This window comes from Dendropsophus ebraccatus, chromosome 12 (genome assembly GCF_027789765.1).
Source record: "Dendropsophus ebraccatus isolate aDenEbr1 chromosome 12, aDenEbr1.pat, whole genome shotgun sequence".
Lineage (NCBI taxonomy): Eukaryota > Metazoa > Chordata > Amphibia > Anura > Hylidae > Dendropsophus > Dendropsophus ebraccatus.
Window position 1 is genome coordinate 78,215,148 of NC_091465.1, and position 72,089 is coordinate 78,287,236.

General features: G+C 43.6%; 4 protein-coding genes and 1 pseudogene across 4 annotated transcripts; all 5 read left to right on the top strand.

Moving 5' to 3' along the window:
* The first annotated feature begins 10,288 nt into the window (after positions 1–10,288).
* On the top strand, positions 10,289–11,891 carry LOC138768798 (protein BTG3-like). The gene is made up of 4 exons (XM_069946753.1): positions 10,289–10,461; positions 10,782–10,916; positions 11,001–11,257; positions 11,806–11,891. Exons 1-4 carry the CDS (start codon positions 10,289–10,291, stop codon positions 11,889–11,891), a joined length of 651 nt encoding a protein of 216 aa, XP_069802854.1.
* A 4,172-nt stretch (positions 11,892–16,063) lies between these two features.
* On the top strand, positions 16,064–18,977 carry LOC138768799 (protein BTG4-like; annotated as a pseudogene).
* Positions 18,978–31,766: 12,789 nt separating this feature from the next.
* LOC138769470 (protein BTG3-like) lies at positions 31,767–34,839 on the top strand. Its single transcript, XM_069947977.1, has 5 exons — positions 31,767–32,005; positions 33,000–33,207; positions 33,526–33,660; positions 33,741–34,032; positions 34,700–34,839. The coding sequence occupies exons 2-5, from the start codon at positions 33,005–33,007 to the stop codon at positions 34,808–34,810; spliced, it is 741 nt and encodes a 246-aa protein (XP_069804078.1). The 5' UTR covers positions 31,767–32,005; positions 33,000–33,004; the 3' UTR covers positions 34,811–34,839.
* A 7,538-nt stretch (positions 34,840–42,377) lies between these two features.
* Positions 42,378–44,059, top strand: LOC138768800 (protein BTG4-like). The gene is made up of 4 exons (XM_069946755.1): positions 42,378–42,550; positions 42,869–43,003; positions 43,084–43,298; positions 43,974–44,059. Exons 1-4 carry the CDS (start codon positions 42,378–42,380, stop codon positions 44,057–44,059), a joined length of 609 nt encoding a protein of 202 aa, XP_069802856.1.
* A 7,528-nt stretch (positions 44,060–51,587) lies between these two features.
* On the top strand, positions 51,588–53,122 carry LOC138768801 (protein BTG3-like). Its single transcript, XM_069946756.1, has 4 exons — positions 51,588–51,760; positions 52,160–52,294; positions 52,374–52,588; positions 53,037–53,122. Exons 1-4 carry the CDS (start codon positions 51,588–51,590, stop codon positions 53,120–53,122), a joined length of 609 nt encoding a protein of 202 aa, XP_069802857.1.
* The last annotated feature ends 18,967 nt before the right edge of the window (positions 53,123–72,089 follow it).

Consider the following 72,089-nt stretch of genomic DNA (forward strand, 5'->3'; position numbering starts at 1 on the left):
CCCGGGGAGAAGAGGAGCAGGAGGAGCCCTGAACCCGGCATAGGTAATGTATACCAAGTTAGCAAGGGCTGCAAGGACATCGGTAATGGTGTCCCTGCAGCCCTTGTTAAACGATTAGCGGGTCGTGTAATATGCCCACTGAACGAGCACCGATCTAGCTGACCGATGCTTGTTTACATTTATCATCGGGCCCCTATAGGCCTGTCTAATAGTACCCTAAGTGATCCAGTGTTCTTTATAAGTTACAACATAAAAAAGGGTTAACCCCTTAAGGACTGAGACAATTAAAATTTTTGTGTTTTCGTTTTTTACTCCTTGTGCTTAAAAGGCCAACCCGCCTGCTGCAGCCGAAAACAACCAAGTGCCGAGCCGGGATCAGCGCCATTACAGCGCAGACCCCGGCCGGGTAAGGACACGGGATCGCCCCCTCCGCGATTGCGTCACGGGGGGGTGATCCCTCCACTAGACACCAGGGAGAAGGCTGCAAGTGGTAATCAGATGCAGCCGTCAACTTTGACAGCTGCATCTGATTACTGAATTAGAGGGCACAGCGATCGGACCGTGCCCACTAATAGCCGCGGTCCCGGGCTACATGCGGCACCTGGGACCACGGTGGTTCACAGCAGGGGCGGCGCAAGGCTCCGCTCTGAACACCCCTAGGCGGCCCAGGACGTACAGGTACGCCCAGGGTCGTCTAGGGGTTAATATGCAAAGGACAAAGAGATTTCTGCTTCACTGCTCTGATCAGCCCTGACCTCTGTTCTGGCTGCATGAGCAGTGAAGCAGAGATCTTTGTCTTCCTTTAAACTTTTTCTTGTGTTGCGGTATGTAAGAGAACATTGGGCTCCTTCAAGAGAACAGTCTGCTCCTTCATCTATGTATTTAACCATAAGGGCTCCTAATGGGCCCTTATAGTTAAATACAGTGGACTGACAGAGCAAGTAGCCATTGGTTCTCTGCTCTGCCAGTCATTGTTGTAGCTGCAGGCACAAGAGTATATATAGAGTACTTTGTGTTGTGCGTAGGGGAGCTCCGTACAGTTTTTTTGCTATGGGGCCCCATGAATCCTATCTACGCCCCTGGAGCCCCGATCAGCAATCCTTTGCAGTACCTTTACATGGCTCCGTAAGGTGACAAGAATGATCTCTGTACCTTTTGTGCAGCCATTAACATTCATCGTTATTGGCCACATTTCTCCTGTTTACACAGGGAGATGTGCGGCCAATAACAGATTTAACTAAATTTACAAAAAAATGTGATGACACAAAAAGCGTATGTTTTCCAGCTCATCGGCTGTTCACTGACACTTTTATACGGGCCAATTATCGCCCAAATGAGGAATCCTTAGGAGCCTATTCCACTGAGCGATAATCGTCCGAATTGGCGGATTATCGCTCGGTGGAGTAGAGAAAACGATCAGATGTTCGTGTCATCAGGCCGTGGAACAGGCCCAGTAAACAAGCACCGATCTAGCAGATCGGCGCCCGTTTACATTGTTGATCAGGCCCGTGGAATAGGGCCCTTAGATTCATTGAACCTTAATCTAATCCATTGATTTTTTTTATTTTTTTTTAAAGTCCTATGAAGAGTCATTCCACTTCCCAAGTGTCCTGCTTCCTCTGAGACCTTGGTAGCTTCCCTATTAGTTAAAGAGGTTGTCCGGGCAAAGGATAAAAATCAGGGTGGGTGGAGGGGAAAAATAAGCTACACTTGTCCTTTGACAAAGCGACCTGTACGCGAAACGTGCATCGGGGTTACTGATGCTAGACACCACGATGGGCAAGCGTCTTATTAGATTACTTTAGGTATTTGCAGGGATTGGGCTGACATTTTGTATAGCTACCCGAGGCTGTGTGGATACAGTGCATGGTCATTTGTGTACTGACTTAGACGCTTACATGATATAGTGGTATAAAATGGGATTTTGTAAGACCGAGGTGTTCTGGTTATGATCTATTACTGGATTACCTTTTGCACTAAAAAGATTTTTTATGTGATTTTAAATCATGTTAATAAAAATTGTTACATTTGAAATCGAGCTTTGTGTGGTGTAATTGTTATCTTTTAAAAGCTAATTGATTCCTTATATTGTTTGGACCTGTTACGTTGAGGTTAATTAACTCTGCGGAGCAGAGACCAATGTTGATGGTGTGTGTCCATTGGAACTATTGTATATAAACTTACTTGTCCTGTGCTGCCAGTCCCCCGCCGGGCTCCTTAATCTCCCATGTTGTCATGGCATCACAGGATCTATTCGCTCATCTCTGAGCAGGGATCGTGATGTTACAGGATCAGGATCTTCTAGAGTCTGGCGTTGACGGCACGCTGCGGGGTCATAGGGATGGGTAAATATAGCTTCTTTATTATATTCTCACTGCCCATCCTGGATTTTTAACTTTACCGGAATACCCCTTTAACCCTTTGAGGACCGGGCCAATTTAAATTTTTGCGTTTTCGTTTTTCCCTCCTTGTGTTTAAAAGGCCATAGCGCTTGCATTTTTTCACCTAGAAACCCACATGAGCCCTTATTTTTTGCGACACTCATTGTACGTTGCAATGACAGGCTAAAATTTTTCATAAAGGTCACTGCGAAACCAGAAAAAAAATTCAATATGTGGTGAGATTGGAAAAAACCCCCAAAAAACGCATTTCTTTTATTTGGGGGTTTTCGTTTTTACGCCGTTCGCCCTGGGGTAAAACTGACTTGTTATATATGTTCCTCAAGTCATTACGATTACAACGATATATAACATGTATAACTTTCATTGTATCTGATGGCCTGTAAAAAATTCAAACCATTGTTAACAATTATATGTTTCTTAAAACCGCTCCGTTCCCAGGCTTATAGCGCTTTTATCCTTTGGTCTATGGGGCTGTGTCAGGTGTCATTTTTTGCGCCATGATGTGTTCTTTCTATTGGTACCTTGATTGAGCATATGCGACTTCTTGATCGCTTTTTATAACAATTTAATTGGGTTTGATGTGACCAAAAATGCGCAATTTTGCACTTTGGGATTTTTTTGCGTTTACGCCATTTACCGTGCAAGATCAGGAATGTGATTAATAGTTTGGGCGATTCCAAACATGTTTGTTTGTTTATTTATATTTATAAAACATAGGAAAAGGGGGGTGATTCACACTTTTATTAGGGGAGGGGTCTTTTTATTAATAACACTTTATTTTTGACTTCTAGTAACCCCCCCATGGGGGACTTCTAGTATAAGTGCACTGATCTCTCATACAGATCTATGCTGCATAGATATGCAGCATAGATAGATGAGATAGGCACATTGATTGCTTCCGGCTGCTGCAGCCGGAAGCAATCGAGTGCCGAGCCGGGATCGGCACCATTACGGTGCTGACCCCGGACGGGTTAGGTAAGATGTGTGGATTCACCCCACTAGACACTAGGGAACGGCTGCATCAAGTAATCGGATGCAGCTGTCAACTTTAACAGCTGCATCCGATTACTTTATTAGCGGGCACGACGATCGGACCGTGCCCGCTAATAGCCACGGTCCGGGATTACGAGTGGCACCCGGGACCGCAGCAGTTCAGAGCGCGGCCCCGCTCTGAACACATGGAGGCGCCCCTGGACATACGGGTATTTAAAATTTTAAATTTTTTGCACCTTTTAATCCTGGATGAACTATAACTTCTCTGGTTTTCTCTGAAATTATTATTATTATTATAGTAGACATATACTGCATACAGAGAGAGATGGATTTGATATGCATTACAAGAAAGATAGATGATAGATCGATCAAGTAAGTCACAAACATCACAGCACTCAGAAATGTAATTTTAAAAAAGTACCTTTATTTCATTATATATCATTTAACAAATGCAATGAGTCAACATATGAGACATTTAGACCGGTAGGAAATTAATGACCATTATGACCAACTGGCCGATTAGCAGCCGTTCCAGCCAATAATTTTTTAATATAATAGGTCATATTAAAAATGCATTATCTGCTGATTGTTGTTAAACTTGACCTATTAAAACGAACATAATAGCGACAGGCTGCAACCCCTGTAATAGGAATGACCATAATCTAATCATGTGATACTAGAGATTTGATACTACAGTATTTTGGAGGGAAAGTGAGAATACCATAGCGGACGACCCCCAGGTGTGATGTTTTGGATGCAGTTTGTCCCTACGGAATAGACTTGTGTTATGTAAATCAGGTTGTAAGCATGAAACCTACAACGTACATGTCTACATTATATTAACAAAAAGGATGATGGAACAAAATTCGAGAAGAGAAACTTACGGTCTATGGAAACAGAAAAAGGGGGGGGGGGGGCATCCCAAGGACAAAGGCAAGAAAATATATAACAATCAATAGTGAGAAGTTCATCAAGTTGTAGAGTCCATAAAAATGAGCCAGAGTTACTATGATTTATCACAACCGGTTCTGGATCCTGGCATGGAGAACCTCCCAGTAATACCACAACCTCCATCCCGACCCCCAGTAAGATTGCTGGATGTAGTCACTATGGGGTGCCGCTGCCTAGGAGGTGTAGGCTATAGGGGGTGTATATACACAATAAATTGTCTTTTTTCCTAATATAAAGTGTGAATGTTTATATTGAAATAAAGATCTTCGTAAAATATACAGCAATACATTCATCTAAAGTAAGAAACTTATCATAGGGAAACACCACAGAATAGACAGAATGATCATGTAGTGTACAGGTCTGTACTGTGGACCATACAGGCCTGTATACATATACATACATGACACACTGCTATGCAGGACTACTGGGAGACTGATGTCCCTGATCCACCATTCAGATCCCCCCTGTTGTGACACAGGATCAGTAAAGCCTCAGTACGACTGATACACCTGGTAAAAGGTTTATGGGGAGATTTAGTAGGATTCACAGATTTTAACCCTTGAATATGTTAATATGATACCCTGTGTCCTTCTATCCCATAACTACTATGTATAATGCGGGTGCAGACCAACCATGCCCACAAATAGAAGCAAATTTTTCTAAACTAAGTAAAAAAAAAATAGATATTATCTCTGTTGTTCCAAGCAACCAATCACAGTGCAGCTTATTTACCACAGGATTTAGGTTGCTATGGGTGACAGATATAGGCCCCATTTATCAAAAGCAAAGGAGATATTGAATGTATGGAGCAAGAGACCTCAGCACAACCGGTGGAGAAATGTCCAAACCTTTAAATAATATGGAGCACAGGTGTAGGTAGAGGGGGTAATCTCCAAATAAAGATAGCCTATACGAGTGGTGCACGGACAGGAATGAAGCAGTCTTGACAATGCGTACGAGTAGATAATTAATCCAGCACTCACCGATATCTGGGGTATGTAGGCTTGCTTCTTTATTTCATCGTAGAGTGTGAACAGGGAGGGAGAGGGTGCGCGGCGTGTCTCTAATGGCGACGGCCGTTTCTGGCCTCTGGGGCCTTTCGTCTAGCCGAGAGCATGCGCCGTGTAACAGGAAGGGGAGGTGAAATAGGTACAGGTAACACACGTGATCAGTGACATTAAAAAACTTATCCATAGCAATAAAACATTACAAAAACACAGTTAGATCGTTTCTCTCATTAAGGCCAAGCGGGCCCGTAGCTTCAAGACCTGTAATCCATAAGGACTCTCTTTTCAGTAGAGTCCGATGTTGGTCTGAACTACTCCCCCTGGGGTTAACTCTTTCCAGACCCAAAAACCTAACACATTTGGTGTCGCCCCCATGCTCTTTGCGAATGTGTTCTATAAGACGCGGTACTCCCTTCCCTGTGCGTACAGAGTACATGTGCTCTTTGTATCGATTCCAGAGGGGGCGCTTCGTTTTACCTATATAGAATCTTTTGCATGGGCATACCAGGGCGTACACGGTATATGTTGTTCTGCAGGTTATAAAATCTTTAATATAACACTCTTTGCCCCCTAGGTGAATGTAGGCGGTATTGAGCATTTGCGGGCAGTAATTACACTGACCGCACTTACGGTTACCCTCAGGAAGGGACGCATTCAACCAGTGTGTTTTCTTCTTCCTCTTTTTCTCCTGATTCATACTGTTACTGAGCATATCTCCTATAGTCTTATTCTTTCTATGGGTAATGCACGGTTTGCGACTAGCGATATCGTGCAGATCGGGATCGCTCTAAGAGGAACCAGTGGCGGTTTATGGCTTAATAGTGATATTGATAGCTTCAAGAAACAGGCCGGTGATCTGGAGGAGAGACTTACACGCAGGGGTTATCCGAGGCCCGTAGTAAGGGACGCATTCAATCGAGCTCTGAGTCTAGATAGATCTGGTTTATTACAATCCTCCACCCGAAGAAAAAAAGTCACTGAAAAAAGATTTATGTTCGTTTTCCAAAATTCGCCACTTGACGTCATCAGGCAAGCCATAAACCGCCACTGGTTCCTCTTAGAGAGCGATCCTGATCTGCACGATATCGCTAGTCGCAAACAGTGCATTACCCATAGAAAGAATAAGACTATAGGAGATATGCTCAGTAACAGTATGAATCAGGAGAAAAAGAGGAAGAAGAAAACACACTGGTTGAATGCGTCCCTTCCTGAGGGTAACCGTAAGTGCGGTCAGTGTAATTACTGCCCGCAAATGCTCAATACCGCCTACATTCACCTAGGGGGCAAAGAGTGTTATATTAAAGATTTTATAACCTGCAGAACAACATATACCGTGTACGCCCTGGTATGCCCATGCAAAAGATTCTATATAGGTAAAACGAAGCGCCCCCTCTGGAATCGATACAAAGAGCATATGTACTCTGTACGCACAGGGAAGGGAGTACCGCGCCTTATAGAACACATTCGCAAAGAGCATGGGGGCGACACCAAATGTGTTAAGTTTTTGGGTCTGGAAAGAGTTAACCCCAGGGGGAGTAGTTCAGACCAACATCGGACTCTACTGAAAAGAGAGTCCTTATGGATTACAGGTCTTGAAGCTACGGGCCCGCTTGGCCTTAATGAGAGAAACGATCTAACTGTGTTTTTGTAATGTTTTATTGCTATGGATAAGTTTTTTAATGTCACTGATCACGTGTGTTACCTGTACCTATTTCACCTCCCCTTCCTGTTACACGGTGCATGCTCTCGGCTAGACGAAAGGCCAGAAACGGCCGTCGCCATTAGAGACGCGCCGCGCACCCTCTCCCTCCCTGTTCACACTCTACGATGAAATAAAGAAGCAAGCCTTCATACCCCAGATATCGGTGAGTGCTGGATTAATTATCTACTCGTACGCAAAGGAGATATTGAGTTCCATCAGTTCACCTTTATGAGCAAAACACTGATATGGCAGGGTATACACAGTCTATCTTTCGTACATCCATGTATATCATATTACTATTATATAGTGACCCCACCAGTGACAGCAGGGGGCACATTATCCGGTATATAGGTGTGCACCACCCATGTATACAGTATATCTATATAACAATAAATGTCACTTTACACATCTTTGTGCAGGTACAGTTCTGGTAATGAAGCCACATTATCCGTATACACATCTTTTATCCCCATACACTTTCTATGATTGTTCCTGGGGCGGCATGGGCCCTGCCATCTGCATATGAAATACCCTGTGTGTCCTGGCTCCCAGCATCCTGCCAGACAGTTACAAGCTCTCCACAAAGTCTATTGTGTCTCTTGGATAATTCTATTAGGTCAATGAAATAATAACAGAATCCCCCCCCCCCCCCCCAACCCTAACAGTCTCCTGAAGAGGGCGAGGAGGGAGGATTTACTGTATATAACCTATTATTTACTTTACAGAAAGAGACTCCCATCCCATGATTCCCTTCACATACCTATAGAGTAACAAAAATATCTATTTATATCATATATATTTATTATCTATGTATCTGTTTAAAGGGTCTTTTACTTGGGCCAATTATAGTGCACAAAATTGTAAATTTGTTTAAATTTAAGTAAAAATCTTTTGTGGTAAACCTGGCAATGATCAAACTAGGAATAAAAATTTGTTCGCATGTCGATGACATCTTTTGAGCTAACCTCAAAATCATTGTTAATCGTTCTTGAATCTTGCAATTAGGAATATTCACAGTATATACAAACGCAATTACGATCGCATTAACTTTTCGTAGTGATTTATTTTCTTGTCTAAAAATAAATAAATAAATCACTTATACGCTAAACGGACCCTAACTTACTATCTCAGATCGATTTATCTATCCTTCCTATCTCTCTCATGTCAATCTTCTATGTACGTACGTATGTATCCATCTATGAATGCAAATCACTTAGTTACATGTCGCTTCTACAATAATCTCTAATTAAATTTTTTATATATATTATATATATATATATATATATATATATATATATATATATATATATATATATATATTATATATGTGTGTTAAGAAAAATCAGCAAAAAAAAAACAAAACAAAAAAAACAAAAAAGGGTAAAAGTTTTGGTTGTACAAAATAACTTGCCAACAAGCATGAAAAATATGACATACGTGTCTATACCATGTAGATGTATTCCCAAGAATGATGATAGAACTAAAGATATAAGAAGTAAAACGTCATGTTTATGCAAAAAGAAAAATGGAGAGAGGAGCGTCCCATGGACAAAGACGGGAAACATATGACTACTAATAGTGAGAGGTTCATCCAGCTGTAAAGTTAAAAAATTGTGTATAATATGAATACTACATATTGCCTGGCAGCCCCTAAACTAACTCAAAGAGGTTGCATAAACAGCATATAGATAACAAGATAGTTAGATTGGTCAGAATCATCCACCGAAGTCCAGAATCATCCACCGAAGTCCAAGTTTAAAAGTTGCAAAAACAAGTGCCTTTATATAATATATTATATATATATATATATATATATATATATATATATATATATATAAAATTGAACTAATACTTTATCTTTTGTACGTTTCGTGAAATTTTTCAAGTTATATGACACATAGACAGGTAGATAAGTAAAGATCAATTGACATAAACCAATCATGTGATACCAGACAGCTGATACTATTTTGGAGGGAAAGCCAATTAATTGTGGTGTTGTGGATGGAGTCTGTTACTACTGAATAGACTTGTGTTATGTAAATCAGATTGACACTAGCGGATACATACAATGGTGGAGGAGCCAATCACAGGACCCCCACACCCTCCACATCTCTCCCTGCACAGATATATATAGCAGGGTCATGTCTCTATGCCCATACACTGTCCTGGTACAGACCCTGCACCTTTACATCTTCCAGAGCTTCATCTCATCCATCACCTGTAAGGTAAGTGTCCAGTCACCTCGCCGTTACCGCCAAATATACTGCAGGAACTGAGGCTGCAATAGAATTTTTTAGGATTTAGTAGATACAATCTAATAAGGTGTCTGATAATGTCTGGATATTATAGAAAGTTCTTGTATACATCCCTGATAATTGATCTGAGTGGTATATGGTATATAGCCATAGTGATTCCCATTGCATACTCATTTTCAAATTTTATCTTTTTCTTTTACGGTTACTTTATAATGCATTAATCCTAAGGCTGATTTCACTCCTGGCCTTTATGACTAGATATGATATGCTGGTCTGGGGTCCTTGTTTTTCCTTACAATGCCTTAGTCTGGGTTTACACATAGTATTTTGGTCAGTATTTCAGCCAGAATTTGGTCAGTATCTTTAGCCAAAAAAAAAACAACCCACAGATAATTTTTCCACTATACTTTATCTCTGGTTCTGCTTAAAAGCTCTATGTTCCCACCCAGTATATTACTATTTTTTTTTAACCAGGAGTTGATTGAAAACACAGAAAGGCTAGAAATTTAGTGTATGGCCGCCATTTAATGTCAAATAAAGGCCTCTTTTTATTTATTTATTTATTTATTAACAGTAATTATTTGCCATCCACTAAATTTTAAGTGTGTGAACAAAGACTGTGTTTTCAATTCAACCCTGCTTTTGGTTGCAAAATACTGAGCAAAAATACTGTGTGGGAACAGGTCTATGGTGGTAGTACTACGTTCAGGCTATCACTTACACCTGCTCACACATAGTATTTCATTATTTGTAGCAAAAACTTGGAGTAGAACAAACACAGATTTGCTCCTTTGTGTTGGGCCCATTCACAGTTTTGGATAAAACTACCCTTCAAGATATCACATATGTACCCTCTCTAATACTGTAGGGAGATGTCCACAACACTGATGGGCAATATTGGGCAGAGCTACAAGGAATGACATTTTTTTTTTTTCTTCCCCAGATAAAATGGCCGGATTCCCCTATTTGCCAGTGGAGATGAGGGAGGAACTGGTGGCCGGAGTAAATTATATCAAGACGCTCGCCAACAGATTCCAGAAACTGGATCCGTCCGTGGTTGATTTGTTTGGCTACAAACTGGCTGAGATACTTAGCAAAAAATACACAGGTCACTGGTACCCCGAAAAGCCAATGAAAGGCAATGCCTACAGGTAACTTATCAAGTCTTTTTATGGGATTATATCTGGGCTTTTGGTCCATCTGCTTCTCCCAAATCCTAAATTTGTCTATTAACATTAGTAAAATCAAAACTCCCAAATTAAGACTATTACCATCTGCAGAAACTTCCATATTGTTTCATTGGTATCTCCAGAAAGTCTTCATCTTGTATAGTGAATCACCATCATTTTTATTGGTCCATTGACAATTCCTAAACTTTCCCAATTGTACTATCACCATCTCTAGATATATTGCCCTATCAGTCCATTGGCATCTTCTCTATTCGATCTAATGTCTCATTGTTGCCTTTCAGGTGTATTATGGTGGACAGAGAAAACAGGGATGAGAGTATTTTGCAGGCCTGTGCCCTCAGTGGCCTGAAATACAATGACCTGTCCCTACCCAAGACAATGAGCCTGTGGATCGACCCTTATGAGGTGTCCTGCCGGTGAGTATGGTCTCTGTGTGTAATACTCGGGGTTGGGTTGGTGTTTGATGATTTCCAGGACTAATAACTGTATCTTACTGACAGGTTGAGTGATGAGAATCATCCGTACACAGTGGCCAGCTTCGACCCAAGAACAGTACGTGTTCCAGAGCCTTCAGGACCATCTGTAGAACGGCAACAACCCTCCTCCAACCGGTCCACACCTACACCGGATGAAGACTCCTCCATATGGAGCTCATCTGTCCCGTCATCTCCAAGCCTCAATGGTGATGAGAGTGACAGCGGGATAGATGCCGGCAGTGAGGGAACTACTACCCCTCCCATGGAGGAGCAAATCTGGAGTAACACAGCAGTAAATAAGGTAAGAAATCCTTTACATTCTGATGATGGAAACCACATTATAGTCATCTATAGTCATCTATGTCATTGGTCACTGCCGGTGTAATTACGGCCTATACTGAGAATGCTAAGGAGCCACTACAGCTATGCCAAGTGCCCCACAGCTGTATACACATGGGGCAGAGTCCTTGTATTCATTTCAGTGGTTGAAAAATCAACCTATGGCCACATTCACACACTGTATTTTTGCAATAAACAACGGTCCCGGCTGTACTTTACATTGTGGTCAATAGTAAATTGGGAGTGCTGGCACACCTGGATGTGCCCACATTCCAATTAAAAATCAAATCATGTAAGACAGCGGCTGTTGTTTGGTACGGCTGTGTCAAACAATGCCCGCTGTCTTTACCCCGTATGAACATGGTCTATACATGTAAATGGAGTTATTTTTGAGGGAACCATATGGATTTCTTTAACTCCTAACTAAAGGAAAAAAAATTTCTTCATGTTTTTATGACTTTTGATTAAACCTAGCCTCTTCTCTTTTCAGACATCTACAGCCGTGTTCAGAACCCCATCTCCTCTCTGGATCCCACCATGGAGAGCCCCCCAGTTCTACCAAAGTTTAATTTCTAATCCGCACCAGGACATCTGGATGTAGCAATTACTTTGAGATGCTGGGGACTACTAGGGGGATATATAATATATTAAAATACAGAGTCTATTTTTTTTATTTTTATATTGTAATAAAGATCTTTGAAAAAATTTGCGGTTGTGTTATTTATTTATTTATATGTAGGGGACCGGTGGACCTGATCCATCGTTCCCATCTTCTCTGCAGTGACTCATGATCCGTAACACCTCAGAATGGCTGATACACCTAAGGGCCCTATTCCACCGGACGATTATCGTTTGCATAATAGTTAACGATTAACGATCTCAAACGACCGAGAGACCTAAAAACGTTCACTCATCTCCATGGATTGATAATCGTTACTTATGATCGTAATTGCGATTGTTTTTTCTTCGCTATTTATTCGCTATTGCGTTCGTATCTATTGCGAACGACCGAACGATTTCTTAAGGCCCTATTCCACGGAACGATTATCGTCTGTATTCGGCCAAGATCGGCCGCTACGGACGATAATTGTGCCGTGGAATAGAGTGTACCGATCAGCCGACATCGTTCATGTCGGCTGATCGTTGCAGTCGCTTGTTTTTCAACATGTTGAAAAACAAGCGACTGATATAGCAGTAATCTGCTGCCGTCGCTCCGTTGAATAGGAGCATCGGCAGCAGACGCTGCTATATCCTATGGGCTGCCCGCATGATCAGCGATCACCCGGGCAGCCCCCCGCCGCCCCTCCCGCACTCACCCGCTCGCTGCTGCCGCGTTGAATGGCGGCGGCAGCGAGCGGGGAACGAGGAGCAAACGAGCGATGAGAGAGCTCGTTTGCTCCTCTAAACAACCCGTGAAATAGGGGCTTTATTCAATGCAAACGTTTTGCGAACGAGCAACGATAAAAATAGGTCCAGGTCTTATAAAGCAATCAACGATTTCTTGTTCGGTTGTTAATAGTTAACTGCATTTCAACCAAACGATTATAGTTTGGATTCGAACGATTTAACGATAATCTGAACGATAATCGTCCAGTGGAATAGGGCCCTAAGAGATCGTGTGTGTATCTATCTAATGGGTCTTTATGCAGGGTTTTTCAAGGTCCTGAATGTAAAAGTGGAAAATACACAATAGACATATGTGTGACTCACCATTATCCCTCTTGTGCATAAATCAATCACATGCAGCATTAAGACATTCAGAAAAATTTACTGCAATCATCTCGGTTAAAAACAAAACACAAAAATTCATAAAAACACATGGGCTAGAGATTCAAAGGTTAAAAATCTAGGGTGGGAAAAAGAAGCTTTACTTACCTGTCCCTTGCTTCCAGGCACCTGCCGGGCTCCTTAATCTCCCATGTTGTCTCAGCACCACAGGATCTACCCACTCATTTCTGAGCTGGGATCGGGACATCACAGGATCGGGAGCTTCTGGAGCCTGGCGGTGACGCTGCACTTTGGGGGAATAAGGATAAGTAAGTAAAGCTTCTTTATTATGTTCCCATTACCCCCTGCCCATGTTGGATTTTAAACCTTTTCCCAGAATACCCCTTTAGTTCGATTTTACATTTTTGTGCACCTTTTAATCCTGGATGAACTATAAAACTTTTCTAGTGATCTAATGATAGATAATAAATTGTTATTATTGTAGACATATACTGCACACAGGGATTTGATAAACATTACAAGAAAGATAGATGGTAGATCAGTCAAATCATAAACATCACAACACTCAGAAATGTAATGAAAAAAAACAAACACTTATTTCATTATATATCATTTAAAGCGACTCTGCACCCACAATCTGACACCTCCCCCCAAACCACTTGTACCTTGGGCATAGCTGCTTTTAATTCAAGATCTGTTCTGGGGTCCATTCGGCAGGTGATGCAATTATTGTCCTAAAAAACAACTTTTAAACTGGCAGCCCCGTGCCCAATGGGCGTGGCTTAGATTGTGTATGCATTAGGCTGGCACAACCTCTCTGTCTCGCCTCCCCATTATAAGAAATGCTCCAGGTAGATTGTCTCCTATTCCTCAGCTGTGTTAGCATGGCACATGGGCTGGATCGTTAAGGCACCTGTGCAATGTTCAGCATGGAGAAAATGTTCCAGTGGCATTCCTAATGATGAAGAGGGTGGGGAGGAGGGACAGAGGGGTGGTAGAAAGTTAAGGCACAGATACTCTAAGCCCCGGCAGTTGGGCACGGGGCTGCAAGTTTAAAAGTTGTTTCTTAGGACAATAACTGCCGAACAGACCCCCAGGACAGATCTTGGATTAAAAGCAGCTATCCGAAGGTACAAGCGTTTTTTTTGGGGGGGGGGGGGGGGGGGGGACAGATTGTGGGTACAGATTCGCTTTAAACAATGGCATGCTTCAACCACTGTACATCTCCCAGCCTCTTTCGACAAAATGAGACAATTAGACAGATAGGAAACTAGGGACACTATTGGCCAGTTGGCGCCTGTTCCGACCCATAATAGTTTAGTGCAATTGCTCATATTAAAAAGCAGGGGTCAGCTGACATGCATGATGTCAGCTGACTCTTGTCACAATAGAGGCGGTCTGCTGGCTGCCCACCACCACCCATGAATAGACATAATCTAATCATGTGATACTAGAGTATTTTGGAGGGAAAGTGAGAATACTATGAAGGACGACCCCCCCGGTTTTGAATGCAGTCTGTTGCTACTGAATAGACTTGTGTTGTGTAGATCAGATTGTAAGCATAAAACACACAAAATACATGTCTACATCATAGTAACAAAAAGGATGATAGAACAAAATGAGAAGAGAAACTTCAGGTCTATCCAAAAAAAAAAAAAAAACGAAAAAGGAGGGGGATGGGGACATTCTGTGGACCAAGAGAAGAAAACATGACAATCAATAGTGAGAAATTCATCAAGTTGTAGAGTTGAAAAAAAAATGAGCCAGAGTTACTATGTTTTATCACAACCTCCATCCTGCCCCCCAGAAAGATGACTAGATGTAGTCACTATGGGGTGCCGCTGCCCAGAGGTGTAGGCTATAGTGGGTGTATATACACACAATAGATTGATGTTTTGGGTTTTTTAATAGAAAGGTGTGAATCTTTATATTGCTCAAAGAAGGAAAAAACAAGTGGCGCTGCATGTGCAAATCAATATGACAGAGCATTCGTATCTTTGCAATCACAAATGCACGCTCACCTGTTGTGGTCATTCATGCTCAGGTACGACTCTACCACGCTCAGGTACGACTCTAATGTGCACACAGTGTATTAAATCAGGGTCTGCTGCCGTCCACCTCCCGAGGGTCCTTTCTGGTTCCCGGTGTAGAAATCACAATTTTGTAGAATGGTGGATCAAAAGTAGGCGCCAAAACCCTTTTTGAAAGCCAGGTTCCGATCTCCCAATTCAGAAGAGGACGCGGTCAGGCTCTTTGCAGATTAGTAATCACGTTGTTAACCGTGCGGGAACAATATTGCTTTATATTAATAGATCGGACGATTACGCACGCTATGGCGTATCATATGTTAATTAACTTTATTTTTTGTATGTGTCTTACGTATAAAATGGGAAGGGGGTGTTATTTAGACTTATTGGGGGAGGGGCTTTAGGGCATTTAATAAAACTTTTATTCATTATTTTTTCCTTTTACACTTTTTAAGTCCCCTTAGGGGACTTTTACATTAGATTGCATGCACTGCCAAAGCCTAGAATTCTACATTTTTTTATACCTTTAACCCTGCAAGAGTTGCAATTTTATAGGGAAATCGAACACAAGAGACATGTATTATAGACAAATAGGGGGAGATTTATAAAAGATGGTGTAAAGTGAAGCTGGGCAGAATAATCCACCATAGTCCGAGTTAAAGTTGAAAAGTTGCAAAAACCCCCAAAAGTGCCAATATTCCATCATACATAATTGAACAATGTAATACTTCATCTTCCGTCTCACAGCCTTTTTCAAGATATATAACAGACAGCTAGATAAGTAAAGAGTTAGATCAATAAACATAAACCAATCGTGTAAGACCAGACAGGTGATACTGTTTTGAAGGAAAAGCCAATTAATTGTGGAGTCTGTTACTACTGAATAGACTTGTGTTATGTAAATCAGATTGACACTAGCGGATACATACAATGGTGGAGGAGCCAATCACAGGCCCCCTGGACCCTCCACAGATATACATAGCAGGGTCATGTGTCTGTGCCCATACACTGTCCTGGTACAGACCCTGCACCTTCACATCTTCCAGAGCTTCATCTCATCCATCACCTGTAAGGTTATGCCCCTATTCCACTGGTCGTCAGAGGAGCAAAAGAGCGCTCTCAGCGCTCGTTTGCTCCTCGTTCCCCGCTAGCTGCCGCCGCTATTCAGCGTGGCAGCAGCGAGCGGGTGAGTGCGGGAGGGGCGGCGGGGAGGCTGCTCGGGGGATCGCTAGATCGTCCGGGCAGCCCATAGGATATAGCATATAGCATTTTAGAAAGTTCTTGTATACAGCCCTGGTAATCGATCTGAGTGGAGATTATATATATATATAAAGTATATAGCCATAGTGATTCCCATTACATACTCATTTTCACATTCTCTTTTTCTTTTACTGTCAGTTTATAATGCATTGACATTTTTAAGGCTTCACCTGATTTCACACCGGGCATTTATTATTACTATAGATGACATGCTGCTCTGGGGTCATTTTACCTTACAACATATAGTAGTTTGGTTAGTATTTCAGCCAGAATTTGGTCAGGATCCTTAACCAAAACAAGAAGTCAGTCAAAAACAATGAAAAAGTGCAAATTTTTTTAGTATACGTTTTCTCTGGTTCCACTGCTGTCTTGCTTAAAACCAGTAATATACTGACCGAAATTCAATGGGTGATTACAGCCCTAGGTTATGTTCCCATACAGTATTTTGCTATTTTTTAACCAAATGCTGTTGTCTTGAAATAACAGTAATTATTTGCCATCGATTAAATATCAACAGTGTGAGAACTTAGCCTCTCTGTTTTCAATCCAATCCTAGTTTTGGTTGCAAAATACTGAGCAAAACTACTGTGTGGGTAGGTACATTGCCTATAAGTTGTTCTACCACCATAGACATCCCTTCTACCTGCTCACACATAGTATTTCATTATTTGTAGCAAAAACTTGGGAGTAGAACCAACACAGAGGGAGACTATCAAGATTTGCTCCTTTGTGTTGGGCCTATTCCTGGTTTTGGATAAAACTACCCTCCAAGATACCACATATGTACCCTCTCTCATACTGTAGGTAGATCTCCACAACACTGATGGGGAATATTGGGCAGAGCTACAAGGAATGACATTTGTTTGTTTCCTCCCCAGATAGAATGGCCGGATTCCCTTATTTGCCAGTGGAGATGAGGGAGGAACTGGTGGCCGGAGTGAATTATATCAAGACGCTCGCCAACAAATTCCAGAAACTGGATCCGGCCGTGGTTGATTTGTTTGGCTACAAACTGGCTGAGATACAGGTCACAGGTACCCCGAAAAGTCAATGAAAGGCAATGCCTACAGGTAACTTATCAAGTCTTTTTATGGGATTATATCTGGGCTTCTGGTCCATCTGCTTCTCCCAAATCCTATACTTTTCTACTAACATTAGTAAATCAAAACTTTCCAAATTAAGACTATTACCATCTGCAAAAAAACTCCTTTATTGTTCAATTGGTCTCTCCAGAAAGTCTTTATATTTGATCAACGTCATTTTTATTGGTCCATTGACAATTCCTAAACTTTTGCAATTGTACTATCTTCATCTCCAGAAATATTGCCCTGTCAGTCCATTGGCATCTTCTCTATTGGATCTAATGTCTCATTGTTGCCTTTCAGGTGTATTATGGTGGACAGAGAAAACAGGGATGAGTGTATTTTGCAGGCCTGTGCCCTCAGTGGCCTGAAATACAATGACCTGTCCCTCCCCAAAACAATGAGCCTGTGGATCGACCCTTATGAGGTGTCCTGCCGGTGAGTATGGTCTCTGTGTGTAATACTCTGGGTTGGTGTTTGATGATTTCCAGGACTAATAACTATCTTACTGACAGGTTGAGTGATGAGAATCATCCGTACACAGTGGCCAGCTTCGACCCAAGAACCGTACGTGTTCCAGAGCCTTCAGGACCATCTGTAGAACGGCAACAACCTTCCTCCAACCGGTCCACACCTACACCGGATGAAGACTCCTCCATATGGAGCTCATCTGTCCAGTCATCTCCAAGCCTCAATGGTGACGAGAGTGACAGCGGGATAGATGCCGGCAGTGAGGGAACTAGTACCCCTCCCGTGGTAGTTAGCCAAATGGAGGAGCAAATCTGGGGTGACATATCAGTAAATAGGGTAAGAAATTCTTTACATTCTGATGGTGGAGACCACATTATAGTCATCTGTCATTGGTCACTGCAGGTGTAATTCCAGCCTATACTGACGATGCTAAAGAGCCACTACAGCTATGCCAAGTGCCCCACAGCTGTATTCCTATGGGGCAAATTCATCGTAGACATTTCAGTCACTGAAAAACCATCCTATGGCCACATTCACATGGCTGTTTATTGACAACGATCAATTACATTAAAGTGTATGGAACAACGGCTGTAGTATATACACACTACGGACGTTTTTTGGGTCACAGAAAATAATTGTCAGGTGTATTTTCTACGGCCACAGTTCATTAAACAGCGGCTGTAGAAAATAGACTGTGCTCACAGTGTATAGTATGGCTCCTGGACGTACTTTACACTTTAGTTAATAGTACATTGGCGTTGGGAAACACTAGAATGTGCCCATATTCCAATTAAAATAAAATCATGTAAGACAGCGGCCGTTGTTTGATACGGCCATGTCAAACAATGGCTGATGTCTTAACCCCGTTTACATGTACAGACCATATTCACACAGGGTAATTTCTAAAGGGAACTGCATGGATTTCTGTAACTCCTAACTACAGGACAGTTAGTTTATTGATTTTTTTTTATGACTTTTGACTAACCCTCAGTTCTCTTCTCTTTTCAGACATCTACAGCCATGTTCAGAACCCCATCCCCTCTCTGGATCCCGCCATGGAGAGCCCCCCAGTTCTACCAGAGTTTAATTTCTAACCCACACCAGGATATTTGGATGTAGTAATCGCCTTGGGATGCTGGTGCGGGAGAGTGCTTGGGGATATATAATATATTTTACAGTACAGAGATGTTACAGTGTCTATTTTTTTAATCTTCATATTGTAATAAAGATCTAGGAATAAATTTGCTGTGGTGTGATTTATTCATGTATATGTAGGGGACCAGTGGACCTGATCCATCATTTCCATCTTCCCTGCTGTAACTCATGTAATGTTCAGTAACACCTCAGAATGGCAGATACACCTAAGATAAAAAGTGTGTGTGGACGTTTTCCAGCTTATCGGCTAATTGATGGCATTACATGGGACAATTGTCAACCAAATTAGGAATACTTGTGGCGGATAATGATCAAATTTACAGTACGAATGCATTGAATCACTTTGTTACCTCGGCAATCTGCTTTTGAAGTCCATGCCATTCCATGCCATCCCATCCCTGGTGCCTGGAAAAGCATGATCCAGTCCTGAGAAACCTTTGCCAGGACCTGATCCAGCTTTTCCAGGCACCCAGGGCTGAGCAGCATAGACTTCAAAGGCTGATAATCAGATTGCTGAGGTAACAAAAGTGATTCGCTTCATATGTACTGTAGATTCGCTCATCTCTACTGATAATCAGCCCATGTAAAAGGGTCCTTAACCCCTTAAGGTCAAAGCCAATTTTCGTTTTTGCACTTTTGCTTTTTCCACTTTATGTTTAAAAGACCATAGCACTTGCTTTTTTTCACCTAGAGACCCACATGAGCCCTTCATTTTTGCGACACAGATTGCACTTTGCAATGACAGACTTTATTTTCCCATAAAATATGCTGTGAAACCGGAAAAAAATCGTTTGCGATGTCGAATTGAAAAAAAAAAAAAAAAAAGGAATTTGTTTTGATCTCAGGGAGTTTCATGTTTACGCCATTCGTCCTGGGGTAAAACTGACTTGTTATACATGTTCCTCAAGTCGTTACGATTACAACGATATGTAACATGTATAACTTTTATATTATCTGATGGCTTGTAAAAAATTCAAACCATTGTTAACAAATATATGTTCCCTAAAATCGCTCTATTCCCAGGCTTATAGCGCTTTTATCCTTTGGTCTATGGGGCTGTGTGAGGTGTCATTTTTTTGCACCATGATGTGTTCTTTCTATCGGTACCTTGATTGCACATCTGTGACTTTTTGATCACTTTTTATTACATTTTTTCTGGATTTAATGCGACCAAAAATGCGCAATTTTGCACTTTGGAATTTTTTTGCGCTGACGCCATTTACCGTGTGAGATCAGGAATGTGATAATTTAATAGTTCGGGCGATTACACGCGCGGCGATACTAAATGTTTATTTATTTATAAAATGGGAAAAGGGGGGTGATTTGGACTTTTATTAGGGAAGGAGATTTTTTATTAATAAAAAAAAAACATTTTTACTTTATTTTTGTGCACGGCGCTGTTCTATGCACGGGAACCGGCCGGTGCTCAAGCACTGGAGGCCGGCCCGCCCGCCCCCAGTGGGAGGGAATTGCCTCCCCTGTATGACGCGGCTCCGTTCATTCTAAGGGAGTGCTTGAACATCGGCCGGTTCCCGTGCATAGAACAGCGCCGTGCACGGGAATGGGGCCTCGGTCCGAAAAACGGACTGCGGCACCGGCGCCGTTCGATAGGTGGGTTCAGATTAAAGAGGATGTACCAGGTGGTACATCCTCTTTAACTAGAATGACAGCAGCCGCCTAGTTGTTACAGGGCCCAGGATATTGAGTGTGGGTGGCAGCTGCCTTATCTACAAAACTGAGGAAACAGTGGAGAACGCACAGTAACACTAAAGGCCGTATTACACAATGCAATTATCGGCCGTATTCAGGCAATAATCGTTTAATAGAAAACGATCAGCTGACATGCACGATGTTGGCTGATAGTTGTCTTTCAACAGGCTGAAACAGCAACAACAGCAAGCGGCGGCAGCAGATCGGGCACTCTGGGTTGGTTACTGCATTTGATCAAGGGAGGTGAACTATAAAGCAGTAAGGGATAAGGTCATCACATTTAGGCCCCTTGTCATGAGGCCTGAGATGATTAACTATAGGCCCTATTACACAAACAGATTTTCTGACAGATTTTTTTGAGCCAAAGCCAGGAGTGGACTATAAACAGAGAACAGGTAACAATGGAAAGATTGAGATTCCTTGTCTTTTCAAATCCATTCCTGGCTTTGGCTTACAAAAATCTGTCAGATAATCTTTTGGTGTAATAGGGTCCCAAGGCACAGAGGCGCGGGGGGGGAGGTATGTTGTATAATCATAGCTAATATATACTTATGCATGCAGTATAAATGCTGCAAGTATATATGTATGTGTGCATTTGATTACTAATTATTAATGGGGGGGGGGGGGGGTGCTAGAAATGGCCCTGATTATAGATAGATGGATCACGTTATGAACAATCACAGCACAGGAATATGATAAATGAAATTAAAGAAAAATTTTGTTTCAATTTATAGTATTAAACAATGCAATGCTTCAGCCAGTGTACTGTTTCAAGATAGACAAATAGAGCGGTAGGGAGGCAAGTAATTGGGTGAATGGACATTATCTAATCGTGTGACATGGGATACTATTTTGGAGGGAAAGTGAGAATACCACGAAGGACGACCCCCGGTGTGATGTTTTGGGCGCAGTTTGTCCCTACTCAATAGACTTGTGTTATGTAAATCAGATTGTAAGCATGAAAAAACAAACATACATGTCTACATTATATTAACAACAAGAAGGATAAAATAGGAGAAGAGAAACTTCAGGTCTATGCAAAAAAGAAAAAAAAAAAATGGAAAAAAAGGAGGATGGGGGGGGTCATCTCATGGACAAAGGCAAGAAATATATAACAATCAAAAATGAGTTGTAGAGGCAAAGAATATAGGAACCAGAGTTACTGTTTAATTACAACCCTTTCTGGATCCTGGCATGGAGAACCCCCCAGTAATACCACAACCTCCATCCTGACCCCCAGCAAGATTACTGGATGTATTCACTATGGGGTACCGCTGCCCAGAGGTGTAGGCTATAGGGGGTGTATATACACAATAGATTGATAGTACAGGGTTGTTTTAATAGAAAATGCGAATCTTTATATTGTAAGGCTATGTTCACACACTTTTTTTTAGTAAAATAACGGACCATATTTTTTATTCTTCAATGATTTCCATTGTAGCCAATAGAAACGACCGTTGGGTCACACAATGCATAGAACAGGCGTTGTTCGCAGCGGCTGTCAAATTAATGTTGATGACATTTATTGTCAGACGTTATTCAGTAAACAGCGATTATTTTAAGTTCTTCAGACACTTTTTTGGCTGTCCTTGCACAGTCTTCTGTACAAAATTCAATGGACCTTTGAAAAATAGCCACATCCAAAAGGGTGCTGAAAACACCCATCATTCTGTAGCAATGGCCGTCATTGTAATGACTGCTGCCAAAGTATGTTAAATAACGGCCATGGTTTTGAGTTTCAAACAATGACTGGCAAAAAAGATGAATACGTTGCAGTCTGATTTATAATCTGTAAGAAATTTATCATATGAATAGGGCCCCATCACACTGAGTGGAGTCCGCAGCGCGGTTTTCTGCCCGTTTTGCTAACTGTGAATGTAACCAAACACCACAGAATAGACAGAATTATCATGGGGTGTACAGATCTGTACTGTGGACCATACAGGCCTGTATACATATACATACAGGACACGCTGCTATGGGGAGACTGATATCTCTGATCCACCTTGTTGTGACACAGGATCAGAAAGCCTCAAAGGCTGATACACTTGATTAAAGGTTTATGGGGGGAATTTATCAGGAATGTCAGTTTTTTTCCCCCTGGAATATAATATTATGATACCCTGTGTCCTTCTATCCCATAACTACAATGTATAATGCGGGGTGGACACCAAAGATAGAAGCGAATTTATCAAAACTGAGTAGAGAATAGATATTATCTCTGTTGCTCCAAGCAACCAATTACAGCGCAGCTTTTAATTTACCACATGACTTTAAAAAAAAAAAAATTAAAGCTGCACTGTGATTGGTTGCTATAGGTGACAGAGATGATGACAGACTTTCATTAATCAAGGCCTGAGCTCAGTCAGTTCACCTCTATGAGCAAAACACCGAGTATAGACTGTATCTATCCATCGTACATCCATGTATATCATATTACTATTATATAGTATGGTGTTACCATATTATATAGATGGATTGTACATGATCTGTAGTTATATTCAGGATAATCCTGTGGTTGTGTATGAGCACAGGCCTCTATAGTGACCCCACCAGTGACAGCAGGGGGCACATGATCCGGTATATAGGTGTGCACCACCCATGTATACAGTATATCTATATAACAATAAATGTCACTTTACACATTTGTGCAGGTACAGTTCTGGTAATGAAGCTACATTATCCGTATACACATCTTATCCACATACACTTTCTATATGATTGTTCCTGGGGCGGTATGGGCCCTGCCATCTGCATATGAAATACCCTGTGTCGTGGCTCCCGACATCCTGACAGACAGGTGTGAACTCTCCACAGAGTCCATTGTGTCTCATAGTTACTTCTATTGGGTCAATGAAATAATAACAGAAGCCCAGACCCCGACCCCAATACCTGACCGTCTGCTGAAGAGGGCGAGGAGCATTTATAGAACCTTTTCATTATTTATGAGAAAGATTCCTGTTCCCCTTCACACACCTATAGAGTAACAAAAACTTCTATATCTATTATTTGATTAAAGTTACTAAGTTATATGTCAGTTCCACAATAATATTTATTTAAAAAAAAAAAGTATTGGTTAAAGAAAATCAGCAAAAAAAAAAAAAAACCTACAGTAAAAGTTTTGGTTGTACACAATAAGTTGCCAACAAGCATGAAAAATATAATATGTTTCTATACCATGTAGGTTTATTACCAAGAATGATGATAGAACTAAAGATATAAGTAGTAAAACTTGTAGAGAGGAGCGTCCAATGGACAAAGAGAGGAAACATGACGACTAATAGTGAGAGGTTCATCCAGCTGTAAAGTCGATATAACAGCCAGGGTTACAACGTTTTATCAAACCCTCATACTATCAGATCTAAGAGTACACTAACATAAAGAGAAGGCCGGACGCAACGCAGTTTAGGGAGGCCGGCATGACAGGGAAAATGGAGCGCAAGGGTTAATAGGGGGTGGGGGACAGTCAGTGAGAGAGAGCGGGAACAGGGAAGGGGTGGAGTTAGAGGGAGGGGAGGTTTTATAGACCTCCCTACTGGGGAACAGGACAACACACGAGGAGCGGTGGTTGAAGAGAGAAGAGTGTGAAGCAAGACGTTTGAGGAAGAGCTTGACGTGATTTACCGTTATGGCCCTCTCGGTTCCTGAACTGTTGCAGCATCTGCGGGAGGCGGCGGCATCCTTTGACGATCGGGCCTGGTTTGATACCCAGGTACAGGCCATCCTGAACCCTTCCTCCGCTCCTTTTCCGGTGGCCGGTTCTCCTGGTCCCGCTGTTCCGGGGCCGTCCGGAGCGGGGTCTCCTGCCCCGGTATCGCCTCCCGACTCGCTGTTTCCGGCCTCTCCAGCGGTGGGCCGGGATGAGGACGACGACAGCCCGCCCCCTCCTGCCCGGCAGCGTAGCTCGCGGCGCTCGCGGCCGCCTGCTCGGCTCAGCCCGTCTTCTCCCCCGAGGGCCCGACGCCGCCGCAGGAGCCCCTCCAGGGACCCTCCAGGCTCGGCCCCCCTTCCCACCACTCGGGGTCGGGGCCCGAGATCTGAGAGGAATCCACCGGTGCGGCCGGGCCCTGCGGATCGGGGTAGGCCTCAGCCCTCAGCCAGGGGCCCCCTTCCCCCTTCCAGGCGGCGTGAGCAGTCTCCGGCGGCAGGTTCCCCTGGCGAGGTTCCGGTCGGGGCGCCTGCCAGACGTGCCCCCGGCACCCAGAACCCCCGAAGCACCTCGCGCCGGTTGCGGTCGGCAGCCGGGCGCACAGCTGATGACGTCACCGGAGGCAGCCGTCGTGTGCCCATGCGGTCTGCTGTGTCCCTGCCTGCTAGCGGCCTTGCGCCGGGGAGGGGATCGGTTCCCCCTGCTCCAGCTTCCTCCCAGATGGCCCGCAATCGTCGGGCCAGTTCCCTGATGCCTGGATTGGATCTCCGTGACGACGGCGCGGAGTCAGATCACCGAGGAGACCCGGAGTTTCCGGCTGGCGGGCCCACAGCACCCGGGCAGCCTGGTGAGTCTTCCGTGTTTGTCCCTAATGCATTTGTCTCTGCTGGGGGGGGGTTGGGGTCGGGGGGACCCCGGTGTGGGGCCAGAGGGGGGCTCATGGGGGGGTTTGGGGGCGAGTCTGCAGGAGCTTTTAAATGGGATTAGGGCCTTGGTGGGGCGCGCGTCCGCTGCGGGGCAAGTGGCAGCGGGGCCTGAAGTTGCGCAAGCGCCTTCTGTGGGGGAACGGGTCTCTGGGCAGGTGGCGGTTGGGATGGGGGTTGCGCAGGCGCCTGTGTCAGCATGGGTTGGGGTGCCTCCGGCACCGGTTTCCGCGGCCGCGGTTGAAGGAGCGACCTCTGGGGGGTCGGCTGGCGTGGCCGTGTCCGTCCAGACAGAGAAAGAAAAGGAGGTAGACTGGGTGAGACTGGATGATCGGGCTAAGGGTGAGGTTTATGTTTGTTTTGAGGGGCCCCTGGGGGCTCATTTAAAACCGGACGTGAGGGAAAAAATCTGGCGAGATGAGTATGTGGAGATCTTCTCCCTCCTTCCGCTGGAAAAATTTAATCTGGACAAGGGCAAGCGTTTTGAGCTAAAAAAGGAAGAGGAGGAGAAGCGCCGGTGGCGGCTTATTCCCCAATCTTTTACGAATTGGCTTCAGGCGTTCGCCATCTTGGCGAGCGTAATAGGGGAAAAGGCCCCGGAGAATTGTTCGGGCCTTTTCTGCTATCAGGATTCCATCGGAGAGGCATACCGCGTCTACGGGGGTCAGGCTTGGCTCCGGTATGACGAGCAGTTTAGGCAGCGGAAGGCGGTTAGGCCGAGTATCAAATGGGACCAGAAGGATATTGGCCTTTGGCTGAAGGTCATGGGGCCTGCACGCCAGGGGCAGTCCTTTCTCGGGGGGGCCGGATTCTCCGGCCAGCCCTCCGGGCAACTGCAGTCGCAGCAATCGGGGGGGGGGGGGGAGGGAAGGCCGGTTTGTGCTGGCAATTTAACGAGGGCCAGTGCAAATATGGGACGGCCTGCAAATTTCGGCATGCCTGCGGAACATGTGGGGGGACCTCGCATGGTTCCGCCCGCTGCTTCAGAAAGGGAAAAGGTCGTGGCACTGGATATGGGGGTGACTCCGGTGAAAGTGGGCGCGATGCGCCCCTTTCTAGACAGATTCCCGGACAGGGCCAGGGCGGCTCTGCTCACTGAGGGTTTTACGGAAGGTTTTCTCATTCCTCCGCCTTCCCATGTGGTCCCTTTTACGACGAGAAATCTGCGATCGGCATATCAACACCCATTGGTGGTCACTGAGAAATTGGCCAAGGAAGTCTCCTTGGGTAGGATGGCGGGCCCCTTTCCTGCCCCTCCTTGGGGCGATTTGGTGGTGTCCCCGTTGGGTGTGGTTCCCAAGAAGGAGCCGAATAAATTTCGGCTCATTCATCACCTTTCTCACCCCCATGGCAGGTCGGTGAATGACGGGATAGACCCCGACTTATGCTCGGTGGTTTACACCTCGTTTGATGCGGCGGTGGCATGGGTGCGAGAGTATGGCCCAGGAGCGTTGATGGCAAAAACGGATATTGAATCCGCTTTTCGCCTCCTTCCAGTTCGCCCTGTGAGTATGCGTTTGCTTGGCTGTTTTTGGGAAGGCGCCTTTTTTGTTGATAGGTGTCTCCCCATGGGCTGCTCGCTTTCGTGTGCTTACTTTGAAGCATTCAGCTCCTTCCTGGAATGGGTGGTCCGGGACCTGGCGGAGGTGCAGTCGGTCGTTCATTACTTGGACGATTTTCTGTTCATCGGTCCACCCGGATCGCCTATTTGTCGGACATTACTGGGGACGATGGAGTGGGTTTCGGATCGTTTTGGGGTTCCGCTGGCTGGGGAAAAAACGGAGGGCCCGGCGACTGCACTTAAGTTCTTGGGAATCACTATTGATTCTGTTCGAATGGAGTGCAGGTTGCCTGACGAAAAGCTTGAGGCTCTGAAGGCAGAGGTCCGGCGGGCTCAAGTTAAGCAAAAAATTCAACTCAGAGAGCTTCAATCGCTTTTGGGAAAATTGAACTTCGCTTGCCGCATTATGCCCATGGGGAGGGTGTTCTGCAGGCGTTTGGCGGGGGCGACGGCGGGCGTTAGGGCTCCACATCATTTTGTCCGGCTGACGAGTGAATTGCGGGAGGATTTAAGGGTGTGGTCTTCCTTTTTGGGGACCTACAATGGCAGGTCTCTGGTGATAGCCCCGGTAGTGAACGATTTTGACTGGGAGTTGTTCACGGATGCGGCAGGGAGCGTGGGTTTTGGCGCCTATTGCGGGGGCCAGTGGTGTGCGGGACTGTGGCCGGAGGACTGGGTGACGAGGGGTCTAGTGCGGAATCTGGCTCTCCTGGAACTTTTCCCCATAGTAGTTGCGGTATCTGTCTGGGGAGAAAAGTTCCGGGACCGGAAAGTACGGTTCCATTGCGACAATCAGGCAGTGGTTTCCGCCATCAATTCAGGCTCGGCCTCTTCCCCGCCGGTGGTGCGCTTGCTGCGTAATTTGGTACTTAGCTGTCTGTCCCTTAATGCGTGGGTGGTGGCGGTTCATGTGCCGGGTGTGCGTAACTCAGTGGCCGATTCTCTTTCTCGTCAGCAGTGGGAGCGGTTCCGAGCCCTGGTCCCGGAAGCGGCTGCGGAAGGAATCCCCTGTCCGCCTCATCTGTGGAGGCTTGCCTGCTGACGGCGGAAGAGCTTGTGCGGTGTTCTCTTGCGGGAAGCACCTGGTCGGCCTACTCTGCAGCCTGGGAGGAGTGGAGGTCTTGGGAGAGTCGTTGGGGCACAGGGCAGTCAGATGAGGACCGGGTTGGGGCCATTCTGGGGTGGTTAGGACACGCAGCTGCAACGGGTTGGTCGGTTTCACGGGTGAATCGTTTTGTGGCTGCGCTGGCCTTCGGTCTTAAGCTTCGGGGTCTCAGAGATGTTACTAAGAATTTTTTAGTGGGTCAGGCATTGAAAGGGTTTCGCAGAGGTAGAGTTCAGCCGGATACTAGGAGGCCGGTGTCGTTTGCATTGTTGGAACGGATTGGTGCTCGGTTGGAGTCAGTAGGCAGGTCAGAGTCGGAGGTTGCATTGTTTAGTTTAGCTTTCTCGTGGGCGTTTTTTGGGGCCTTGCGGGTGGGGGAGTTGGTGTCCCCTTCGGCCAGTAGAGCAGGAGGTTTGTTGCGGGAGGATGTTCGGCTGGAAGGGGACACGGTAGTATTTCGAATTCGGCGGTCTAAAACGGATCAGAGGGGAAGGGGGCGTGAGGTGGTGTTGCGGGCGGTGCAGGGGTCGCCAATGTGCCCGGTGCGTTGTTTGGCGGTTTTCCTGGGTTTTCGGGGGTCAGCGGGGGGCCCTTTGTTGTGCCATGGTGACGGGTCTTTTCTGTCTAGGTACCAATTTTCTGCGGTTTTTAGGAGATGTCTGGAGGAATTGGGTTTGGATGGGTCGGCTTTTGCTCCCCATTCATTCAGGATTGGGGCAGCTACCGAAGCGGCTGGTTGGGGGTTGAGTGCGGAGGTTGTGCGGCGCATAGGTAGGTGGGAGTCGGGTCGGTATAGGTCTTACGTGAGGCCGCATATGGTGGTGGTCTAGTGGGGACTAGGTTTGGCTTAATGGGGATAGGGCGGGGGGGGGCGACGGCTGTCATTGGTAAGGGTGATGTTGGGGTGTTTGGTGTGTTTTATTTTTCGTTACTTAACCCCCCCCCCCCCCCTTTTTTCTTCGTTTGTTTTCATATGTTGCAGGTCCAGGTCTTTGTCTTATTTGGATTATGGGGCATTCGTTTGTATGCCGGGGTGCACGGAGGGCGGACGTTCGCCCAGAAGGGCGGCAGCTTGGTTTGTCCAGGGAGGAGGCGGTCTTGCGGTGGCTGGGGGTGAGCGGTATGGCATGGAATCGTATGCTTCCTGATTTTTGTCGTTTTGCTCGGCTTGACAGGCCCCCAGATATATTGGTATTGCATTTGGGGGGGAACGATCTTGGAGTGCGCCCCTTCCGCGAACTGATTAGGGATGTCCGCTATGACATTTTGCGCCTCTGGAGGACTTTTCCAGGGGTGCTGGTGGTGTGGTCGGACATCGTCCCCAGGAAGATGTGGAAAGGGGCCCGATCTGTGGATAAGTTGAATAAGGCCCGGGTGAAAGTCAACCGGGCGGTGGGCTCGTTTGTGTCCAGGAATGGGGGGGTGTCCGTGCGACACCGCGAGCTGGAAGATGTCTCCGTGGACTATTGGTTGGGTGATGGGGTTCATCTGAACGCAGTGGGGACCGACCTGTGGACTCTGGCGTTGGGTGAAGGGATAGAACGAGCCCTTGTTTTGTGGAGGAACTCGCACATTTGAGGGGTTCAAAGGTGCTCGTGGTGGCGGGTCAGGGGGTCCTTGGAGTTGGCAAAAAATGTACAAAGGGGGTACACGAGGGAGGGTGAACCCCCCGTTTAATTAGAGGATCAGCACGTTAATTGGAGGATATTGGGCTCCCGACAGGGTGGTGTCCCGGGGAGTGGTCGGGTGTTATGGGTAATCGGCCAATGGAGTTGGAATAGGGGCTCCTGAGCCTGTGGTAACCGGCTGGGGGCAGGAATAGTGATAAGATGTTTATCTCTAGGATAAATAGTGCAATTTATGGTGGCCGGTTATATATATTTTAGCTTCAAGGACTCCCTCCCGTACCGGACAGTTAGTTTACATTGATATATTATATTATATTCAGATAATGGTTATTTATGTTTTGTGTTATTTTTGTTAATAATAAAATTGGCTGCTGTGGCCAAAATATTTCCAAAGGCTGGAGTCGGTGTCTCATTTCTGGGGAAAGGTAAGGGGAGAAGGGCTTTGGGAAATTGGCTACAGAGGGATCATTTTTCCCATGTCAAGAGAAGGCCGGACGCAACGCAGTTTAGGGAGGCCGGCATGACAGGGAAAATGGAGCGCAAGGGTTAATAGGGGGTGGGGGACAGTCAGTGAGAGAGAGCGGGAACAGGGAAGGGGTGGAGTTAGAGGGAGGGGAGGTTTTATAGACCTCCCTACTGGGGAACAGGACAACACACGAGGAGCGGTGGTTGAAGAGTCCCGCCCGCCCTCCCTGAAGAGTAGCTTCGGACGGATGGGGTTGGCTGGGGGGTTGCTCATGTTGGGATTATTAGGGGGATGATGGGTTGTGTGTTTTGGTTTAAGGGTCACTGTCATAGCAGCTTGTGGCGGGTCAGGGGGTCCTTGGAGTTGGCAAAAAATGTACAAAGGGGGTACACGAGGGAGGGTGAACCCCCCGTTTAATTAGAGGATCAGCACGTTAATTGGAGGATATTGGGCTCCCGACAGGGTGGTGTCCCGGGGAGTGGTCGGGTGTTATGGGTAATCGGCCAATGGAGTTGGAATAGGGGCTCCTGAGCCTGTGGTAACCGGCTGGGGGCAGGAATAGTGATAAGATGTTTATCTCTAGGATAAATAGTGCAATTTATGGTGGCCGGTTATATATATTTTAGCTTCAAGGACTCCCTCCCGTACCGGACAGTTAGTTTACATTGATATATTATATTATATTCAGATAATGGTTATTTATGTTTTGTGTTATTTTTGTTAATAATAAAATTGGCTGCTGTGGCCAAAATATTTCCAAAGGCTGGAGTCGGTGTCTCATTTCTGGGGAAAGGTAAGGGGAGAAGGGCTTTGGGAAATTGGCTACAGAGGGATCATTTTTCCCATGTCAAGCAGAATCTTAGATTTCCTCTCCATAACTATAGTAATGGATAACTGGTCTTTTATTAGGAAACTATGTATTCTCACAACCATATTATTTCTCAGGGTTTGTGTGTCCGATTATTGTATTTTGCTGGTTTATTACCTTGTAAGAACACAGCGGGGGGTTAGAAAAGGGGAGTCTGATGAATCGGAGATAATAATCCCACTACCGGACGTCCATCAAATAGGAGTATAGGACCCTATTGCCTGGCAGCCCCTAGAGGTTGAATAAATAGTATTGAGGTGTTCAGGGAGCAAGTGAGATCCATGTCGCACTAAGCTAGAGAGACTTGTTAGCTTAATTAGTTTAAAGAAATCCAATTTTTTGGTACTTTTAACTCTGCAAGAACTACAACGTTTTAGGGAGATCTAATATGAGAGACGTGTATTATAGACTGATAGTGGAGATTTATCAAACATGGTGTAAAGTGAGACTGGCCCAGTTGCCTCTAGCAACCAATCAGATTCCACCTCTCATTCCTCACAGACTCTTTGAAAAATGAAAGATGGAATCTGATTGGTTGCTAGGGGCTACTGAGCAAGCTTCACTTTAGACCATGTTTGATAAATCTGCCCTATAGGTGTATACAGATAACAGATGTGATATAGATAGGAAGAAAGATTTGTCAGAATCTGAGTTGAAGTAGAAGAAAAGTGCCTATATTCCAATATATATTATATATATATATATATATATACACACACACACACACACGTAAATAAATAAAAAGAGTTGGATCAATAGACATAAACCAATCATGTGATACCAGACAGCTGATACTATTTTGGAGGGAAAGCCAATTAATTGTGGTGTTGTGGATGGAGTCTGTTACTACTGAATAGACTTGTGTTATGTAAATCAGATTGACACTAGCGGATACATACAATGGTGGAGGAGCCAATCACAGGACCCCCGGACCCTCCACATCTCTCCCTGCACAGATATATATACCAGGGTCATGTCTCTATGCCCATACACTGTCCTGGTACAGACCCTGCACCTTTACATCTTCCAGAGCTTCATCTCATCCATCACCTGTAAGGTAAGTTTCCAGTCACCTCGCTGTTACCACCGATTATACTGCAGGAACTGAGGCTGCAATAGAATTTTTTTAGGATTTAGATACAATCTAATTATGTGTCTGATAATGTCCGGATATTATAGAAAGTTCTTGTATACAGCCCTGGTAATTGATCTGAGAGGTATATAGTGCTATACGAGTATATAGCCATAGTGATTCCCATTACATACTCATTTTCACATTCTCTTTTTCTTTTACGGTCAGTTTATAATGCATTGACATTTTTAAGGCTGCACTTGATTTCAAACCTGGCATTTATTATTACTATATATGATATGCTGGTCTAGGGTCCTTCTTTCTCCTTACAATGCCTTAGGCTGGGTTTACATAAAGTTTGGTCAGTATTTCAGCCAGAATTTGGTCAGGATCTTTAACCAAAACAAGAAGTCAGTCAAAAACAAGGAAGTAGTGCTAATTTAGGTATACTTTTTCTCTGGTCCACTGGTCTTGCTTAAAAGCACTAACTAACATACGTACCGAAATTCAATGGGTGAGTACAGCCCTAGGTTATGTTCCCATACAGTATATTGCTATTTTTTATCCAAAGGCTGTTGTCTTGAAATAAAAGTAATTATTTGCCATCGACTAAATTTCAACACTGTGACAACATAGCCTGTTTTTAATCCAATTCTAGTTTTGGTTGCAAAATACTGAGCAAAACTACTGTGTGGGTAGGTACATTGCCTATAAGTTGTTCTACCACCATAGACATCCCTTCTACCTGCTCACACATAGTATTTCATTATTTGTAGCAAAAACTTGGAATAGAACCAACACAGAGGGAGACTATCAAGATTTGCTCTTTTGTGTTGGGCCTATTCCTGGTTTTAGATAAAACTACCCTCCAAGATACCACATATGTACCCTCTCTCATACTGTAGGTAGATCTCCACAACACTGATGGGCAATATTGGGCAGAGCTACAAGGAATGACATTTGTTTGTTTCTTCCCCAGATAGAATGGCCGGATTCCCCTATTTGCCAGTGGAGATGAGGGAGGAACTGGTGGCGGGAGTGAATTATATCAAGACGCTCGCCAACAGATTCCAGAAACTGGATCCGTCCGTGGTTGATTTGTTTGGCTACAAACTGGCTGAGATACTCTGCAAAAAATATACCGGTCACTGGTACCCCGAAAAGCCAATGAAAGGCAATGCCTACAGGTAACTTATCCAGTCTTTTTATGTGCTTATATCTGGGCTTCTGGTCCATCTACTTCTCTCAAATCTTATATTTGTCTACTAACATTAGTAAATCAAAACTTTTTAAATTAAGACTATTGCCATCTGCAGAAACTTCCATATTGTTCCATTGTTATCTCCAGAAAGTCTTTATATTGTATATTTGATCGTCATTTTTATTGGTCCATTGACATTGTCTAAACTTTTGCAATTGTACTATCTTCATCTCCAGAAATATTGCCCTATCAGTCCATTGCATGTTTTCTCTATTGGATCTAATGTCTCATTGTTGCCTTTCAGGTGTATTATGGTGGACAGAGAAAACAGGGATGAGAGTATTTTGCAGGCCTGTGCCCTCAGTGGCCTGAAATACAATGACCTGTCCCTACCCAAAACAATGAGCCTGTGGATCGACCCTTATGAGGTGTCCTGCCGGTTAGTATGGTCTCTGTGTTTAATACTCCCTGTTGGTGTTTGATGATTTCCAGGATTAATAAACTGTATTTTACTGACAGGTTGAGTGATGAGAATCATCCGTACACAGTGGCCAGCTTTGACCCAAGAACCGTACGTGTTCCAGAGCCTTCAGGACCATCTGTAGAACGGCAACAACCCTCCTCCAACCGGTCCACACCTACACCGGATGAAGACTCCTCCATATGGAGCTTATCTGTCCCGTCATCTCCAAGCCTCAATGGTGATGAGAGTGACAGCGGGATAGATGCCAACAGTGAGGGAACTACTACCCCTCTCGTGGTAGGTAGCCCAATGGAGGAGCAAATCTGGGGTAACACAGCAGTAAATAAGGTAAGAAATTCTTTACATTCTGATGGTGGAGACCACATTATAGTCATCTGTCATTGGTCACTGCAGGTGTAATTCCAGCCTATACTGACGATGCTAAAGAGCCACTACAGCTATGCCAAGTGCCCCACAGCTGTATTCACATGGGGCAGATTCATTGTAGACATTTCACTCACTGAAAATCCATCCTATGGCCACATTCACATGGCTGTTTATTGACAACGATCAATTACATAAAAGCGCATGGAACAACGGCTGTAGTGTAGTGTATATACACACTACGGACGTTTTTTGGGTCACAAAATAATTGTCAGGTCTATTTTCTACGGCCACAGTTCATTAAACAGCGGCTGTAGAAAATAGGCTGTGCGCACAGTGTATAGTATGGCTCCTGGCCGTACTTTACACCGTAATCAATAGTAATATAGTATATATTGGAATATAGCCCATATTCCAATTAAAATAAAATCATGTAAGACAGCCGCCATTGTTTGATATGGCCATGTCAAACAATGGCCGCTGTCTTTACCCTTTGTGAATATGGTCTACACATGTAAATGGGGTTATTTCTGAGGGAACCGCATGGATTTCTGTAACTCCTAACTATAGGACAATTATTTTATTGATGTTTTTATGACTTCACTAACCCTCAGTTCTCTTCTGTTTTCAGATATCTACAGCTGTGTTCAGAACCCCATCCCCTCTCTGGATCCCACCATGGAGAGCCCCCCAGTTCTACCAGAGTTTAATTTCTAACCCGCACCAGGATATTTGGATGTAGTCACCTTGGGATGCTGGTGCGGGGGGGGGGGGGGGGGGTGCTTGGGGATATATAATATATTTTATAGTACAGAGATGTTACAGAGTATTTTTTTAATCTTCATATTGTAATAAAGATCTTGGAATAAATTTGCTGTTGTGTGATGTATTCATGTATATGTAGGGGATCGGTGGCCCTCATCCATCATTCCCATCTTCCCTACGTGACTAATGTTCAGTAACACCTCAGAATGGCTGATACACCTAAGATAAAAAGTGTGTGTGTGTGTGTGTGTGTGTACGTTTTCCAGCTTATTGGCTGTTGCAGATAATGAACAAATTTACAGTATGAATGAATTAAATCACTTTGTTAGCTCGGCAATCTGCTTTTGAAGCCCATCCCTGGTGCCTGGAAAAGCATGATCCACTCCTGCAAAACCTTTGCCAGGACTGGATCCAGCTTTTCCAGGCACCCAGGGCTGAGCAGCATAGACTTCAAAGGCAGAAGGCTGATAATCAGATTGCTGAGGTAACAAAGTGATTCGCTTCATATGTACTGTAGATTCGCTCATCTCTACTGATAATTGGCCCATGTAAAAGGGTTCTTAAATTCACTGAACCCAAAACTAATGAATCAGTTCAACAATTTAGAAGTCATAAGAGGCATTTCACTGCCCAAGTGTTCTGCTTCCTCTGAGAACTTAACCCCTTCCCCCAATATGACGTCCAGGGACGTCATGAAAAGCAGTGTCGGAACGCATCATGACGTCCCTGGACGTCATGATTTCCCTGCCTCCCCCCTCTGTCCCTAGGTGAGATCTGGCAGTGGGAGGAGGCTGTCTCAAACAGCCTCCGCCTGCTGCCACTGCCCAGAGAGGAGCCGTGCTCCCCCCGGGCAGTTAACCCCATAGACGCAGCGGTCGGTGCGACCGCAGCGTCTATGGGAAGATATGCTCCTGTCTGACGATCGGGTGCCTGAGAGGAGGCTGCGGCACATGAGCCCCCCCATGCAGCGCCACCTCCCCGTGCTCCCCCGCCCCCTTCCTGTGCTCCCCCATCCTGAGCCCCCCCCCCCCTGCCGATCCGGTGCCTGGGAGGAAGCTGACGCACATGCTGCTGCGCTCCCCCCAGGCTGCCCTTCCTCTTCCGAGGAGGTCTGTGGTTGAGACAAGTGACGCACTGCGGCCACATATGGGGGATTTCTAGAAACATTAGAATAAGCGGAATATTTAGTTCCATTTCTCAGTTATTATTTGCTGTGTTAGAGGAAAAAAAATGGATTCAAATAGAATATCTGCCAAAAAAAATGAAAATGTTAAATTTCCTCTCCAACTTGCTTAAATTTCTGCAAAACACCTAAAGGGTTAATAAACTTATGAAAGGTTACTTTGAATACTTTATGGGGTGCAGTTTTTACAGTGGAGAGATTTATGGGGGTAACTAACATACAGGCCCCACAAATCCACTTCAGAACTGCACTGGTCCCTAATGAAATCTGAATTTGAAATTTTCCTGAAAATTAGAAAAATCGCTGCAAAATTTCAAAGCCCTCTAACATCCTAACAAGTAAAAGGACGTTCACCAAATGACGTCACCATAAAGTAGACATGTTATAGATGTCGCAGTAATAATTAGTTCATGTGGCATGACTATCTTTCTTAGGAAGAGAGAGTTTTGAAGATAAAGAAACATAAATTTTTTAAATTTTTGTGCAAATGTTGTGTTTTTTACAAAAAAACTACTGAGTGTATCAACCAAAGTATACCACAAACATAAAGAGGAATATGTCACGAAAAAAAAAAAAATCTCAGAATAACCGTGATAATTAAAAGGTCAGATTTGAAAAATAGGCCCTGGTCATTTAGGCCAAAACAGGCTGAAGAGGCAAGGGGTTAATAACCTGGGCAAAAATTTAAAATATGGGCAGGAGGTGGTGGAAACTTTAACAAAAAAAAAAAAAAAAAAAGGTATACTTACTTGTCCATATGTTTCTAGTCACCGGTTGGGCTCCTTAATCTCCCATGTCTTCACAGCATCACAGGAACTACTCGCTCAGCCAGGGTGACTGCAGAGATGTCCCTGGTCACTGATTGGCTGAGCTGGGTATTGAAGTCATAGGGACAGGAGCTTCCGAAACTCAGCAAGTGATTGAACGGTGACTCTGCACTGCGGAGGCACACGAATGGGAAGGTATAGCTTCTTTATTATGTTCTCACCACCCCTGCCCACCCTGGACATTCAAATTTTGCCCGGAATACCCCTTTAATAACATTTAATTTTTTTTGCATCTTTGCTCCTGGAAGAACTATAACTTTTCTGGAGAGCTAAAGATAGATAATAAATTGTAATATTTAAGACATATATATCAAATCTCTATCCGTATGCAGTATATTACAAGATAACTGTTGCAAATAGCTGGAATGTTGTGCACTGGTGTGAATAAACTTCACCGAAAACATTGAAGTACTGTTTCCATATTGTATTTTTGGATAGATAGATAGATAGATAGATAGATAGATAAATAGGTAGATATCTGTCATTTAGGTTAGGTCATTTCTGTCAACTAGAATGACAGCAGCCGCCTAGCAGTTGTTACAGGGCCCAGGATAATGAGTGTGGGTCCCGGCCGCCTTATCTCCAAAACTGAGGAAACAGTGGAGAACGCATAGTAACACAGTAAGGCGGACAGATTTTTTTGAGCCAAAGCCAGGAGTGGACTATAAACAGAACAGGTAACAATGGAAGCATTGAGATTCCTTGTCTTTTCAAATCCACTCCTGGCTTTGGCTTACAAGAATCTGTCAGATAATTTGTTGGTGTAATAGGGTCCCAAGGCCCAGAGGCGGGGGGGGGGGAAGTGTTGTATATTCATAGCTAATATATACTTGTGTATGCAGTATAAATGCTGCAAGTTTATATGTATGTGTGCATTTTATTACTAATTATTAATGGGGGGGGGGGGTTGCTAGAAATGGCCCTGATAATAGATAGATCCATCAAGTTATGAACAATCACAGCACAGAAATATAATGAAAGAAATTAAAGAAAATTTTGTTTCAATTTATAGTATTAAACAATGCAATGCTTCAGCCAGTGTACTGTTTCAAGATAGACAAATAGAGCGGTAGGGAGGCAAGTAATTGGGTGAATGGACATTATCTAATCGTGTGACATGGGATACTATTTTGGAGGGAAAGTGAGAATACCACGAAGGACGACCCCCGGTGTGATGTTTTGGGTGCAGTTTGTCCCTACTCAATAGACTTGTGTTATGTAAATCAGATTGTAAGTATAAAAAAAAAAACCTAACTAACAAACATACATGTCTACATTATATTAACAACAAGAAGGATAAAGTAGGAGAAGAGAAACTTCAGGTCTATGCAAAAAAGAAAAATGGAAAAAAGGAGGATGGGGGGGGGGGGCATCCCATGGACAAAGGCAAGAAAATATATAAACAATCAAAAATGAGTTGTTCAAGTTGTAGAGGCAAAAAAAAATATGAACCTGGGTTACTGTTTTATCAAAATCTTGTCTGGATCCTGGCATGGAGAACCTCCCAGTACTACCACAACCTCCATCCCGACCCCCAGCAAGATTACTGGATGTAGTCACTATGGGGTGCCGCTGCCCAGAGGTGTAGGCTATAGGGGGTGTATATACACACACAATAGATTGATAGTACAGGGTTGTTGTTTTTTTTTTTTTTTTTAAATAGAAAATATGAATCTTTATATTGTAAGGCTATGTTCACACACTTTTTAGTAAAATAACGGACCATATTTTCAGTCTTCAATGATTTCCATTGTAGCCAATAGAAACGACCGTTAGGTCACACAATGCATAGAACAGGCGTGGTTCGCAGCGGCTGTCAAATAATGTTATTTTAAGTTGTTCGGACACTTTTTTGGCTGTCCTTTCACCGTCTTTTGTTCAATGGACCTTTAAAAATAAGCCACATCCAAAAGGGTGTTGAAAACACTCATCATTCTGTAGCAATGGCCGTCATTGCAATGACCGCTGACAATGTATGTTAAATAACGGCCATGGTTTTGAGTTTTAAACAATGACTGGCGAAAAAGATTACTATGTTGCTGTCTGGTTTATAATATGTAAGAAACTTATATGAATAGGGCCCCATCACACTGAGTGGAAACCGCGCTGCGGACTCCACTCTGAATTTCTGCCCGTTTGCTAACTGTGAACGTAACCAAACACCACAGAATAGACAGAATTATTATGTAGTGTACAGATCTGTACTGTGGACCATACAGGCTTGTATACATAGAGTAGAGTATAGATATCATCTCTGTTGCTCCAAGCAACCAATCACAGCACAGCTTTCAATTTACCACATGACTTTAAAAAAAATTAAAGCTGCACTGTGATTGGTTGCTATAGGGGACAGAGATGACGACAGACTTTCATTAAACAAGGCCTGAGCTCAGTCAGTTCACCTCTATGAGCAAAACACTGAGTATAGACTGTATCTCTTCATTGTCTGTTTCCTATCTATCGTACATATATGTATATCATATTACTATTATATAGTATGGTGTTACCATATTATATAGATGGATTGTATATGATCTGTAGTTATATTCTGGATATTCCTGTGGTTGTGTATGAGCACAGGCCTCTATAGTGACCCCACCAGTGACAGCAGGGGGCACATTATCCGGTATATCTGTGTGCACCACCCATGTATACAGTATATCTATATAACAATAAATGTCACTTTACACATCTTTGTGCAGGTACAGTTCTGGTAATGAAGCCACATTATCCGTATACACATCTTTTATCCCCATACACTTTCTCTGATTGTTCCTGGGGCGGTATGGGCCCTGCCATCTGCATATGAAATACCGTGTGTGTCCTGGCATCCTCCCAGACAGGTGTGAACTCTCCACAGAGTCCATTGTGTCAATGAAATAACAGAAGCCCAGACCGCAACCCCAATACCTGACCGTCTGCTGAAGAGGGCGAGGAGTATTTACAGAACCTTTTATTTAATTATTTTTTTTAGAAAGATTCCCATTCCCTGCTCCCCTTCACACACCTATAGAGTAACAAACTTCTATATCTATTATTTGTTGAAAGTTACTAAGTTATATGTCAGTTCCACAATATTTATTTAAAAAAAAAAGTATTGGTTAAAGGAAATCAGCAAAAAAAAAAAAAAAAAAAAAAAAAAAATACCCCAGAGGGGATAAAAGTTTTGCTTGTACAAAATAAGTTGCCAACAAGCATGAAAAATATAACATGTTTTATACCATGTAGGTGTATTCCCAAGAATGATGATAGAACTAAAAGATATAAGTAGTAAAACTTCAAGTTTATATAAAAAGAAAAATTGAGAGAGAAGCGTCCCATGGACAAAGAGAGGAAACATATGACGACTAATAGAGGTCCATCCAGCTGTAAAGTCGATATAACAGCCAGGGTTACAACGTTTTATCAAACCCTCATACTATCAGATCTAAGAGTACACGAACAAAGCAGAATCTTAGATTTCCTCTCCATAACTATAGTAATGGATAACTGGTCTTTTATTAGGAAACTATGTATTCTCACAACCATATTATTTCTCAGGGTTCGTGTGTCCGATTATTGTATTTTGCTGGTTTATTACCTTGTAAGAACACAGCGGGGGGTTAGAAAAGGGGAGTCTGATGAATGTGAGATAATAATCCCACTACCGGACGTCCATCAAATAGGAGTATAGGACCCTATTGCCTGGCAGCCCCTAGAGGTTGAATAAATAGTATTGAGGTGTTCAGGGAGCAAGCGAGATCCATGTCGCACTAAGCTAGAGAGACTTGTTAGCTTAATTAGTTTAAAGAAATCCAATTTTTTGGTACTTTTAACGCTGCAAGAACTACAACGTTTTAGGGAGATCTAATATGAGAGACGTGTATTATAGACTGATAGTGGAGATTTATCAAACATGGTGTAGAGTGAGACTGGCTCTGTTGCCCCTAGCAACCAATCAGATTCCACCTCTCATTCCTCACAGACTCTTTGAAAAATGAAAGATGGAATCTGATTGGTTGCTAGGGGCTACTGAGCAAGCTTCACTTTAGACCATGTTTGATAAATCTGCCCTATAGGTGTATACGTATACAGATAGCAACAGATATGATATAGATAGGAAGAAAGATTTGTCAGAATCTGAGTTGAAGTAGAAGAAAAGTGCCTATATTCCATTATATATATATATATATATATAAACGTAAATAAATAGTTGGATCAATAGACATAAACCAATCATGTGATACCAGACAGCTGATACTATTTTGGAGGAAAAGCCAATTAATTGTGATGTTGTGGATGGAGTCTGTTACTACTGAATAGACTTGTGTTATGTAAATCAGATTGACACTAGCGGATACATACAATGGTGGAGGAGCCAATCACAGGACCGCCGGACCTTCCACATCTCTCCCTGCACAGATATATATACCAGGGTCATGTCTCTGTGCCCATACACTGTCCTGGTACAGACCCTGCACCTTTACATCTTCCAGAGCTTCATCTCATCCATCACCTGTAAGGTAAGTTTCCAGTCACCTCGCTGTTACAACCGATTATACTGCAGGAACTGAGGCTGCAATAGAATTTTTTTTAGGATTTAGATACAATCTAATTATGTGTCTGATAATGTCCGGATATTATAGAAAGTTCTTGTATACAGCCCTGGTAATTGATCTGAGAGGTATATAGTGCTATACGAGTATATAGCCATAGTGATTCCCATTACATACTCATTTTCACATTCTCTTTTTCTTTTACGGTCAGTTTATAATGCATTGACATTTTTAAGGCTGCACTTGATTTCACACCTGGCATTTATTATTACTATATATGATATGCTGGTCTAGGGTCCTTCTTTCTCCTTACAATGCCTTAGGCTGGGTTTACATAAAGTTTGGTCAGTATTTCAGCCAGAATTTGGTCAGGATCTTTAACCAAAACAAGAAGTCAGTCAAAAACAAGGAAGTAGTGCTAATTTAGGTATACTTTTTCTCTGGTCCACTGGTCTTGCTTAAAAGCACTAACTAACATACGTACCGAAATTCAATGGGCGAGTACAGCCCTAGGTTATGTTCCCATACAGTATATTGCTATTTTTTTATCCAAAGGCTGTTGTCTTGAAATAAAAGTAATTATTTGCCATCGACTAAATTTCAACACTGTGACAACATAGCCTGTTTTCAATCCAATTCTAGTTTTGGTTGCAAAATACTGAGCAAAACTACTGTGTGGGTAGGTACATTGCCTATAAGTTGTTCTACCACCATAGACATCCCTTCTACCTGCTCACACATAGTATTTCATTATTTGTAGCAAAAACTTGGGAGTAGAACCAACACAGAGGGAGACTATCAAGATTTGCTCCTTTGTGTTGGGCCCATTCCTGGTTTTAGATAAAACTACCCTCCAAGATACCACATATGTACCCTCTCTCATACTGTAGGTAGATCTCCACAACACTGATGGGCAATATGGGGCAGAGCTACAAGGAATGACATTTGTTTGTTTCTTCCCCAGATAGAATGGCCGGATTCCCCTATTTGCCAGTGGAGATGAGGGAGGAACTGGTGGCTGGAGTAAACTACGTCAAGACGCTCGCCAACAGATTCCAGAAACTGGATCCGGCCGTGGTTGATTTCTTTGGCTACAAACTGGCTGAGATACTCTGCAAAAAATATACAGGTCATTGGTACCCCGAAAAGCCAATGAAAGGCAATGCCTACAGGTAACTTATCCAGTCTTTTTATGGGCTTATATCTGGGCTTCTGGTCCATCTACTTCTCTCAAATCCTATACTTGTCTACTAACATTAGTAAATCAAAACTTTTTAAATTAAGACTATTGCCATCTGCAGAAACTTCCATATTGTTCCATTGGTATCCCCAGAAAGTATTTATATTGTATATTAGATCGTCATTTTTATTGGTCCATTGACATTGTCTAAACTTTTGCAATTGTACTATCTTCATCTCCAGAAATATTGCCCTATCAGTCCATTGCATGTTTTCTCTATTGGATCTAATGTCTCATTGTTGCCTTTCAGGTGTATTATGGTGGACAGAGAAAACAGGGATGAGAGTATTTTGCAGGCCTGTGCCCTCAGTGGCCTGAAATACAATGACCTGTCCCTACCCAAAACAATGAGCCTGTGGATCGACCCTTATGAAGTGTCCTGCCGGTGAGTATGGTCTCTGTGTGTAATACTCAGGGTTGGTGTTTGATGATTTCCAGGACTAATAAACTGTATTTTACGGACAGGTTGAGTGATGAGAATCATCCGTACACAGTGGCCAGCTTCGACCCAAGAACAGTACGTGTTCCAGAGCCTTCAGGACCATCAGTAGAACGGCAACAACCCTCCTCCAACCGGTCCACACCTACACCGGATGAAGACTCCTCCATATGGAGCTTATCTGTCCCGTCATCTCCAAGCCTCAATGGTGATGAGAGTGACAGCGGGATAGATGCCAACAGTAAGGGAACTACTACCCCTCTCGTGGTAGGTAGCCCAATGGAGGAGCAAATCTGGGGTAACACAGCAGTAAATAAGGTAAGAAATTCTTTACATTCTGATGGTGGAGACCACATTATAGTCATCTGTCATTGGTCACTGCAGGTGTAAATCCAGCCTATACTGACAATGCTAAGGAGCCACTACAGCTATGCCAAGTGCACCACAGCTGTATTCCTATGGGGCAGATTCATTGTAGACATTTCACTCACTGAAAATCCATCCTATGGCCACATTCACATGGCTGTTTATTGACAACGATCGATTACGTAAATGCATATGGAACAATTCTACGGCCACAGTTCATTAAACAGCGGCTGTAGAAAATAGGCTGTGCGCACAGTGTATAGTATGGCTCCTGGCCGTACTTTACACCGTAATCAATAGTAATATAGTATATATTGGAATATAGCCCATATTCTAATTAAAATAAAATCATGTAAGACAGCCGCCATTGTTTGATATGGCCATGTCAAACAATGGCCGCTGTCTTTACCCTTTGTGAATATGGTCTATACATGTAAATGGGGTTATTTCTGAGGGAACCGCATGGATTTCTGTAACTCCTAACTATAGGACAATTATTTTATTGATGTTTTTATGACTTCACTAACCCTCAGTTCTCTTCTGTTTTCAGATATCTACAGCCGTGTTCAGAACCCCATCCCCTCTCTGGATCCCACCATGGAGAGCCCCCCAGTTCTACCAGAGTTTAATTTCTAAACCGCACCAGGATATTTGGATGTAGTCACCTTGGGATGCTGGTGCGGGGGGGGGGGGGGTGCTTGGGGATATATAATATATTTTATAGTACAGAGATGTTACAGAGTATTTTTTTAATCTTCATATTGTAATAAAGATCTTGGAATAAATTTGCTGTTGTGTGATGTATTCATGTATATGTAGGGGATCGGTGGCCCTCATCCATCATTCCCATCTTCCCTATGTGACTAATGTTCAGTAACACCTCAGAATGGCTGATACACCTAAGATAAAAAGTGTGTGTGTGTGTGTGTGTGTGTGTACGTTTTCCAGCTTATCGGCTGTTGCAGATAATGAACAAATTTACAGTATGAATGAATTGAATCACTTTGTTAGCTCGGCAATCTGCTTTTGAAGCCCATCCCTGGTGCCTGGAAAAGCATGATCCACTCCTGCAAAACCTTTGCCAGGACTGGATCCAGCTTTTCCAGGCACCCAGGGCTGAGCAGCATAGACTTCAAAGGCAGAAGGCTGATAATCAGATTGCTGAGGTAACAAAGTGATTCGCTTCATATGTACTGTAGATTCGCTCATCTCTACTGATAATCGGCCCATATAAAAGGGTTCTTAAATTCACTGAACCCAAAACTAATGAATCAGTTCAACAATTTAGAAGTCATAAGAGGCATTTCACTGCCCAAGTGTTCTGCTTCCTCTGAGAACTTAACCCCTTCCCCCAATATGACGTCCAGGGACGTCATGAAAAGCAGTGTCAGAACGCATCATGACGTCCCTGGACGTCATGATTTCCCTGCCTCCCCCCTCTGTCCCTAGGTGAGATCTGGCAGCGGGAGGAGGCCGTCTCAAACAGCCTCCTCCTGCTGCCACTGCCCAGAGAGGAGCCGTGCTCCCCCCGGGCAGTTAACCCCATAGACGCCGCGGTCGGTGCGACCGCAGCGTCTATGGGAAGATATGCTCCTGTCTGACGATCGGGTGCCTGAGAGGAGGCTGCGGCACGTGAGCCCCCCATGCAGCGCCACCTCCCCGTGCTCCCCCGCCCCCTTCCTGTGCTCCCCCATCCTGAGCCCCCCCCCTGCCGATCCGGTGCCTGGGAGGAAGCTGCGGCACATGCTGCTGCGCTCCCCCCAGGCTGCCCTTCCTCTTCCGAGGAGGTCTGTGGTTGAGACAAGTGACGCACTGCGGCCACATATGGGGGATTTCTAGAAACATTAGAATAAGCGGAATATTTAGTTCCATTTCTCAGTTATTATTTGCTGTGTTAGAGGAAAAAAAATGGATTCAAATAGAATATCTGCCAAAAAAAATGAAAATGTTAAATTTCCTCTCCAACTTGCTTAAATTTCTGCAAAACACCTAAAGGGTTAATAAACTTATGAAAGGTTACTTTGAATACTTTATGGGGTGCAGTTTTTACAGTGGAGAGATTTATGGGGGTAACTAACATATAGGCCCCACAAATCCACTTCAGAACTGCACTGGTCCCTAATGAAATCTGAATTTGAAATTTTCCTGAAAATTAGAAAAATTGCTGCAAAATTTCAAAGCCCTCTAACATCCTAACAAGTAAAAGGACGTTCACCAAATGACGTCACCATAAAGTAGACATGTTATAGATGTTGCAGTAATAATTAGTTCATGTGGCATGACTATCTTTCTTAGGAAGAGAGAGTTTTGAAGATAAAGAAACATAAATTTTTTTAATTTTTGTGCAAATGTTGTGTTTTTTACAAAAAAACTACTGAGTGTATCAACCAAAGTATACCACAAACATAAAGAGGAATATGTCACGAAAAAAAAAAAAAATCTCAGAATAACCGTGATAATTAAAAGGTCAGATTTGAAAAATAGGCCCTGGTCATTTAGGCCAAAACAGGCTGAAGAGGCAAGGGGTTAATAACCTGGGCAAAAATTTAAAATATGAGCAGGAGGTGGTGGAAACTTAAAAAAAAAAAAAAAAAAAAGGTATACTTACTTGTCCATATGTTTCTAGTCACCGGTTGGGCTCCTTAATCTCCCATGTCTTCACAGCATCACAGGAACTACTCGCTCAGCCAGGGTGACTGCAGAGATGTCCCTGGTCACTGATTGGCTGAGCTGGGTATTGAAGTCATAGGGACAGGAGCTTCCGGAGCTCAGCAAGTGATTGAACGGTGACTCTGCACTACAGAGGCACACGAATGGGAAGGTATAGCTTCTTTATTATGTTCTCACCACCCCTGCCCACCCTGGACATTCAAATTTTGCCCGGAATACCCCTTTAATAACATTTAAATTTTTTTTGCATCTTTGCTCCTGGAAGAACTATAACTTTTCTGGAGAGCTAAAGATACATAATAAATTGTAATATTTAAGACATATATATCAAATCTCTATCCGTATGCAGTATATTACAAGATAAATGTTGCAAATAGCTGAAATGTTGTGCACTGGTGTGAATAAACTTCACCGAAAACATTGAAGTACTGTTTCCATATTGTATTTTTGGATAGATAGATAAATAGGTAGATATCTGTCATTTAGGTTAGGTCTTAACTAGAATGACAGCAGCCGCCTAGCAGTTGTTACAGGGCCCAGGATAATGAGTGTGGGTCCCGGCCGCCTTATCTCCAAAACTGAGGAAACAGTGGAGAACGCACAGTAACACAGTAAGGCGGACAGATTTTTTTGAGCCAAAGCCAGGAGTGGACTATAAACAGAACAGGTAACAATGGAAGTATTGAGATTCCTTGTCTTTTCAAATCCACTCCTGGCTTTGGCTTACAAGAATCTGTCACATAATCTTTTGGTGTAATAGGGCCCCAAGGCCCAGAGGCGGGGGGGGGGGGTGGAGTGTTGTATATTCATAGCTAATATATACTTGTGTATGCAGTATAAATGCTGCAAGTATATATGTATGTGTGCAGTTGATTACTAATTATTAATGGGGGGGGGGGGGTTGCTAGAAATGGCCCTGATAATAGATAGATCCATCAAGTTATGAACAATCACAGCACAGAAATATAAATGAAAGAAATTAAAGAAAATATTGTTTCAATTTATAGTATTAAACAATGCAATGCTTCAGCCAGTGTACTGTTTCAAGATAGACAAATAGAGCAGTAGGGAGGCAAGTAATTGGGTGAATGGACATTATCTAATCGTGTGACATGGGATACTATTTTGGAGGGAAAGTGAGAATACCATGGACGACGACCCCCGGTGTGATGTTTTGGGCGCAGTTTGTCCCTACTCAATAGACTTGTGTTACGTAAATCAGATTGTAAGCATAAAAAAACAAACATACATGTCTACATTATATTAACAACAAGAAGGATAAAGTAGGAGAAGAGAAACTTCAGGTCTATGCAAAAAAGAAAAATGGAAAAAAGGAGGATGGGGGGGGGGGGGCATCCCATGGACAAAGGCAAGAAAATATATAAACAATAAAAAATGAGTTGTTCAAGTTGTAGAGGCAAAAAAAAATATGAACCTGGGTTACTGTTTTATCAAAACCTTGTCTGGATCCTGGCATGGAGAACCTCCCAGTACTACCACAACCTCCATCCCGACCCCCAGCAAGATTACTGGATGTAGTCACTATGGGGTGCCGCTGCCCAGAGGTGTAGGCTATAGGGGGTGTATATACACACACAATAGATTGATAGTACAGGGTTGTTGTTTTTTTTTTTTTTTTAAATAGAAAATATGAATCTTTATATTGTAAGGCTATGTTCACACACTTATTTTAGTAAAATAACGGACCATATTTTCAGTCTTCAATGATTTCCATTGTAGCCAGTAGAAACGACCGTTAGGTCACACAATGCATAGAACAGGCGTTGTTCGCAGCGGCTGTCAAATAATGTTATTTTAAGTTGTTCGGACACTTTTTTTGGCTGTCCTTTCACCGTCTTTTGTACAAAATTCAATGGACCTTTAAAAATAAGCCACATCCAAAAGGGTGTTGAAAACACCCATCATTCTGTAGCAATGGCCGTCATTGCAATGACTGCTGACAATGTATGTTAAATAACGGCCATGGTTTTGAGTTTTAAACAATGACTGGCGAAAAAGATTACTATGTTGCTGTCTGGTTTATAATATGTAAGAAATTTATCATATGAATAGGGCCCCATCACATTGAGTGGAGTCCGCAGCGCGGTTTCCACTCTGAATTTCTGCCCGTTTTGCTAACTGTGAACGTAACCAAACACCACAGAATAGACAGAATTATTATGTAGTGTACAGATCTGTACTGTGGACCATACAGGCCTGTATACATAGAGTAGAGTAGAGAATAGATATTATCTCTGTTGCTCCAAGCAACCAATCACAGCACAGCTTTCAATTTACCACATGACTTTAAAAAAAATTAAAGCTGCACTGTGATTGGTTGCTATAGGGGACAGAGATGACGACAGACTTTCATTAAACAAGGCCTGAGCTCAGTCAGTTCACCTCTATGAGCAAAACACTGAGTATAGACTGTATCTCTCCATTGTCTGTTTCCTATCTATCGTACATATATGTATATCATATTACTATTATATAGTATGGTGTTACCATATTATATAGATGGATTGTATATGATCTGTAGTTATATTCAGGATATTCCTGTGGTTGTGTATGAGCACAGGCCTCTATAGTGACCCCACCAGTGACAGCAGGGGGCACATTATCCGGTATATAGGTGTGCACCACCCATGTATACAGTATATCTATATAACAATAAATGTCACTTTACACATCTTTGTGCAGGTACAGTTCTGGTAATGAAGCCACATTATCCGTATACACATCTTTTATCCCCATACACTTTCTCTGATTGTTCCTGGGGCGGTATGGGCCCTGCCATCTGCATATGAAATACCCTGTGTGTCCTGGCATCCTCCCAGACAGGTGTGAACTCTCCACAGAGTCCATTGTGTCTCAGTTACTTCAATTGGGTCAATGAAATAACAGAAGCCCAGACCCCGACCCCAATACCTGACCGTCTGCTGAAGAGGGCGAGGAGTATTTACAGAACCTTTTATTTAATTATTTTTTTTTAGAAAGATTCCCATTCCCTGCTCCCCTTCACACACCTATAGAGTAACAAACTTCTATATCTATTATTTGTTGAAAGTTACTAAGTTATATGTCAGTTCCACTTTATTTAAAAAAAAAAAAAAAAAAAAAAGTATTGGTTAAAGAAAATCAGCAAAAAAAAAAAAAAAAAAAAAAAACTCCAGAGGGGGTAAAAGTTTTGCTTGTACAAAATAAGTTGCCAACAAGCATGAAAAATATAACATGTTTTATACCATGTAGGTGTATTCCCAAGAATGATGATAGAACTAAAGATATAAGTAGTAAAACTTCAAGTTTATATAAAAAGAAAATTGAGAGAGAAGCGTCCCATGGACAAAGAGAGGAAACATATGACGACTAATAGTGAGAGGTTCATCCAGCTGTAAAGTCGATATAACAGCCAGGGTTACAACGTTTTATCAAACCCTCATACTATCAGATCTAAGAGTACACTAACAAAGCAGAATCTTAGATTTCCTCTCCATAACTATAGTAATGGATAACTGGTGTCTTTTATTAGGAAACTATGTATTCTCACAACCATATTATTTCTCAGGGTTTGTGTGTCCGATTATTGTATTTTGCTGGTTTATTACCTTGTAAGAACACAGCGGGGGGTTAGAAAAGGGGAGTCTGATGAATGTGAGATAATAATCCCACTACCGGACGTCCATCAAATAGGAGTATAGGACCCTATTGCCTGACAGCCCCTAGAGGTTGAATAAATAGTATTGAGGTGTTCAGGGAGCAAGTGAGATCCATGTCGCACTAAGCTAGAGAGACTTGTTAGCTTAATTAGTTTAAAGAAATCCAATTTTTTGGTACTTTTAACTCTGCAAGAACTACAACGTTTTAGGGAGATCTAATATGAGAGACGTGTATTATAGACTGATAGTGGAGATTTATCAAACATGGTGTAAAGTGAGACTGGCCCAGTTGCCTCTAGCAACCAATCAGATTCCACCTCTCATTCCTCACAGACTCTTTGGAAAATGAAAGCTGGAATCTGATTGGTTGCTAGGGGTTTTACTTTAAACCATGTTTAATAATTCTGCCCTATAGGTGTATACAGATAGCAACAGATGTGATATAGATAGGAAGATAGATTGGTCAGAATCATTCTCCGCATGCAATCTGAGTTAAAGTAGAAAAAAAAATCCCTATATATATATATATATATATATATATATATATATATATATATATATATATATATATACACACACACACACGTAATTGTACAATGTAACACTTCATCTTCTGTACGTCTTGCAGACTTTTTCAAGATATAAGACAGACAGACAAGTAAAGAGTTGGGTCAATAGACATAAACCAATCATGTGATACCAGACAGCTGATACTATTTTGGAGGGAAAGACAATTAATTGTGGTGTTGTGGATGGAGTCTGTTACTACTGAATAGACTTGTGTTATGTAAATCTGATTGACACTACCGAATACATATAATGGTGTAGGAGCCAATCATAGGAACCCTGGACCCTCCACATCTCTCCCTCCAGAGATATATATAGCAGGGTCATGTCTTTATGCCCATACACTGTCCTGGTACAGACCCTGCACCTTCACATCTTCCAGAGCTTCATCTCATCCATCACCTGTAAGGTAAGTGTCCAGTGACCCTGGTCTGCAATAGAAAATTATAGGCTTAGGTTATTTTATTCTGGTCATTGTTAATTTAGTAGATTTGTCTGATAATGAGCTTTCTTATCATTGAGAAACTTTAAAATAGTAATATACAAATATAATATATAAATAATAAAAATTTTAGTAATCTTTTGGTGTAACTTTATAGAAACTTTATATATAAAGCCCTAATAACCAATCTCACTGGTATATAGGGCTATATGAGTACACAGCCATAGTGCTGCTCCATTTCCCATCATAAAGTCATTGTTTTAACATTACATCTTTTTGCTTTGCCATAATTTAATATATTGATAGTTCTCCAGACTAGAGGCTGTACCCGATTTCACTCTTGACGTAAACTAGAAAGGAAGTGGTTTTTTTTCCTCTGCAATGCCTTAAGGCCCTATTACACAAAGCAATTATCGGCCATATTTGGCCTATTGTCGGCCATTACGGCCAGAAATCGTTTTGTGTAATAAAAGGCAATGATCAGCCGATATGCACAAGGTTGACTGATCGTTGTCCTTTAACGTCTTTCAACATGTTTAAAAGACAACGATAGCAACGATCTGCTTCAGTCGCTCCACGTAGAGCGGCGGCAGTAGACTGCCACAATCACCTATGGGCTGCCTAGGTGGCCCCCCCACTCCTGCTCGCTTGGCCAGTCAGTGGCCATATCAGAGTCTCTGCCCTGACTGGCTGAACAGGCCTGGAACGTCAACATCTGTAAATGTCCACAACACTGATGGGCAATATTGGACAGAACTACAAGGAATGACATTTGTTTGTTTCTTCCCCAGATAGAATGGCCGGATTCCCTCATTTGCCAGTAGAGATGAGGGAGGAACTGGTGGCCGGAGTAAATTACATCAAGACGCTCGCCAACAGATTTCAGAAACTGGAACCGTCCGTGGTTGATTTGTTTGGCTACAAACTGGCTAAGATACTCTGCAAAAAATATACCGGTCACTGGTACCCTGAAAAGCCAATGAAAGGCAATGCCTACAGGTAACTTATCCAGTCTTTTTATGTGCTTATATCTGACATTTTTGGTCCAAAACCCTATTTTTGTCTGCTAACATTTGAAAAACAAGAACTTTTCCTAAGAAAATTAGCATCTGCAAAAAAAAATCCTATATTGGTCCATTGGTAACTAGAAAATGTCTTTATATTGTATATTCCACCATGATTTGTAAAAAAAAAAAAAATATTATGTATCTCCAAATATATGCTGTATATATTATCACTACTTTTATTAAAACTGATGTTTTTTTTTTTAAAAATCCATATTGGTCCATTGACAATTCCTAAACTTTCCCAACTGTTTTATCACCATATCTAAAATTATCGCCCTATTAATTGGCACCTTTTCTCTATTGGATCTAATGTCTCATTGTTGCCTTTCAGGTGTATTATGGTGGACAGAGAAAACAGGGATGAGAGTATTTTGCAGGCCTGTGCCCTCAGTGGCCTAAAATACAATGACCTGTCCCTCCCCAAAACAATGAGCCTGTGGATCGACCCTTATGAGGTGTCCTGCCGGTGAGTATGGTCTGTGTGTGTAATACTCCCTTTTGGTGTTTGATAATTTCCAGGACTAATAACTGTATCTTACTGACAGGTTGAGTGATGAGAATCATCCGTACACAGTGGCCAGCTTTGACCCAAGAACCGTACGTGTTCCAGAGCCTTCAGGACCATCTGTAGAACGGCAACAACCCTCCTCCAACCGGTCCACACCTATACCGGATGAAGACTCCTCCATATGGAGCTCATCTGTCCCGTCATCTCCAAGCCTCAATGGTGACGAGAGTGACAGCGGGATAGATGCCAACAGTGAGGGAACTACTACCCCTCTCGTGGTAGGTAGCCCAATGGAGGAGCAAATCTGGGGTAACACAGCAGTAAATAAGGTAAGAAATCCTTTACATTCTGATAGTGGAGACCACATTATAGTCATCTATGTCATTGGTCACTGCAGGTGTAATTACAGCCTATACGGACAATGCTAAGGAGCCACTACTGGGGCAGATTAATTTTATTGACTGAAAATCCATCCTATAGATGTGAATGGGGTTATTTCTGATGGAATAGCATGGATTTCTGTAACTCCTATTTAGGAGTCTGAGAAAGTGTTATTGGTCTATGAATCTCTTAGGGTAGAAACCTTCATTCCCTGGGGTTGATGTCAGTATAAGACATGGACACACTGACTCTTGGAGTACAGGACAATTGTTTTAAGGTTTTCATGACTTTTGATTAACCCTCGGTTCTCTTTTTTCAGACATCTACAACTGTGTTCAGAACCCCATCCCCTCTCTGGATCCCGGCATGGAGAGCCCCCCAGATCTACCAAAGTTTAAAGTCTAACCCGCACCAGGATATCTGGATGTAGTAGTCTGGTGCAGGGACTATATATTATTACAATAGAGAGATGTTACTGTGTCAATTTTTTTTAATCTTCATATTGTAATAAAGATTTTCTGATAAATTTGCTGTTGTGTGATTATATGTAAGTATATATTAAAGGGAAACAGCTCAAAATAAACTGGATTGAAGTGCCCTGTATGGGTCTGTACTATGGACCGTACACCACTGATCAGCCAATCAGTGACTAACAGATAGGACGACCATGCCGTCACTCTTGTCTGGAGACTGACAGCCCTCTCTGCTAATCACTGGCCGTGGCACTGTCCTGTTTCAGTCAGCAATTGGCTGAGCAGGCTAGAGGCAGCTAAAGACACTGAGGAGGACACCAGAGGAGCATGGACAGGTAAGTATTGATGAGCAAACAGATGAACTGCACTAAAGCTAAACAATGGGTCTATGAGCAGGCTTTTTCAGTGTTATGAATGTAAGGTCCCTATTAAACGGACCGATCAACAAAGTTTTAATCTAGATAAAAGTATTATATCGAGATGCCTATAGAGAAATATGGGAGTTTATTTTTTTAACTTTCAAACAATGATGATGGAATATACAATATAGACATTTTCTAGTTACCAATGGAACAATATCGGAGTCTTTTGCAGTTGGTAATTTTAATTTGGGAGTTTTGTTTTACAAATATAAAATATAGGATTTTGGAGAAGCAAAAATTACATAAAAAGACTTGCTAAGTTACCTGTAGGCATTGCCTTTCATTGGCTTTTCGGGGTACCAGTGACTGGTATATTTGTTGCAAAGTATCTCAGCCAGTTTGTAGCCAAACAAATCAACCACGGCCGGATCCAGTTTCTGTAATCTGTCTTTATGTAATTTACTCCGGCCACCAGTTCCTCCCTCATCTCCACTGGCAAATAGGGGAATCCGGCCATTCTATCTGGGAAAAAACAAACAAATTTCATTTCTTATAGTTTTTCCCAATTTTCCTCATCAGTGTTGTAGACGTCTACCCACAGTATGAGATGGGGTACACGTTTAGTATCTTGGGCTGTAATTTTATCCAAAACCGGGAATGGACCCAAGACAAAACAGCAAATCTCTTATTTTCCTCTGTGTTGGTTCCACTGTCAGTTTAGGCTAAAAATAATATAATACTACGTGTGAGCCCAGCCTAAGAGATATAAGCGATATCTATCTATGATGGCAGTACCTCTGTGGGGCTATACTGCAGTTAGTGCTTTAACTAGAGAGGAGCAAATCGTGAGCATGTTTGGGTCCATCCGAGCCTGACCATTTGGCATTTGATTCTTCAGCCACCGGTAACCAGATACCAAATGCTCAGGCTCCAAAAGGCCCCCCCCCCCCCTTGATTTTCAGTCATCAAAACTTTTAACCATAACTAAAGATAAGAAATGGAGCAGCACTATGGCTGTATACTCATATACTACTATGGTACATACCAGATATCAGGACTGTATATAAGAACATCCTATAATAATAAAGGGCATTATCAGACATGTAACTGGATTGTATCTGCTAAATTCTAAAAACAATGAATAAAAATACATTTAAACATAATTTTCTATTGCAGACTCTGTCCCTGCAGAATAATTGGTGGTAAGAGCGAGGTCACTGAAAAAAGGACCCTATGGAAGGGTCTGTAACGTTGCTGTTTGTTTCTATGACTTAATAAACCAAGACTATTAATGACTGTGGAGTGTTGTAGTCTCTATTATAGATAGACAGATAGTAGATAGTAGACAGAATAAAAAATGGCTGTCACTTTGGGATGGAATACATTTTCACGTTCCTTGTAATTCTATGGAGTGCTGAAGATTTTTTTTCAGATAGATGTTACTCTTAAGATGTATGAAGGGAACCAGGGGGTGGGAATCGCTTTCTCAAAATAAATAATGCTTCCCTCCTCGCCCTCTTCAGCAGACGGTCAGGTATTGGGGTCGGGGTCTGGGCTTCTGTTATTATTTCATTGACACAATATAAGTAACTATGAGACACAATAGACTCTGCGGAGGAGTTCCCACCTGTCTGGCAGGATGCCAGGACACACGGTATTTCATATGCAGATGGCAGGGCCCATACCGCCCCATGAGCAATTATATAGAAAGTTTATGTGGATAAAAGATGTGCATATGGATAATGTAGCTTCATTACCAGAACTGTACCTGCACAAATATAGTATACAGTGACACCTATTGTATATACAGTATATATATTACACACATACACACTGATGTGCTGTATACATAGGTGGTGCACACCTATATGTGGGATAATTTGCCCCCAGCTGTCACTGGCGGAGTCACTATAGAGGCAGGCCTGTGCTCATTACCATATTGGTCCATTGACATTTCCAATTGTACCATCACCACTTCCAGAAATATAGAAATATGGCCGTTAGTCCATTGGCATCTTTTCTCTATTGGATCTAATGTCTCATTGTTGCCTTTCAGGTGTATTATGGTGGACAGAGAAAACAGGGATGAGAGTATTTTGCAGGCCTGTGCCCTCAGTGGCCTGAAATACAATGACCTGTCTCTACCCAAGACAATAAGCCTATGGATCGACCCTTATGAGGTGTCCTGCCGGTGAGTATGGTCTCTGTGTGTAATACTCGGGGTTGGGTTGGTGTTTGATAATTTCCGGGACTAATAACTGTATCTTACTGACAGGTTGAGTGATGAGAATCATCCGTACACAGTGGCCAGCTTCGACCCAAGAACCGTACGTGTTCCAGAGCCTTCAGGACCATCTGTAGAACGGCAACAACCCTCCTCCAACCGGTCCACACCAACACCGGATGAAGACTCCTCCATATGGAGCTCATCTGTCCCGTCATCTCCAAGCCTCAATGGTGATGAGAGTGACAGCGGGATAGATGCCGGCAGTGAGGGAACTACTACCCCTCCCATGGAGGAGCAAATCTGGAGTAACACAGCAGTAAATAAGGTAAGAAATCCTTTACATTCTGATGGTGGAAACCACATTATAGTCATCTATGTCATTGGTCACTGCAGGTGTAATTACAGCCTATACGGACAATGCTAAAGAGCCACTACAGCTATGCCAAGTGCCCCACAGCTGTATTCACATAGGGCAGATTCATTGTATTCATTTCAGTGACTGAAAATCAATCCTATAGATGTGAATGGGGTTATTTCTGATGGAACAGCATGGATGTCTGTAACTCCTATTTAGATGTCTAAGAAAGTCTTAAGAATCTGAATCTCCTAGGGTGGAACCCTATTCCCTGGGGTCCCTGTCAGTATAGGGGCACAGAACAATCGTTTTATTGATGTTTTTATCACTTTTAACCCTCAGTTCTCTTCTCTTCTCAGACATCTACAGCCGTGTTCAGAACCCCATCCCCTCTCTGGATCCCACCATGGAGAGCCCCCCAGTTCAACCAAAGCTTAATTTCTAACCCGCACCAGGATATCTGTAATAATTTTGTGGAATCTTTATATTGTAATAAAGATCTTAGAACACACTTGCTGTGGTGTCATTTATTATACGTAAGGACGTATTAATGGGGAATGTCACAAAACAAACAAGATTGTGATGTCCTGTATGGGTCTGTACTATGGACCATACAAGCTCTTATACATGTAGGGGACTGATCGACCCGATTCCAATCTTCCCTGTTATGTTCTTTAGTGTGCGCCCCTGGCGTTTGCCATGGAAAAGGAGCAAATTTTTGCCTTTCCCGTGTAAGGTGTACACCCCACTCATCTGATGGGCAGGCGGGTGGTAGTGTGGCCTCCTCCTGCTCCTCATCTATCATGGTTTAGGTCTATTGATAATGAACAGAAATATGGCCGTCATTTTCCGGTTGTGGGAACATAGCCTAATGAAGTTTTCCAGGAAAATAATATCCACAGAATAGGCTGAAAGAGTTGATCTGTTGTTCTGTTTGCCACCTGCATTATAATGAGTTGGACAACACGTTAAATACATTGGCATTACTACACAGCTGGAAGCAGTCGGCTCCATTCCCTGTGTTGTGGTGGGTACAGGTTACTGCGCCCTTGGCTCCTATTCACTTTAAGGCCATGTTTACACAACATCTTTTAGAGGCAAAATAACGGCCGTTGTTTGCTAACGACAGCCGTATATAAGTGTTCATGAACATTGGTGGCCGACATTGTAAAATAAAGTACTGAACAAAAAGTTGTGTGAACATAGCCTAATAGTAGATGCGGCTGCAGTACCCCAGAGCTGCCACTATACAAAGAGTGGTGCCGGCTGCTTCCGCCTTTATTCTTGGTGTAGTGCAGGCAAGGAACAGTTGATTGGTGGGGGTCTTGGGTGTTGGCACCCTGCTGGTCAACTGGTACCAGAAAATGCCAGAGATTAGTAATTTACTTCTATTAAAAAAACAGTAAGTCTTCCAGTACTTATTAGCTGCTGTATGTCCTGCAGGAAGTGAAGCATTCTTTCCAGTCTTGAGAGCAAGAAATGTTTTCTATGGGGATTTGCTTCTCGGACATGGACAGAGGCGAAGAATGCAAAGAATACACCACTTCATGCAGGACATACAGCAGCGGATAAGTAGTGGAAAACAAGATTTTTTTATTAAGAAGTGAAGTACAAATCTCTGGCACCGGTTGATTTGTAAGAAAAAATAAATAAATAAAATAAAAAAAGGTAAACAACCCCTTTAAGAGTAGAAGAACCCTTCACCCATCAGTTACCTCTCCTGTCCGGCCTCATACAGAGGATCGTTCATCATCACCAAACATTTCTGTGTTCTCTACGGGGGATGGGTAAGCCAAAGTCAGAGGTTCTTTCTCCCAGAAAAAAGAGAGGTCAGGCGGTGATTTTCCATCATGCCCGACACCAATCTCCATAGACATCATATCAGTCTAGAGAGACTTTATACACCTTATACTGATGGCCGATCCAGCTACGAGTGGTGGATGCCGTCCAAGGGAACCCTGGAAAACATGGATACAGCCTCTGGACACCTGCCGTATCTCTGTTTTCCAGGCAACTTTAGGGCTGCATCAAACTTCTTCAGCCACCTATAGACAGGGGGAATATATTCTTGACTTCTGGGGGGCGACTCTGCTTTGCACCACTTATTAGTCATTCCCTCTGTTTATTCTTTTTTCCCCTATCGCAATTCTGGCAGATAACAATTCTAACAGTCACCGGGTGAGCGGTGTAATAAAAGAGGAGAGATAAGAGGGGTCGGTTATTTACAGTTTTTTTTTTGAAGAATATAATATAACAAAACACATATTAACCCTTAGTGACCACCTATACACCTTTTCACAGTGGTCACTGATGAGCTTTATTACGATACATATGCCTTTTAACATTGCTCTGCTCCGGGTAGTTTAACCAGTTAGATGCCCATGTAACGGGTTCCAGTGGCGTGAGGGCCAGTACTCACGCAATTGGAGGTCCTGATCCCATGGCAATTCTAATTTTTATTTGGTATCACTTCAACCATAGTGACCCACAGAATATATTTATTATGTTATTTTTACCATAGCGCCAGTTTAAGATTAATAAAATATTTACAAAATGTTTCTATTATCGTTAAAAAAAAAAAAAAAAAAAAAAAAAAGGTTTTATGAATCTGAAAATGGCGGCAATAAAAAGTGTACGTTATCCCGCAAAACACAAGACCTTATCTGGTGACGTGGGCAAAAATAAAACAATGGTGCGACTCTTGGAAAGAGCCAATTAAAAAAAAAAGTTTGAAAAAAAAAATCGCTTGGTCATTAAGGCCCAAAATAGGCCGGTCACTAAGGGGTTAAATTATACAAGGACGTCCAACAACACTAGGAAGTGAGCAAACACCAAGGCCAAGTTCACAATGATAAACTCCACAAAGTTATAATATTAGGTGATAAAGCCTTGCAAGAGGACAGAAGTCTCCGGTGTAAAGATGGCGGAAGGTCCGTTTTAGGCCAAAGTCAATTACACGGCAATGTCGCCAGTCAGTAGGTTATTGTTGAAGTATATAATATAGATAAGACCTAACACATACACAGAGTGACGCCGCTTTAATGGTCCCTGACCGGCACACAGATCTGCATCCTTTTAGCATAAGAGTTTTCACTGCAGTTCTGGCATTTAAATTCTATTTAAAAAAAATCCCATACTTATCAGCTGATGCATGTCCTGCAGAAAGTGGTGTATTCTTTCCAGTCTGACACAGTGCTCTCTTCTGTCACCTCTGTCCATGTCAGGAACTGTCCAGAGCAGCAGCAAATCCTCATAGAAGACCTCTACTGCTCTGGGCAGTTCCTGACATGAACAGAGGTGGCAGCAGAGAGCACTGTGTCAGACTGGAAAGAATACACCAGTTCCTGCAGGACATACAGCAGCTGATAAGTATGGAAAGACTTGACATTTTGAAATAGAGGTAAATTACAAATCTATATATCTTTCTGAAACCAGTTGATTTGAAAGAGAAAATTTTTTCGCCAGAGTACCCCTTTAACCCAAGCAAACCCATCTCCCGTTCCTTTTAATGGGAGGTTTGGAACAGGGTGAAAAAAGTAGTGACATGTCACTCCTTTCCACATCGTCTTGCTCTGAAGCTCCCATTAAAAACAGGACGGGAGCCTGTGCCTCTAATATTGTGAAAGGGTCAGCTAAACACCAACCTGACGCCTCAAAGGGTGTGCCCTGGGGGAACCACTATGACCTACACCATCTGTGCAGGCCCCATCTCACAGTCCCCACAGATCAACATGGAAACCTTCCTGCCAGCCTGGCGATAATAGTGACGGCCATTTTACAGGTGTTCATCACGCAACAAAATCTATGTACCCATTGGACTGTCATCATATCTACTTGGCTCTGTCTCACATGGTACCTCACCATAGATAGATCTTCCTTGGCTACTGTCTAGACCATGGGTCTCAAACTCGCGGCCCTCCAGCTGTTGCCAAACTACAATTCCCATCATGCCTGGACAGCCAAAGCTTTAGCTTTGGCTGTCCAGGCATGATGGGAATTGTAGTTTGGCAACAGCTGGAGGGCCGCGAGTTTGAGACCTCTGGTCTAGACCTTACTCCTCAGACAGCACCAGGGTATTCTTCCCTATACATTTCACACATCTCATACTACTAATGTCCCAAAATGAGGCATACATTGGCCCTTGTATCCTACCCAATGGGCTTTGGTACCAGTGGACTACATAAACACAGACTTCCCAGAGAAACTAGCCGCCACCCCAAAAATATGGCGGCACCAGTCTGGCTGCTGTCACCCAATTGTGGGGCAGTAGTACCACCAGAACCAACCTTATGTGCCCCAACGAGCAACCAGACCTACGAACAAACATCCTTACAATAACTATGTTACACATACCCAGAGGGCACATCACCCAGTCCTGATGGAGTCATCGCTGCCATGTACCTGCCCCATGACACGCAGGATGTGGGAATACTCATCCTCTCAAGAGCTTACTACATCAGGTACAGTAGATGAATGGCGACCATTGATTGTAAGCTCCCGGGATGACTAATTGGACACTTACAGGTATAAGTGGCAGGCTATGAATAAGTCCATTGTTGTCGCAGGTCTCTGAGAACGTGCATGCGGTGATATAACAGGGCCGGAGCTGGCAGCGCTACCTGTGAATGTTGTTTTTTTTTTATTATGTTACTTAAGGTTCCAGAAGAAGCAGCCGATGGAAATTTACTATCGTGTGTAAGAATCCCATGACACTTGTTTAACAGAGAAAACCTCTCCTGCTCTAGACAGTTCCTGACATGGACAGAGGTGGCAGCAGAGAGCACTGTGTCAGACTGAAGAGAATACACCATTTCCTGCAGGACATACAGCAGCTGATAAGTACTGGAAGACTGGAGGTTTTAAAGTAGGAGTAATTTACAAATCTATATAACTTCCAGATTTGAAAGAAAAAGAGTTTCACCGGAGTACCCCTTTAAAATATTTACTGGTGAGCAGTGACTGGCTGTGCTGGGGGCATTGTAACCGATGTCATGCTCCCTGTTACACAGCTGCTGTAGAGTCAATATTGTCGGCCGTCTGACAAGCTTTTTATTCTGTAGTTCATACTATGTTGCAGTACCATGTATTTTATGTGTTTCTATAGCATACACTGAAGTGTCTCGGTCGCGCATGGTTTGTCAAATTTTCTTCAGTTTCATTATGCCGCACCCAGTCACATGTATGAGAGTTTGTCAGTCTGGTCACCACCCTTCTCTAGTCCAATCACAGCAGTCTCAAAATCTCCTCATGGTCACAGAGAGAGGACAAGAGAGACACGACAGTAGACCCCAAGCTCAATCCTGCCCACGGTCTCTGCCTACTTGCGACAATCTGCCCTAGATGGCAGCGAGCAACTGGGCAGCAGCCCCTGCACTGGCTAGGTGACACACAAAACAAGACAAACAAAACACAATAAAGAAAAGACGACAGTCCAGGTCACAACAATCGGACAGCGCAGTACAAATCAAAGAGCAAGGTCAAAGTCAGGCAATAAAAGGTCAGGGCTAGCAGTAAGGAGGGATGGTCAGAAACACAAGGCAAAAGGTCAGGATAAAACACAGAGGATAGCAGAAGCAGGCAGAGACAAGCTCAATATCCAGCAGTGAGAAGCAGGCTGGCACAAACTATATAGAGGATCAAAAGTCCAGTCCAGAAGCTGCTTGGACCGGCCCCCTTATCCACTCAGAACACCTGGGGCAAGAGCAACCTGACTGGGAGAGAAAAGTCAGACTAGCTAAACAGCAGCAGCGTTCTCAGGAGCATCTCAGGCAAAGTGGGTGTGGCTGACCAAACCCAGAAGGAAATAGAGCAGTGTTCAGACAGGGTTCAGGACACTGCACAAACATACAAAAACACTGAATATCAGCACCATCTCAGCCGCACAGCACAAACAGAGGGGCGCACGGAGCTCAGCACAGGCACATTCATGACAGTACCCCCCCTTTTATGAGGGGCCACCAGACCCTCACTCGATAAATCAGGAGGAGGCAGGACCTCTCACCACACAGGTTTTGATGTCACTAGCAATGTCGCTATCTGTCTCCCACTCATTAGAGAAGAGCTCCAGGTTACAGACAGTGTATAGTAATTTCACCAATGGTTACCTCTGTGCCCAAATGACCTTCCTGGTAGTCACCTGGACACTGATGTTCTGATCTCCGGAGATGTATGTGGCGATGGTTGATGTAGTGACCACTGTTCCCGCAGTAAACGCACAGGCCATTATGTCTCCGAAACTCTTGTCTTGTCCTGAAGTTCAATATTCCCAGCTGCATAGGTTCCTCCTCTGAGACATTTGGGGGGGGGGGGTTGAACAGGAAAAGAAACGGAAGGTTTGAAGAGGTCAGAGTTTACTTTCTCCTTATTTCTGTCATGGAGTCTGCAGTCAATACTAATGGCCATGGTCTCTTTAAAGTGACTGTACCACCAGGTCCAGGCTGAAGCACTGGAGGCGGCCGACCCACCCTAAGTGGGAAGAAACCCCAGCCCCTCCATGACGTGACTCCATTAGAATCAATGGAACCCTAAGGGTGGGTCGGTCCACCTCCAGTGCTTCAGCCTGGGCCTGTCGGTACAGTCACTTTAAGGGTTGGAGGATCTGGGTGACGTATCCAGGCATCCTTAAAGAGGACCTGTCAGCCCCGTTAAGGTGGCGGAGCCCGGCACACTTAACCCTCCCTGCAAGTCCGGCTCCTGGGGCGGAGAAATTTGCAGATTAGAGATGAGTCCGACGTCCATAAAAAAATTACTGAAGCAGTCAGACTCATCTGTATTGATTTGCATAACGCTCAGCTTCAGGCCATGATTTCTCCTGCTCATAAGGGAAGTCATTGATCTGAAAAAAAGAACATGCAAGCACCCCTAAAAGGACTCAATCAGGGAGCAATAGGCTTTTCCACCAGTGGGGGCGCTACCACAGCATTATTCTGATTGGCAGATAAAATTTTAACCTGTTTAGCTTGGTCATCAACCAGGCAAGGCAAAGCCTCCATCTTAGCAACCAGATTAGAATCTGTTAACTGGGTGATCTGGTTGGCCAGTTTGACCACCAGGACTGACACTCCACTCAGGTAGTAAGATCCTCCACAGTAGCCATGGCACCAGAGGGCGCAGTAGATCTTTTTGGTTATTCTGTCACGACTCGGGTCACAGAGAGAGAAAGAGCAGGAGAGACACAGACAATGAACCCTAAGCTCATCCCCACCCACTGTCCCTGCCTACTTGCCACAATCTGCCCTAGGTGGCAGCGAGCAACTGGGCGGCAGCCCCTGCACTGGCTAGGTGACACACAAAACATGACAGACAAACACAATAAAGATGAGTCAACAGTACGAGTCACAACAATCGGGCAACACAGTACAAATCAAACTCCAAAAGCAAGGTCAAAGTCAGGCAATATGGTCAGGGCTAGCAGCAAGCAGGGATGGTCAGAGATAGAAGGCAAAGAGGTCAGGATAACCACAGAGAGCAGCTCACTAACTGGCAGTGAGAGGCAGGCCGGCACACACTATATAGGAGACCAGAGATCCAGTCCAGAAGCTGATTGGACCAGACCCCTAATCCTCTCAGAACACCTGGGGCAAGAGCAACCTGACTGGCAGGGAGAACAGTCTATCAGACTAGCTAACCAGCAGCAGAGTTAACTCCGAAGTAGCCAGGAGCATCTCAGGCAAAGCGGGTGTGGCTGACCAAACCCAGAAGGAAATAGAGCAGTGTTCAGACAGGGTTCAGGACACTGCACAAACATACAAAAACACTGAACATCAGCGCCATCTCGGCAGCACAGCACGAGCTGAGGGGCGCACAGAACTCAGCACAGGCACATTCATAGCCAATCAGAGTCAGAATGAACTCACATCCCTTCACCAACGGGAGCAATCCTTGGGTGAGGAGAGTCTCTTCAGGAGCCAGGGCCTACAAATATGTTCCCATCATCCTGCCAGCCATGTGACTGTGACCTATTCAAGTCAGCTACCTAGTCCCATCCATGCTACAAGGACCCATTCTTCGCCTAGGCCTGGGTTGCAGATATTGCGCCTCGCTTCTGGCTCCCCTGGATTAGCCGTACTCTTCTTGGCCTACGTGAAGGTCCTTGTCCTGTTTGATGGTGCTTTATCCAGATGCTCACTGTAGTTGGTAGCAGACATTTTATTCAGTGCACATGTGAGCTGCCACTACACTCTGGAACTGCAAGCAACAAGATGCAACAATGCAGGTGGAACCAATATAAGTAGTGAGACCCCTAGAGGCCATACACAGCATGTACATGTTCGTCATGAGTTATAAACTTATTAAACATATTCACCTTGTGTTTAATGGAACTGTAGTTATACTGGATTCTGTACATGTACCGTTTAGTAAATTCAAGTTTTTAAAAGGCTGTGTGGGAACACAGGGGTCGCTAGCCATATTACTCTGTCATGTGACATCGCACTACTGCACCCAGCTAGCCCTGCAGCTCCTTGTGCATAACACAGCTGAACCCCCTGAAAATATTCATTGACACTTTACAGGCTGGGACTTGTGGTGCCACAGCTTTGTCGCAGGTACAGGCTTGAGGGCTTCCCGCAGGGATTCTACATTCCTATTGGATCCCATGTGGACTCTCGGAGGGGCCTTGTGGCTGGCACTGATAGGAGCCATTTCCAGGAAGGAGCTGCTGCTATCAGATTTACTAGTTACATAAACTATGGTGAATTATTAGTCATCTCAGGATGATCAATGCTCGCCATTCATTTACGGTATAATGGGATGGAGCAATATCTTTGTTTATGAGAGGATGAGCGCTCCCACATCCTGCTGGTATTTCCACCTCAGCACTGTTACTGGTACTGTAGCTTTCAGGCTGGCACTGTTAGGGTGCGTTCAGACTGAGTAATCCGTGCAGAGAAGTTCCCGCGGATTCCATGCGCTACCCCCCACCCCTGTGTTCTCCTGTTCGCATCTCCGCCCATGCCATAGATGGTCAGGTGGATTCCGCTGTCCGCCCAAAGAATTGACTTGTCAATTCTTTTTCGGTCGGATGGCGGAATCTGCCTGAATAGAATCAGGCAGATCTTCAAGCGGGAGCGTGTGGGGGGCTTTTCAGATGGGCAGCGCATGGATTCCACCAGAGCTTATCCGCAGAGCTTATTGGTAGTGTGAACGCACCCTTATGGTGGCCTGTCTAGCACTGTCCTGACTGGCACTTGTAGAGGTGTTTATTAGAGATGAGGGAACCCAAGCGCGCTTCATTTGATTACCAGTGGCTAAAGAAGTTGGAAGCAAGTCCTTGAAAACATGGATACAGCCATACTTCTCCTGGCAGCCTAGGCATTCACACGTTTTTGAGAATATGTCCGTATTTTCGGGCAAATAATACAGACCATCTTCCCATTGTTAGTGGATCCACAAAAAATCTGGATTACGGATGCACTATGGAATTTCTTCTCTGACCATTATTGTGGATGTAATATACGGCCCTGTATATATATATATATATCCATGGACATCCCACCTTCCAGATTAGCAGAGGATCTCATCATTGGTACACATCATTACACATTGGTACTCCAGCGATATATTTTTCCTTTCAAATCAACTGGTGTCAGAAAGTTATATAGATTTGCAAATTACTTCTATTTAAAAATCTCACGCCTTTCAGTACTTATCAGCTGCTGTATGTCCTGCAGAAAATGGTGTATTCTTTCCGGTCTGACAAAGTGTTTTCTACTGCCACCCCTGTCCATGTCAGGAACTGTCCAGAGCAGCAGTAAATCCCTATAGAAAACCTATCCTGCTCTGGACATTTCCTTACATGGACAGAGGTGGCAGCAGAGAGCACTGTGTAAGACTGGAAAGAATACACCACTTTATGCAGGACATACAGCAGCTGATAAGTACTGGAAAACTGAAGATTTTTAAATAGAAGTTATTTACAAATCTGTATAACTCTGTACAAACTCTGTATAACAAATCTGTAAACTTTCGCCGGAGTGTGCCTTTTAACGCTGTGGAAATACTCGATGTGTGTTCATCTCTAGTCGCAGGTTATGTCGATATGTCAGATATGAATAACGCACGGACTGGAAAGAATCCCTCCAAACACATTTGTTCTCTAACCAATGACCTATTACCATCTCTGTAGAGTAGCGTGGACAATTAAAGTCCCATTTCCTACATCCCTGGTCCGGCCAACCCCACAACGGCCACAGGGCTTTCCTATTGAATTAATTATATACCTCACATTACGCTGCACAGATGTGTTGGCCAAGATTCTCCTACAAAGATCCAGCGTCTTGTGATGAGATCCATTGAGTCCGTGCGGCTCTATGACAGACGTATTATTTCTTGTTATTCTGTATGGGCACGGCATACGGTCCTGCACGAAACACTTCTATTTAAAGGGCCAGCGTCTAATGCATGGTATAAAGAATGGCTTTCATGACAGATTTAGCCTCACATGAAACACTTCTCTTAATACTCGTCTCGCATACAATTTCCAAGAATAATTCAGTGACTCAGAAAGTGATGTGATTGATCTAATTTCCTTCCTTGGAAACTTTTCTGCCTGTGTGGGTAGTTAGTGAAATTACACAGTCATGAAAAACTTAGAAAAGTGTGACACATACGTGTGTATACAGCGGCCGTCTATACAAAATCATCTCAAGGATCCTGTGCTCACGTGTGCTGATTCCGACCACATTCTAGATGCTGCCATCTTATATCACAGGGGCCAGATGAGATTTCTTCCTGTCCTAACCTATCAGACCTGGATTTGGTATGGTGGATTATTCTATGTAATACACACTGCCCCCTGCTGGTATGATGTGGGGAGAACACATGCCCCCTGCTGGTGTGATGTGGGGAGGACACGTGCCCCCTGCTCCTGTCATCATGTGGAGAGGAAACACTGGCTCCTGCTGGTGTGATGATGTGGGGAGGACCCACTGTCCTCTGCTGGTGTGATAATGTGGAGGGCACACTGCCCCCTGCTAGTGTAATGATGTAGGGAGAACACACTGCCCCCTGCTGGTGTAATGATGTAGGGAGAACACACTGCCCCCTGCTGGTGTAATGATGTAGGGAGAACATATTGCCCCCTTCTGGTGTGATGATGGGGGATGGATACACTTCCCCCTGTTGGTGTGATGATGTGGAGGATGCACTGCCTCCTGACGGTGTCATGATGTGGGTAGGACACACTGGCCCCTGCTGGTGTGATGGACACACCACCTCCTGCTGGTGTGATCATGTGTAGACAAAACATGTCCCCTGCTGGTGTAATGATGTGGAGGACATACTGCCCCCTGCTGGTGTGAAGATGTGGGGAGGAAACCCTGCCCCCAGCTGGTGTGATGATGTGAAGGATACATTGCCCCCAGCTGGTGTAATGAGGTGAAGGATACACTGCCCCCTGCTGGTGTGATGATGTGGGGAGGACACAATGCCCCCTGCTGGTGTGATGATGTGGGGAGGACACACTGCCCCCTGCTGGTGTGATGATATAGGAGTTCGCATGATCACCCCTAGTAGTGATAGGAGGCTCAGTGATATGTACAGGATATCCTGCAGTCACATGTGTTGTCTCTCATGGCTTCCAGCTGCAGGATAATGATCCCCCCACACACATGGGTTTCCCGGTAATGTCTTCTCCAGATTGTAACACTTGTCTGTCCAGTCCCCAATTTATCACTAATCCAGCATTTATAGGACACAGATTTAGCATCTCCATGTGTGCTGGATATACAGGCCCAGCTACAACATCCGTAGGCAAATGTACTACAGGACACCATACAGGACCTGTATCCTCCATGTACAGCTGTATCTCATCTTGTATCCAGGTTACAGGGGACAAGAAGGGGTTAAAAGCCTCCACACATTGTACAGTTTTTATAATTGTGCATCACTTACATAGGTCATCATTACATCACACAGTGATTATCATTACATCACACCTGTATCATTACATCATACATAGATCATCATTACATCACACATAAAAAGTTATTTGATGCCAGACTACTTTTTGTTTATAAGTTACATGAAAGCGTACATACTAGAGATGAGCACAACTCAAGCATGCAGCATTTGATTAGCAGTGGCTGAAGAAGCTGGATGCAGCCCTAGTGAGTCCTGGAAAACATATATAGGGCTGCATCCAACTTCTGCAGCCACCGCTAATCAAATAGTGCACGCTCGGGTTACATTCATCTCTAGTCCATACCATAAAGGCAGACTTTAGGGCTACTATGGGGCCAGTTAAAGAAAATGGCCTGCTCTTAGTTGATTTGATCCCCCGGGAAGAATGAGGAATCAGCCCACTTGGACCTTTCTGGCCATTTCTCTTTTTGCTATGGAACCCCTCTCTTCTCTGTACACCTCTAGAAGTAAATTACAAAAATATATAATTTTCTGACACCAGTTCATTTGAAAAAAAAAAGATTTTCGCTGGACAACCTCTTTAAGCTCCTTGTAGATGGACCGATACGAGGCTGTCAACAGTAGCAATGATCAGCGAGATGATGGGCCACACTAACAACTTCTGTATTATTTGTGTGGCCACTTAAATATACAGGGAGATGTGGGAGATATTTTAGCACTGTACAAAAGATGTGTGGTGTCCCACCACTGGTGTTTTTCTCTCACCTGTGCACCCGTCAAAAAGCCTTTTTTCTCTCAGATTAAAGTGGTGAATGAGGTATTTTAGGGTTTCTCCACTATGTGTCAGTGTTTCTTATATTTGTACATGTACAGCTGAGAAGGGTCATGGGTTAGTGTTTTATGTATACCATGTGTTTATTGCTGACCAATAGGAGGTCCTCTTTACTGCTTAACCCATCACTTTTCTTCTTGCTCCTGCGTACACTCATCTCCACCACTCACAGGCAGGCATACAGAAGGCCCCTGTAGGAGGAGTTTCAATGGTGGAGGAAGTACAGTTAGTTCTAGTCTGATTCTCTGAGAGGAAGGACAAAAGAGACAACAGTCCCTGCAAAAGTTAAGCCAGGGCCTGGCTTATGCCAGGACCCCTGTCAGGGACGCAGTCAGTCTAGTTTAGTCACCAACATCACCAGTTAGAGACCAACAGTTCTTTTACAACTAACGGCAGGGCAGTATTTACCATTAGGCACCCATGGTTCGTTGCCTAGGGCAGCACCTTGCATGGGGCAGCACCAGTGAACAGGGGGAAGGAGACAACTTTTTTTTGTGTCTCCCACCTCCCGATCAGACTTGCCAGTAAATCTGGTGTCTTTTCGAGGCGGGGTATGGTGGTATTGATCAGGTTTGGTATGACGGTGGTAAATGTGACGCCCGGCGCTATTACCTACCAATCTACCAACTCTGTGGTGAGAATTCCTTCAGACAATATGCAGACTGCTCTAATCATTGATTCAATGTGGAAATTTATTTATGTCAAGCAGTTAAAAACCATGAAAAAAGCGATTCAGACAGATGGGGCGTCTTCTGGTTTAGTGCCTAGGGCAGCAGCAGTAGTTAATATGGCCCTGACTACTGCTATACCTATTATGCAGTGCTAGGCACACAAGGGTGAGTAGTAACCAAGGAATACCCTAACCCATGCCAGGAACACGTCTACAAAGAGCAGGGCAGTATCCTGACAAGAAAGGAACTACCTTCGATAGGACAAAGCAGCCAGTACAGAAGGTCTACGTATCCTATTGTGCAGTGCAGGTAACTGGGACACCTTGGACACCTAGCTACACCCAGATAACCATGACTGGGGCTTGTACTACCCTACTGGGACGAGTTCTGCGATACCAGGCGGCAGAAGATGGTCAGACACAGTCTAAACACAACTACAAGTATCACTTCACTCAAGATATATATTAAAGGGTCCGGCAGAGTACACAGCTACATTGGATTAGGGCTCATCTAGCAAACTCCTCTCCTTCCTACTCTGCAAGCACCGCTACAACTACCTTTCTTGTTTCTCTCAAGCACCTCCTCCAAGTACAAAGGTCAAGCACTCCAGTGTACCAAGATTTATCTACTTGCGAAAACGTGTACTGTTGTAATGAAAAGCCTGACAGTAAAGCTGTTATATTGTTACACTACTGGAACTCTGTCATCTTCTATCTGCATCTGATAATCGGCCAATGTAAAAAGCCCCTTAGGCCTCATTCACATGATCTGAGCTGCAACCCCAACTGCGATCTGCACTGTGTTGACCAGAGGAGGATCGCGGCTTGGATCCCCCAATAAAAGTGTCTAAAGAACAAGCTGATAGGAGTCAAAAAAAAACAAAAACATCTCCGGACATGACCCGGCCCTTGTTATCAGTGTTTGGAGAATAGTTTTCCCTAATGTTTTGTTTTCGGAGCCTTTACCTTGTACTGAGACCTCTATAAGCCAAGAAGCTCGGGCCCTGCCCACAGACCTTACTGTAAACCTGGGAGTTCGGGCCCGGCCCGCAGACCTCTTTGTAAGCCAGGAAGCTTGGGCCCTAACCGCAGACCCCACTATGAACAAGGAAGCCCGGGCCCGGCCCACAGACCTCACTATAAACCAGGAAGCCCACTGGCCATATCTTACTTTCCTTACACTGCAGACTTGCTGAGTGCTGAGGACTTGGAGGAAGACGGAGCAGAAGACAAACAAGACTTAATTAATAGGTTAAGACAACTTGTCACAGAGGCTTCCTGATCCTGCCCGAGGGGACGCCTGACATTCTGATCCACCTGCTCCAGTTCCTTCTGGAAAATTACCCGGAATCAAGTGTAGTTTGTTTTACTTGAACTTTAGAGATGAGGCGTGAGGATTACCTGGAGGAGCTGACGGACTGGGACGCTCTATGCTGTAGAAATTACCCATCACCCAATTAACAATTCTCTGATATGTTGTTATTATGGGAAGTACATTACATCCAATAGAAAGGCAGGGAGGATAGCCATCTCACATATTAATATTAAAGGGCAACTCCAGTGAATTTTTTTTTTCTTCAAATAAACTGGTGCCATAAAGTGCCAGAGATTTGTAATTTACTTCTATTAAAAAATGTCCTGTCTTCCAGTACTTAGCAGCTGCTGTATGCCATAGACATAGATATGCAGGACATAAAGCAGCTGATAAGTACTGGAAGACTTGGAAATTTTTTAATGGAAGTAAATTACAAATTTCTGGCACTTTTTGACACCAGTTAATTTGAAAAGAGAAAAAATAAAAATTTAACTGAACTACCCCTTTAATCCCTTAAGGACGGTGGCATCAGGAATCAAATGCTGCAGGTTCGAGTTCACTCAAATCTGCAAAATCCTGATGTTCAATCATCTCTCGTTTGCACCTCTTAAAAAAGCTTCTTAGATTTATCTGACAGATTTTGGAAGCCAAAGCCAGGAATGGATTTGAAAAAAAGATAGATCCCAGTCTTTCCTTTATGACCTGATCCCTGTTTATAGTCTGTTCCTGGTTATGGCTTCAAAGATCTGTCAGATAAATCTGTCTGTGTAAACACACCATATCTCCAGGTTAAGTGGTGATGAAGTGCACTTTGAAGTTTTACCACTAGATGTCAGTATTATGATTTTCTATGTCTTGCGCAGCTGAAGTTAGGAATGGGTTACTGTTTTATATGTACCATGTGCTTTTGCTGACCTATGGTAAATGCTCTGTACTTCTAGCCTATCACTGTTCTTTCTTTTCCACCACTCACAGGGTAGCTTACTTGGCCCCTGTAGGAAGTTGCTTGGTCGGAGTAGGTGTAGCGTCAGATTCTCGTGGCAGAAGGACACACAGTGCAGACGTCCTTGCTGTAGCCAAGCCAGGGCCTGGCTCTGCCAGGACCCTTGTCCGGGACAAGTAAGTTCAGTCTGGTCTAGTCAGAGACACCTGTGGTCAGATGTAACCAGAGACACTTAGTTCTTTCAGTACTTATACTATATCTACTATGCAGTGCTAAACACTACAAAGGGAGAAGAGTCTGGGAACATCCCAGCCCACGTCGTGAACCAGTCTA

Coding starts and splice junctions, on each gene's coding strand:
- LOC138768800 (XM_069946755.1), top strand. CDS start 42,378: ATGAGGGAGGAACTGGTGGCTGGAGTAAACTACGTCAAGACGCTCGCC. Junction 42,551..42,868: donor ATGAAAGGCAATGCCTACAG/GTAACTTATCCA, acceptor GTTGCCTTTCAG/GTGTATTATGGTGGACAGAG. Junction 43,299..43,973: donor CAGCGGGATAGATGCCAACA/GTAAGGGAACTA, acceptor TTCTGTTTTCAG/ATATCTACAGCCGTGTTCAG.
- LOC138768801 (XM_069946756.1), top strand. CDS start 51,588: ATGAGGGAGGAACTGGTGGCCGGAGTAAATTACATCAAGACGCTCGCC. Junction 52,295..52,373: donor CCTTATGAGGTGTCCTGCCG/GTGAGTATGGTC, acceptor TCTTACTGACAG/GTTGAGTGATGAGAATCATC. Junction 52,589..53,036: donor CAGCGGGATAGATGCCAACA/GTGAGGGAACTA, acceptor CTCTTTTTTCAG/ACATCTACAACTGTGTTCAG.
- LOC138769470 (XM_069947977.1), top strand. CDS start 33,005: ATGGCCGGATTCCCCTATTTGCCAGTGGAGATGAGGGAGGAACTGGTG. Junction 33,208..33,525: donor ATGAAAGGCAATGCCTACAG/GTAACTTATCCA, acceptor GTTGCCTTTCAG/GTGTATTATGGTGGACAGAG. Junction 34,033..34,699: donor GTAACACAGCAGTAAATAAG/GTAAGAAATTCT, acceptor TTCTGTTTTCAG/ATATCTACAGCTGTGTTCAG.
- LOC138768798 (XM_069946753.1), top strand. CDS start 10,289: ATGAGGGAGGAACTGGTGGCCGGAGTAAATTATATCAAGACGCTCGCC. Junction 10,462..10,781: donor ATGAAAGGCAATGCCTACAG/GTAACTTATCAA, acceptor GTTGCCTTTCAG/GTGTATTATGGTGGACAGAG. Junction 11,258..11,805: donor CATGGAGGAGCAAATCTGGA/GTAACACAGCAG, acceptor TTCTCTTTTCAG/ACATCTACAGCCGTGTTCAG.